This window comes from Rhipicephalus sanguineus, unplaced genomic scaffold, assembly GCF_013339695.2.
Source record: "Rhipicephalus sanguineus isolate Rsan-2018 unplaced genomic scaffold, BIME_Rsan_1.4 Seq582, whole genome shotgun sequence".
Classification (NCBI taxonomy): Eukaryota; Metazoa; Arthropoda; class Arachnida; order Ixodida; family Ixodidae; genus Rhipicephalus; species Rhipicephalus sanguineus.
Genome location: NW_023615556.1, coordinates 17,476 through 89,564, shown reverse-complemented (window position 1 = coordinate 89,564; position 72,089 = coordinate 17,476). Strand labels below are relative to the sequence as shown.

General features: G+C 44.9%; 1 protein-coding gene across 1 annotated transcript; it reads right to left on the bottom strand.

Moving 5' to 3' along the window:
- Positions 1-35,065: 35,065 nt before the first annotated feature.
- LOC119377845 (uncharacterized) lies at positions 35,066-45,897 on the bottom strand. Its single transcript, XM_049411655.1, has 15 exons — positions 45,859-45,897; positions 45,736-45,768; positions 45,606-45,656; positions 45,492-45,536; positions 45,340-45,372; positions 45,217-45,267; positions 45,104-45,148; positions 44,555-44,587; positions 44,432-44,482; positions 44,191-44,244; positions 44,043-44,101; positions 43,538-43,728; positions 43,056-43,215; positions 40,046-40,139; positions 35,066-36,135 (listed from the first exon to the last, which is right to left on the bottom strand). Coding segments are annotated over exons 2-15 (885 nt in total). The 5' UTR covers positions 45,738-45,768; positions 45,859-45,897; the 3' UTR covers positions 35,066-36,119.
- Between the last annotated feature and the right edge of the window lie 26,192 nt (positions 45,898-72,089).

Below are 72,089 nucleotides of genomic sequence, written 5' to 3'. Positions count from 1 at the left end.
ATGCGACTGTGTGACCAAGGCAAAGCTGTGAAATGGAGGTGTCGATGTCGACGGTGTTCCGGTTCCATCTTGAGTGCACGGCCTGCTAGAGAAAGGTCCTATGTTCTCCGTGGCCCCTAGCGTGTCTTCCTACCTGACTTTCGGCAAATGCTTGAGAGTCAGGCCCGTAACAAGGAATTCTTTTCGGAAGGGGAGGGGGGTGCACTCGCTGAAGGCCTTGAGTATTTGAGAAAAACAGCTATTTTCATTGTATCTTTTCGGTAAAACAACCCTCTTCATCGAAATTTCGGGAAGGGGGGCCTGTTGAGAGCTGTCATGAAAAGTGCCATTTGAGGAAAGGCACAGGTGCTTATTGGAAGGGATTGACCAACTTAGGAAGTCTGCATTGTCTCGTAATCCATCGGAAGAAGTTTTGCGGCCGTGTGGTAAGCCGCCTCTTTGTCGCCGTCTCTGCTTTTGTGCATATCCTTTTATTCTTTCCCTATTTTCACGTTCTGGTGGTTTTCAACTCATCCAAGAAGTAACCGTGATGAAGGCAATAAAAAAGTTATGTATTACTTTATGGTGCCCCAATACATATGTTATCGCTGGTCAAGAGTCTGACGGAATCCCGCTGGGTCGGGAACAAACATAGTGAAATTAAAAAAAAAACGCCGACCAAGACACATATTTAACGGGAGCAGAAACGTCATTTATTATGTCTCTTTTACCTGGGTCGGCGTTTTATTCTTTATCTCACTGTATGTTAGCGTTCTTTTCACAAAGCCTCTAGCTGGCAGTTGTTGTTTGCCCTGTGCGCAGATCAATAGATACGCGTGAACGAACATATTGACTTAACTATTCCTATTCGGCTTTAAAAAAAAACAGTGAGCTACGGTCAACTGCGGCTTATAAACACCAACGCCCCCGATATTTCGATGTATCTTTATTGGTAGAGCGGCCGAAAACTTCCGGTGCAATGTTACTGAATCTGCATTTCCTCTCTGATATGCCTTAGGACATCCGCCGGTGATCGCAATTCTATCGCCATTTCCTTCCGCCTTCGACACGTAATTGCGGATAGCGACGCCTCGGGAAAAAACAGAATTGCTCAACGCAGTTCGTTCGTAGTACTACCGGCGTTCACACTTAAAGCAAAGCGACATAAACATGACAAGGAAAAGAAAACAAAAATGCGCAAAAGAGAGAAAATGCATGGAAAACGAACTCATTGCTTCGTGTTTGGGTCACCCGGCCGTCGTCCACGCTCCGGACTGCCTAACCACGCCTTTAATTTTTCCAGCCGCGGGGTCTTATCCGAGAGGACTTGTGCGTGTCTCGCGGCTGGAAAGCGAGGCGACGCTTTGTGTCGCGCCGTCTTGACTTTCGGGTGCTCGGCGAAACGCTTCCGCGAGTATGGCGGGCACCCTCGGACGGCGATCGCGACGGGCGATACACCTGCTCGCTCCGCTCGTCGACTGCGATGCACGCCCCTCGAGTTGCGCAGTGCAGCCGCGTTCTTTCAGTCGGTGAGGCGACCCGGAAACGTGCTTACGTGACGAGATTCGGCTTTATCTTACAATGTGGGCACACGTCACCCACTGGTGTGTTGCAAAAGTCAATTAGACGTAACATTTCTTTTTTAAGTTTGATATTCACGCCCTTCCAGTGATACGACGTGAAGCTAGAGAGAGGGAATCAAAAGGTTTTCTGGATTTGCTTATACTGTTCTGAAGTTGTGTCACTGGACATACCACGGCAACATGAACCAATGTGATTGTTGTGATTTTACGTCTCAAAACCACGACATGATTATGATGGACGCCGCAGTGGGGCTCCGGGAATTCCGACCACCTGGGGTTCTTTAACGTGCACCTAAATATAAGTACATGGGCTTCGAGCGTTTCGCCTCCATCGGAATGCGGACGCCGCGGCAGGGATTCGATGCCTCGAACTTGGGGTCAGCAGTCGAGCGCCGTGACCACTACGCCAATTGGCGTATTTCTGAACATGAAATAATTTCGTAGTTATAGACGTGTGCGCTTCACGATCTTCGCACCATCAACGGCATGAGTAGAAGGAACAGGCGGAAACTCGCCTGTTCCGTTTTTTGAAAAACGGAAAGACAGAAAAAAAAAACCAACGGGTGGTATGCACACATATCTGTGTGCACGCCCCCCATAACTTTATCTTGATTCATGTTTATAACGTTTTACTCGTGGATACAAGGTAGTTCTACTCGTCATCACTCATGATGCCACGATGAGTATAACTATCTTGCATCCACAAAGTCTTCGACGTCCCCTGGTAAAACGGGTTACGTCGAACACTTGGCGTGACTGTGCCCGCAATCGACGTGGAACGTTCAGCGTCGCTTTATAGATTTTTTACCGCGACAGACCAGAAGAGCACGGAGTAATCGGGAAGGTAGTAGAGATGAAAATTGTTCAGGAGACACCTTACATTGCGGCATCTGGATTGCATCCGGTACGTATCACACCGTGCTTACAACAAATAGTTAGTTGAGCATTAGTTCGTGGGTCCGTGAATGCAAAACTGTGCAACACTTCAGTGCTTACCACTGCTGGTGTCTGCACTGTTGCTCCGCACGCAAGAGTGAACATATATGCAGACACACGTGCAGGCCACGAAAGCACTTAGAACCGGAAATAATTTACCCACTAGAAAGGTAATCCATTTAAATTAAATAAACGAAGCCTGATCTACCAGACTTGCTCATTGAAGAGCAAAGAGCAACGTTTAGCACACCAAGGTCATAAGATCGGCAATGAGCCGTACAGTTCGAATTTCTTTATAGACAACACTCTACGTTTGAAATAAAACACCTTTTTTTGTTGTTTTCTGGACCTTTCTATGTGACATGAATGATCGGCGCCTTCCGTAAGTGCAGCAATTAGTCTCACTAAGCAGAACGCCTGAGCATTGAAAGCGTCAGAACAAACGACGCCAAACGCACCATGAAATCTACCCTACCGAGTACTTAATCGAGCAAATCGAGCGCACGCAGTTTGCAGTAAAGTACGCGCGCATATTTCATATAAACAGGTGCACTCCATAAGAGTTGCGCAAAGAAAGCGTTGTATCCGGCGCTCCAACAAGCAGCATTCAGCGCCGGCGTTCCATATAACGCGCATTCATTTTCCGCTTTACGTGGCCGCCAGTAACTCGTGTTCTATTACGTATGCAACGTGCCTTCGCAATTTTGTCTCGAAGGGGTCCGCGCACAGAGCGGCTGCCAGAAAGTGGCCAAGAAAGTTCGCGCCCGGAGGGAGAAAGCGCAGGCTCCGAACAGCAGGAAGAGAGGGACCGCCGGTCGCTCGCAGTAAAGCGAAGCTCCGCGCACGCACGCACAAAGTCGCTCACGTGCACACTGCTGGGCTGTCTAGCGTGCCTGTGCGTGCGCGCGAGTAGCAAGCATTAACGCGCCGCGGCGCTTTCCGGTCAGCTGGCGCGCTCCACGCCATGACGCCCAAAGAGGGCGCGACGCCCAGAAGGCCCTGCCGCAGGCGTTCGCTCGGCGACGTGCATTGCGCCGACCGAGATTCACTGACGCCATCGGGCAGTATGCGAGCAGCAAACTGCATAGCGAAATCACAAAAGGGCCCCGGGCCCGACAAAGTTTCATGCAGAATCCACTTAAGACTTCTTTCATGAAGCACCTCTATAAGTTCGCTCAAACTCTTACGTTGGCCCCCACACTATCAAAAGATATTGTCACGTGGTCGTGATGCTGAAGAAGGTAGCAATCGGCATGTTCAAGATGAAACTCTTAATTCGGGCGAATTTGTGCCCAGGAAATGAAAAGTCAAAGTACAGCAGTGCACGCTACACACTGATGGCGGCAAGCACTGTCGTCAGCCGTCGAGTGATCTGCGGTAAGGCGCGCCATCAATTATACATGTGGCTTCAAAAATTCCAGCTTTATCGTTCGCAGCCGCGTTAGTTCCAGAACAAATTCTACTACTCTCGTTTAGTGCTCAAGCCTATCAGAATAATCTAAAATAATCTGGAAGGCTTCAAAGCGCGCTTTGTGCAAGGCAGTAGTTATACGTGTAGTGTACAGGTCACATAAAAATATAAAAAGAAACGCGCGTGGCAATAAGAAAGGATAGAGTGAACCTCATAATTATACTCTGTATTAAAATTTCTTGCGAGAGAAATGCTCCTGAGAACAGACACCAGGTAATCATGAAGTTTGACCGATGGGGACTGAATAATGATGATGATTTGTTATCAACGGATGGTTGGGTGAATTTGACTACGAAGTTGAAGCGTTGACAAGGGCCCAACAACAAGGGCCCAACGACAAGGGCCCAACACTTTTTAGCCACAGATTGCTGTGGACCAGCAGGAAAAACTCCCGATATTTGTCTCTTTCCACTATATCACTATTATAAACCACGATATTGTTTTTTTTTCTTCTTAATTCCCATGTGGCACGTATCTCTCCACAGAGGACTGTACTCAAGAAATATCACATTGCTACTCTCTCGCAGCATTGTACTTTGTCATCATTTCTCCCTCTGATGATATAATATATGTGGCTTTCTTCCATGGCACTTCAAATATGTCATCGGTGAGGTGTGTAAGCATCGGTCATATATTTTCCGCTTTTCCTCCTTTCCTTTCCTGTCCTCCTGCTCCTAAGGCCTTTCTATTCTCAGTCCCCTTCCCTATACATAGTAGCATGTAGGCGCATTTATATGCGCCGGAAGAATTACCTCTACATAAATGAAGAGCGTTCTTTCTCGCTATCTCTCTCAGTTACATTCATTGGTGGTGTAATTGGGCTGGGACTGCGAATCCAAAAGTCCTGAATGGTTGGTAAAGCTTTCATCCTACTTTACATGCAGTCAAGTGCCAGGAGTGTCACGCACACTACGAAAGGCATGAAAACACGCGTTGACACGTTAGGCAAATATTCGCTGCTCGCTCTCTCACCAGTGTATCATCTGTTATGCAATCCCTCAGATCCATGCACATGCACTCTCAACGGGCACTTCCTTACATACTCGCGTCCACAAGTGAAGTATACTGACCGACATTCACTCTTACCGGCACGCACTAAGTCTCGCGCTGGCGTTTCATTCAAGCCAGTTTATTCATATTCCCACTCACATCCATTCAAACTTACTGTCGCTGACTTTCATTGATAATTTTCCTTAATCAACTCTCACTCCTCTTTACAAGCCCACTCATACTTAACGGTACTCATACCGTTTACGTCCGCCTTCTACGACACATCCATTTCCTCTCCTCACACTCTGAAATCAGCGTAGAACAAATGTGAGTCACTCTGCTGACGAGTGAAGTGTGCCGACCTATATAGTCGAAAAAGTCCCAATGCTACAAGCCCGATTTTCCATTTTACCGGGTTTTTTTTTTTTTCAGTTTCTTGTGTGTGTCGCAAACACACACAAAAACACACACATTTGGAAGCACATAGGCGGCAAGCCTGGATGCTTCCAAATGCAACGAAAATTACCTCTTCTCCTGACACGGGATCACCTGGTCGCTTTACGCCTTCCTCCTTCACGCTACCCGTCTGTCTATGCGCGTAGGGTCCTCCATTTGGGGGATCCAAGTTTCGCCTCAGTCTCCCTGTTGATCGTGTCCGAAAGAAAACAAACTTTGTAATGCGTGCAAATATAGAAATGAAGCGATGCTTCTCACTAACAAGGTCGCCGTTGGTGGCTACTTTGCTCCAAATTGGCTACTTTACGACGCGTCTGGCTTCGAAAATTCCAGTTTGTCTCCATGGCTACTTCCTGGCTACTTTTGAACTTCTGTTATGGAGCATTGAATAGCCATTTTTCTATTAATTGCAGCTTTGCAGATAAAATACGCTGTTCCTATTCTTCACTCGTGTCAGGTGATGTGCTTGCGTCCTCCCTCCACCAGAAGGCTCGTGCGCATCGAGGCGCCCCACAGCAACTCGCGGCCCGCCTGCGAATACGGAACGGCGATGTTGCGCGCATGTTGGCAAACGCGTGGCTCGCACGCTGCTCACGCTGCCCGCCATGTATGCTGATGCTACGCGCTATTTTCCAGTTCTGATGCGCAGCGCGTGTTCTAGTGAGAACTTGACAAAACAGGGATTCGCAACAAAATGATGCCGGACTGTTCATCTTCAACCAGATTTCACTACTTGAAGATAGACTGGTGTTACGGTAATCTAATAATCAATCTCAATCTGCTGCTCCAGAGAAAAGCTGTTTCAACGTTTATTCTTCCTACTGACTTGTTGGCTGGAGTGTTCCAAAATCACTATGTATCAGGCATGAAGTCTATCCGATCTACATAAACTCTATTATGACGCACGGAATTTACTGTATTTAATATTACCTGTGGCTTTAATCCAAATCAGGAGGGAAAACGCTGTGCTCCTATTTAATTGGACTTGCTTAATCAAAACTGTATTATTTATTGTTCAATAATCAACAATGTAATCATAATACCGTTTTCGTTCTATTTGGCTACAAATTTGACCATAAAAGAAGAGACATGGCTACTCTGGCTACTTTTAGATTGAGTTCTGAATTTTTTTTTTTTTCAATTCCACCAAACGGCAACCCTGCTCACAGCGGCCTGCCTTTGATCACCGGTTTTCCGAGTGTACAGGTGGTGAATATTTATTGGAATAAAATATCGAAGGTCCATGGCCGCCATTATCGTTAAAAACCACTATGGTCATCACCCGGCATCTTAAACATAACGGGGCACGTCCGACTGAGTTAAAGTATGGAGCAGACTTGGTGCCCTCATTAGATAACTAATGAGGGCACCAAGTAACATGAACAACGTGAACATCCTGTCGCGTACATCGTGAAACCCTTTCCTCCAGACACGTGTGGCACATACCCGTTTACCGCGGGCCGCGGGGTACAGGGTATGCGCCACAGGTGATTGACAGTGTCTGTCTATACAGGAACGGTGAGAACAGACATTGGCAATTTAAATGCGAGAGTCGTAAAGAGAGGAGTGGGGTAATAATAATAATCACATTGTAATAATAATTATTATTTTTAGGGTTTTACGCACCAAATCCACGATATGACTAGGACTCACGCCGTAGTGGACGGCAACGGAAATTTTGACCATCTGGTTTTCTTTGACGTGCACTGACCTCGCACAGCCCAAGGGTCTATATAATTTTGCTTCCATCGAAATGCGACCGCCGCGGCCGGGATCGAACCCCCGACATTTCGGTCAGCAGCCGAGCACCATAGCTACTATACCACCGTGGCGGACGACACATCACACGCAAAGCAATGAATTTCTAACTGCGCCTTCAACCTGAACATGAGACATGATGCACCGAAATTCTAGTTCGACAATCTTGCTTTAGAAGCCTTTAAAATATGTCATAGGTTGCTAAACAAAATTCTAATGGGACAGGCCATGATGTCACGGGTTCGTAAAGGCGAAGACGGCAGTCGAGCTATTAAAGACGAAACTCTTTATTGGGCTAACCTGTGGCCAGGAAAAGAAAAGTCAAAGTGAGAGGGACACACGCTGTACACTGAGAGCGAAGATCACAATCGCCGGCCGTCGGTAACCTGATCATCAGTGAAACGTGTCGTATTCTATTCGCCGCGAGATCGTGCTACAGGTGGCAGCACCGTCGCCGCGCTAGTGTGGATAGGCGGTTGTCGGCGCGTATACAAACGCACACAACAGCGCTTCGTTGTGAGCGATTTGACCCGACTTCCGGCAAACAAAATGCGTTGACTGCAGCTTTCTGGTAATATGTGCGCTCTTCATTCCTGAATAATGCACGAAGCGTGCCGAACGTTACTATTACTTGTGAGAGAAGCACATCCTGCCAACGAACGGGTTGCTCGCCTTCGGCAACAGTCGGCGTTTTCGAAATGGAGGACGTTTTCTTGTTTCATTTTTACGTGTTTCGCTTGTGTTACACCTACTACGCACTGTTGTAGCGCGACTGAATTAAGGATTTACTTCTTGTTCATCTGGATACCCCACAACAAAAAGAAAGCCCGTATTCCTGCACGATGAGTTCAAATAGCACTTTGTGCCCTGCGTATTAAAATATTGCCTTACGGCTGCAAGAATATTCATTCACCGTTGTCTATAAGACGGGCCGCCAACATGAGGATGCAGATTGCTTGTCGCGTCATCCAGTAGACCCACCAGATCCTCCTGAGAGCGGCGAACCTACATTCGTGTCGGCACTTTCAGCGTTCGCCAACATCGGAGACGAGCAACGACGTGATCCTCACTTGAGAGACATCATTAACCGGCTGAGTGGCCCCACAACTCCTCCATCTCTCCGTATGTTTGTGCTCCAAGATGGCATCTTATATCGTCACAACGTGCATCCTGACGGACCTGACCTGCTGCTGGTTATACCCAGCACCTCCACCAAAATGTTACGGGGAGAAAAAGGCGTCGAAGGTTATATTTACGAGTTATATACAGAGGACAGAGCCAGGCATACAAGATGGAGCCAAGTCCGCGCGGAATCGGGAAACGTCGTCCTCTTTCATGTGGTCTCCCTCTTCATCTTCGGCAGCGCTTCGTAGCAATACTAATCCGCATTCCTTATTCAGTTCTCCATGAAATGTAGGACAGTTTGTAGGTTTACTGAGGAAAGCTACGTGGCTGACCGCGCTTTAGCGCTACGGAGATGTTTAACACGCACACGCTTGTTTTTATTCCAGTAACAATACACAAAGGTAACTGTACAGCACGGAACTTTCTTCGATTGATTATTTGTACTACGGTAATGGAACGAAGGCCCGGTTATTTCACGAGACCAAAGTACGTTTTTTCATGCGGATAATATCCGCTGCCTTCCGTCAATCTATAACAACAGAACACAAACGCTCAGAGATAATGTAAAGAAAAAATATATGGCTTCGCGTGAAATTACTACGACATAAATGTAAAGTACGCCCTTTGGATTAATTTTGACCATCGGGGCTCTTTAACGCTTACCTTAATCTAAGTACACGGGTGTTTTCGTAGAAATTTCGCCACAAGTTAAAATTGCAGAAGGCAACTCAGTTTTGCGATTTCCGTGTCATTCAATTTTCTGTTCTTTTTAGGCGACAATTTAAGTACCGAAGTGTCAGACGTGACTTGACAGAAATATTTCTTTGTAGTGGGACCAGGACCGTACACAACTAAAGCTCGTCGCGTAACCTATAAACGGCAGTCCCGAAGTTATATACGCCTAACCACAACTCGCAAGTGTATGAGAGCCTTTTTTCACCACCGAGCCTCTAAAAGGCTGTATTCACATGCGATTTAATACTTCTCATCTTTAGGACAACGCCAAGTGCCCTCTGCAATGCGCTTGAACCACAGAGCGGCACCTACACTGATATGACTCTCGTGAACGGAGGATACGACGACCACACACAGCAGTCTCGACAAGTGCACTCACTGATCTTATTACAGTGCATATACAACCGATCAAGGCCAAATGCTTCTTTACATCGTGTTAGGCATACGTACGAGCGATTACAGTTGCACTAACGCAACGGAACAAACCGCCTTTTGAGGACCTGCATGACGTACGCGCACATACAAACACAACGTGACTAGCAGACGACGCATGGCGCTATCCGCACTAGGCGCACTAGGTTCAGCCAGCGGCGACTCCGCTCGATCTCGCGGATAGACATGTGCGCCGGACCCAAAATCACCGGCGGCGGGGCGCCAGTGTTTCCACCTCCGGCAGCGGCGCGTGAACGGCGCGGGGTTCATCGGACCGGCGGCGGCGCGGCGCGGGGGGGGGGGGGGGGGGGGGGGGCGAAGCAGTGAATGCGATAAGTACACACCGTAATGTTACATGAACGAGGGCTAGCAGATCTTTTTGCTCCGATCTCACTTAACTCTATAAAACGCTGGTGTATGGCAATACGGCCGCTCCCGGGAGAGAAGCGGTTTTCGGTCAGTTTGTCGTATCAGTGGTCCGAGAGCGAAGCAGCGAGATCACAGCGCTCACAGCGCTTAGAAGGTATACGAGCCGTTCGCTGGGGGATGTCTGCCGAAATAGCGCGCGTGCCAGCGCTCTAGACCGCGCCCTTACACTCAAAGTTCACAGTTGCTGCTCGAGTTACGCAGTCCCTCTCCCCAGACATCCCTTCCTGCTCCTTCGCCCAGCAAATGACGGGGGGGCGTTTCCTTCTGCTTGAGAAGCAATCGACGGCAGGCCTCGCACGTGGGTTGATATTATTCCGTGCGACGGAGATATAGCCAGCTTGTTTCACCTATGCTTTAGCCATGTTCCTTGCCAACGCTCGCGAGCTTTTACTTGCGGATAGAACATACAATGCTCGGAGCGATGTTATCGATTTAGAGTTTATACGGAACATGACGGCGACGGTGAAAACCTGTCCTGAGTGTCCATACAATTGCTAACGCAATAAAAAGTGTAAAAACAACCGTCGAAGCGGGTTCGCCTTTTTCCTGGAAAGCTGCATCGTCTCCGCTGTAAAGAGTGCGTACGTTAGAAGAATAATATAATCCGGCGCCTTTTCTATTAGTTTCGTTCTCGCCTTCAATACCTCTCTTACAGGGGACATCTTCTCGCCACTTATTTCTTCATAAAGCACGCGTACAATGTCAGCACTAAGCGTTGAACCTATCATGATTTCGCGCTTGTCGGCTACGGTCTGTTATCTCAGCATGCGCCGTTGCAAAGGCACAAAATGGAGCGAAATCAGTTGATCGCGCACGATAGTCTTGCGACAAAACAAGAGCGGGTGGGCGGCTGCATAGCAAAGCGTATGGGAGACAATTCACAACTGTTATTTCTCGTATATGGACCAGTCGAGAGTATGTACCCTGATGATGTCACGTGGATCACTGTTCTGCCATCACGAAGTGCACCAAAAGACAAGAAACGGCAAGAGAGAACAACGCGCCCGTTGTCTTTGCTTTTTGTTATATTTGCAGAGGCTGTTAGGGGCTCTTTTTAAAAACAGGCCGTGCAAACATGGACACAGGACACGAGAAACGCCGCTAACAAGACACGACAAACGCCGCTAACAACTTAAAAATCGCAGAGCGGCGGAACCGAAGGTAGACACAAATATTTATCTGCGCATTCCCACGTAAGAGGCCACACCTGTCAATCAAGTGCGTGTAGCGGTCTACGTGAGAGATAGCTGTTCACTCGCTCGACTTTTCTCTTATGTCCGTGTTTCCACGTCATGTATTCTTAGATGAAAGCCATCAACTAGCTCAGCGTTATTCTAAGTTCGCCATTCGTTTTACTTCTGTATTTATTTATCGATTTACTCGAGCAAGAATAAAGGGAAAAAGTGTACTAACGCACCGAGATATATATTACTTATCTATTTTGTTTATTTATGCACAGTGTACTAGGTCCAAGACTCCAAGAATATGCTATCCAGCGAGTTGGGTCGTCGTGGAGGACGCGGCAGCGTTAAGATCATGCAATACTCCTGATATTTCTGTAGAAGAAAAAGATACTACAACTTCTGGGGAGCTATACTCGATACGTTCATCGAAAGGAGATGTCCACAGTCCATTTCGGCAGAGCGCATTCAGTGATTCGAAGAAGCGGTGAGCCGTGATGTCACCTCGCTCTTGACCAAGTCGCCGCACCGAACCCCCCAGCACATTCCTAGCGTAAGAAGAGAGTGCACGAAATGCACAGAAACAGGAACTTTTCAAGTATAAATTTGCATGTGAATGTGTCCCAGATTTTGAGAACGATGCAGAGAATGCGTACCGACTTAAAGCTGCGTTAGACGAGCGGCCACAATAAATCTAAATCGATGGCTAACACGATCAAAAGACATGTGCACTGAAAATTGGATCTCTGAGGGCTGCGTTGGTTGCATTGCAGCGCATTCCGTCCCTATCATTTGTGTCGAGAGTGAATGAAAGCTTCGTGATGTCATGATGGAGCTGCAGAACAAGAACTGGAAACCGAGGGCGCGCTTCTCACCGAGCTCCCGCTATTCAGCAGCCGCTGAAATGGACAGTTCATTACATGGACACATCGAGAACAGCTCCTCCGGCGAAGTGCTGTATTTTATTTCCAGATTCCCCACTCGAATTAAAAGAAAAGACTAACGGCGGCGCGCCGCAATTATTGCGCGGCGGCGGCGGCGGCGGCGTGATCTCTGGGACATCGGCGGCGGCGCGAGCGGCGTGACCAAAAACAGGCGGCGGCGGCGGCGCGGCGAGGCGGCGCACACCTCTACGGCCAATACACCAGTGATCGAATTTCATCTTCCAGCGTTGTTGCGGGCGCTCGCGGAAGCTCTCGAATAAACTTGACTAGTTGCGTTTTGCGCGTGATCTTAATGAAACAATCTGAAGCAGTCCCGAAGCATCCCAAATAATGCTGCGCGACCTGCGCCAAGGCCGAGCGGTGCAGTTGCACTTTTTGGTGAGAAAAGCCCGGTCACATCAAAATAAACAAATAAGGCCTCGTGGCAATGTAGACGTTGCAGCACCTACTCCCTGACTGTTGTAAATTAGGGAGTATATATAGCACGAAAACTTGTGCCAGAGAGCTGCGCTGTTTTCGCAACACGATGACATTAATAATTCAATTGCTGAGGTTTTACGTCCCAAAACCATGTTATGATTATGAAGGACACCGTAGTGCAGGGCTCCGTAAATTTCAATTATCTGGTCTTCTTTGACGTGCACCTAAATCTAAGTACACGGGCCTCTATAGCATTTCGCCTCCATTGAAATGCGGCCAGCCGCCGGGATTTGCTCCCACGACCTTCTGGTCAGCAGTAGAAGACCGTAGCCACTAGACCACCGTGGCGGGTCGCACGGTGACGGTTGCAGCACTTTCAAGATGAGTACGGAACTAAGAGATCCAGCTGATGAGACACTAGAGGTTTTTTAGCAAGCTACGGAAACACCTTACGGAAATACGGTAAGGCAGTACGGTAGCGTTCCTCCTTTCCCGCTGGTTGTGCTTTGGCCGCTCAACGACCGGGAAAGGAGGAGCGGTACCGTACTGTCTTACCGTATTTGCGTACCGCATTTCGGTAACTTGCTAAAGACTCTATTAACCCATCCTGTGAACACATGCAGAATGCTACTGCGCTGCTGGCCGCATCCACCCCCAAGCGTAGTCATCCGTGTACATCCGCAGGTGGGTCTGAAACGCTGCGTCAATGTACACTTTCATTTTGGCACTGGTACGAGTAGTCAGCTTAATTTAGCAATTTATCGAGAGAGGTCAGTAGGTAAATATATGGAAGGGTGACGCAGTAGTTTATATGGTTGTGCATAAATGTGTAATATAGGAAGCAAGGAAAGCAGATGATTTTTAAGGGCTCGTTTATCTTTGCTAGACACATATTAATGAGAACTAACAGACAATAACACCAAGGAAAATATAGGGGGTGTATCTGTAGTATTTAGAATACAAATGTGAATAAAGTAAAGTGCACGAAAAGATGACTTGCCGCCGGCAGGGACCGAACCTGCGACCTTCGAATAACGCGTCCGATGCTCTACCACTGAGCTACGGCGGCGGTCATCCTCCCGTCCACTTTCGGGTATATAGTTGATTAAACCAAGGAGTGTTAGTCAGTGCCAATCGCAGCCATGGCGGCGAGTGGTTGGTTTTAATCAACATATATACCCCTGAAAGTGGGCGGGAGTATGACCGCCGCCGTAGCTCAGTGGTAGAGCATCGGACACGTTATTCGAAGGTCGCAGGTTCGGTCCCTGCCGGCGGCAAGTCATCTTTTCGTCCACGAAAAGATAGCTTGCCGCGGGCAGGGACCGAACCTGCGACCTTCGGCAAGTTATCTTTTCGTCCACTTTTCTTTCTTCACAATTACCTTACATTTATTACTAAAAACCTCCCCTATACTTTCCTTGGCATTATTGTCTGTTAGTTCTCATTAATGTTGTGTATAACAAAGAAACGAGCCCTTGAAATTAACACTTCTTTCCTTCATTCATAGCGAGGGTCTCGTTCTGGCAGACTTCATGCTTTCAGGTAGTATGCGAGGAATTATTGGTCAGCTGCCAGCTCGTAATAAGTTCACGTGCTAGGTGACGCCAACAAGGCAGGAAAAGAGTGTTCCACACTCGCCGTCATGGCTACTGGCGGCGCTGACTGACGCTCCCACGTTTAAATGCACACATACCCTATAAAGTGGACGGGGGGATGGCCGCCGCGGTAGCTCAGTTGGTAGAGCATCGGACGCGTTATTCGAAGGTCGCAGGTTCGGTCCCTGCCCGCGGCAAGCTATCTTTTCGTCCACTTTTCTTTCTTCACAATTACCTTACATTTATTACTAAAAACATCCCCTATACTTTCCTTGGCATTATTGTCTGTTAGTTCTCATTAATGTTGTGTATAACAAAGAAAACGAGCCCTTGAAATTAACACTTCTTTCCTTTCATAGCGAGGGTCTCGTTCTGGCAGACTTGATGCTTTCAGGTAGTATGCGAGCGATTATTGGTCAGCTGCCAGCTCGTAATAAGTTCACGTGCTACGTGACGCCAACAAGGCAGAAAAAGAGTGTTCCACACTCGCCGTCATGGCTACTGGCGGCGCTGACTGACGCTCCCACGTTTAAATGCACACATATACCCTAAAGTGGACGGGGGGATGGCCGCCGCGGTAGCTCAGTTGAGAGCATCGGACGCGTTATTCGAAGGTCACAGGTTCGGTCCCTGCCCGCGGCAAGCTATCTTTTCGTCCACTTTGCTTTCTTCACAATTAGCTTACATTTATTACTAAAAACATCCCTATACTTTCCTTGGCATTATTGTCTGTTAGTTCTCATTAATGTTGTGTATTACAGGAAGCGTAATACGAATTCAATGAGGGTCCATGTGGCCGAAGATTTATAAGACCGGTTCTAATTCCGATCCCGATGACAGAAATGCACTTACGTAATCCTAAGATGTTTGTCCGGAAACAGACTTATGACTTGATAAAATAATAGTGCAATAAAAACCTATTCTTCAGACTACTCCAGTCAGCCGTCTCTTCTGTGTCCCTCCTAGACATCCTGTACATTATGCACAACTAAGTGCATTGGTAATAAAGTAAAAGCATATTTTCCGGTTTTAAAAGTGATTGATGTTGGGAATAAACGCTGAGTATGAGTTCATATAAAGAAATTTCCAGTTCAATAGGGCAAGGGACAACGAACTTTTTTTTAGCAACGGAACACTTCATTATTATAAAATTGCATGCTTTCTCGGCAAATGCTGGATACAGTTCCGCGCTATTTGCGTTCCACGTCTGTTCCTAAACATACCGCGCCCTTTCTCTTCAGTGATAGAAAACCTTCGTGCGTGGCGGGCAACCACCTGTATGCAGCAACGGAGCGTGACTAATGCGGTTGTTAACGGGTCAGCCTTCGACATTGCCTGCAATGGAAATGGAAAGCAGGAGCAGAGGCGCTGTGGGAATAAAGTTGCAGGAAGAGCGCTGTCTCGAAGCGTTCGCATTCCAGCGTGTGCATTGCACGGATGGATAAGGTTTTGTTACGCCCTGCGCATCATCACCTTCTGGTGTTCGTCGAAATCGACCAGGGAAGGCTGAGCCAGCCGCCACAGAAGCCAGTTCGATTCGCTCCGTGAACAATCGGCCGACCGAGGTCACGATCCAGCCAAGAAAGGAATTCTCATCCCGCTTGTAGCGCCAAGGAAAGCAACACACGCGATAGCACCACTTCGTACGCTGCCTGCACGCACGCCAAATATATGTGATAGGGTTGGCATCACGCGTATGCTCAACGATGCATTTCTAACAACAGCGCAAGAAATTCAGCGCCAGCTAACGCTATGATACCACAGTGTGTCGCCGGCAACATGTAGGAGGTACCTGCTACGGAGTGCTTACAGCCATTCTGTGAAGTTGGCACACTTAAGCAAGCTGTGCACTTTGTTACCTCATGGTCTTAATTACAATTGGTCCAATGAAAGAAAAGTTGGGTAGAATGACACTACTGTGTACAACGCTAATCTGATGGTGTTGAGGGAACAGTACAGTTTCTGTTAACGCTCCGTCACTTACTTGCTCAGTCACTTTTGCAAAGCATGCCTATGTAGTACGATACGTAATCGCGGCACTCTTTCACCGTCATGACTTGAATATGCAGCATCGTCTTTTATTGTGACAGTAAATATATGGACCCTCTCGACAGGTTCTTGCCGTCGGCGTCACCGTTGCCGTCGACGTCATTTTCCGTATACAGTCCTAATCGATAACATCGACTGCTGAACCGAAGGCCGCGGGTTTTATCCTGGCCGCGGCGGTCGCATTTCGATGGCGGCGAAATGCTAGAGGCCCGTGCACGGTGGTGTCAGTGCACATTAAAGAATACCACATGGTCGAAATTTTCGGAGCCCTCCACTACGGCATCACTCATAATCATATCGTGTTTTTGGGACGTTAAACCACAGATATTTTTCTTAGAGGCTGTTCTCCTCCAGAAAACACGATGATGTCAAGCCGCAGTATGGCCAAAAAAGATGAACAGAAACCACTGACGATCAATGTCGATGAACAGGGATAGCCGTACGCTTCAAGACAGCTATCCACCACCCTAAGTGAGTACTTCGCATCACCTCGTACATTTTTTGCAGTGAGGATACTTAACATGGTTGCGATTCTTGTTCCGTAACGTAATTTTCGCTCGTAAAGAGCCGCTAACCAGTCTGTGTAACGGTGTTACGCGCAGACAGCTTGTGCGCCTCGAGCACTTACGTCGCGAAAGCACCCCTTAAAAGGGGCCCTACAGCACTTTTCGTGCATGGTTCTAAAACGCTGCCGATCGGTAGCCGAGGCTTCTGAGAACACGCGAGCCAAATATTATAGCGCAGAACGCGACCTGGAATTTACAATGTATTCTTAAAATCAGCTACAAATCGCTCCCTCTTATCTCTACAAATTATGCCATATACCCAAATTACTGCGCCATATACCCAAAGTCCACGGCCGTTGGCTGATTTGAGTATCGTGCGCTGCATAGTTACCGTAGCCGCCGCAGGGTGCCGCCGCGTGCCCCTGCACGCGCTCGCGATCACACTAGAAGTAAGCCGCGCGCCCGAAGAAAAAAAAAAAGAAATGAAAGTGCTCAAGGTCATGACGCGCGCTAACAAAGCGACACATCTTCTTGCCCCCTGGTCATCCTCCTCCGTGCGTAGCTTTCAGCGCGCCGGCTAGACCGAAAGGAGAGAGAAAGCGCTTCAAGCACGCGACAAATCCATTTAACTCCGCTCGTACTGAGCGGATTCTAAAAATTTTGCCGGCAGTCAATTCGTGAGGCAGTAAACTCTTGTAATGAAGCCATTCGACGATTACTTTGAAAAATTGTAGAGCCGCATTACGACCCAATTTAGTCCGGCGGCTACGAACGCTGCAGGAGCTTCATTTTTTAAGGAGCAGCTTACCACGCCCCCGTAGTAGAATTCTTGCTTGACTAAATCGTTTTCTTTTTTTTTTTTTGTAATCACATACTTCTGTTTAGGCGGAGGTACATACCCACCGATACTAGAGTACTTAACACTTTAAACTGTTCCCATTTTATAAAGATGCACCACACAGCTTCTGCAACAACCGCAAAAGTATATATGCCGTACATGACTCCGGTACTGCTTAAAGGAGTGGTGACAGAAAATTTGTGAACCTCTGTTTTTTGCTCTTAATCAATGTCTACTGACTCGATAGTAGCGGCAACGAAACTCATTTGCCCCAGCGCGAGACGAATGTTTAATCATATGCTCGTATGTTACGACCGCAGGAAGTTTCGATTTCGAAGAGCACTCGGTGGCCCCGTGACGTTGTCGGCCTACTCAATCAGGTCACCCACCGCAAAAGCCAGTAACGTCACTGGCCAGCTTCTGCCGTGTTGTCAGCGCTGCTGTTTCGTCTGCTGTGTTGAGCAGGTGTTGAGCGTTGCGAGTGCTTGTTTCCTCGATCGTCAAACTACGTTGTTTATCTAGTGCGGCGATGGACGAAAGAGCTGGAAGGAGTGTAAAAATCAGTAAAAAAAGCTCGATTCCCTTTGCGAATCTCGCCGGTAGCTGCGATTTTGTTCTTGTCGTCGTCATCCAACTGAGGCGACGTTTTCCGCCAGGCTTGGAGTAGCCGCAGCATTAGACGTGCTGAAACATTTTCGCTCCGATCATTCGTAAAGTAGCAGGATGAGAAGTGACGAAGGAAGCAGTGAAATCCCTCAAGGACCAATCCCACGTACACACGTCGGAGGGCCGAAGCAGTTATCTGTCCACTACGCAATATGATCCCGGCAGCAGAGAGCTTTAGTTCGTCTCTAGACTTCCTAACCTTTGCGGGTACCTGGTTACCGGAGCTGTTGATGCCTGCAGCAGTAGCAGCAACTGCGGAGCCCGTAGCGACAACTTGTGTCGTTTTGTCCAACTACAATATCTTTTTTTTCTATTTTTCCCGTCGCCTTGCTGTTCTTGTCGGGAAAAAAGCAATGGGAATACTGTGACTTTCTAATTATCTCACTGCTAATGATTTACACAGAATCAGTGGCTGCGATGTTATATTGTAGGTCTCTGGTTAGGCCATGCATAATCAGGTGTCGCTACCAGCGTTGTCCGTCTCGTACACGCCTCCGGTAACCCGGCCAGAACTCGTGACGTACGTGGTATCCGCTCGATGACCTCATCATCTTTTGCTTCTATTTCCGATTCGGCACTTTCACGAACTTCAAAACACAATGAAAGTACTTTTTAGGCTGTATTTGTGTTTGATATTGTTCAGATGGCACCTATATGCACCCATTAGTGCGATTCAACAGTCAAATTGCGTCCGAAGTTTTGTGTCACCACTCCTTTATTGGGCTAAGCCATCGACTGTATAAGGCAGGAGCGTAGCCGGAAGCTTTTGTCGGTGGCTGGTGTTCTGACCATGCTTTATGTATGTCGGTGCGTGTATATATTGTCCCGTGGTGTGACGGTGACGAAGGCTGCAGAAATACACACGCAAAATTTTGAAATGTTTGAGGATGAAGGGCTAAAACCATGCCCCCCCGCCCCCTTCGCGCCCCCTTGCTACTCCAGTGGTATGATGTTCCGTGCACCGAAGATACTTGACCGATCATAGGGATAGCGAAAACAAGCATTTATGAGATCTGCCAAGCGGGTGTACCAAACGGAGAATATTGCGAAAAGGTGTCCTTTCATAGACGAGTTGTGTTCATGATGGCACACATGTCGTTGGGTAACGGGTGTCTCAGCTTGCGACTGCTTCTGCGCACAGCTGATAGACGAAGCGATCAAGGCGACGGTGAGTTAAGGCAAATTTATATGCATATAAACAGAGGCGTTACACATTCGGCACGGGGTACGAAAGCTATTGGGCTCGCACAGAGGTGCGACGACGACTCGGGATTTCTTCGTTCGCTGTCTCCCTCTCTCCGCGCAGCTTGGTTCTTTTATATCCCGGGGCGATCGCTTGCATCAGCCAGGAGTTCGAAGCCTCCAATCAGGAACCGCCGTTGGTCGCTGGCTCGAACCGGATCCGCGGGTGAGAGGGCTTGCCGCACGTTGCGGGAGAAATTCCCGTCGGTTGCGTCAGACGCATCGCCGGAGTTGCCGGGGATCGCGTAAGACTCCCGCCTCGTTGCATCAGCTGGTGTTGACGCTGGTTGCACCAGACAGTCTATCGATGTAGACGCTGGTTGCGTCAGACGTTCTACCACCTTGAATGTATTGTCGATTAAGCAATAAAGTTTGGGTGGGGAGCCCTGGCATAACAATGTTTCCTTCGAGGGGTTCGTTCAATACCATATCCTTTTATTCAGTAGATAAGGGGGGGGGGGTTAACGTGGGGAAGAAAGAAGACTTTCTGAAACCATTGAAGGAGGCACGGTTCGGCATCAAGTTTTGCAGAGAACGGAGTAAGCAACAAGCATATTCGGAGGGTAACTAAGGTTTAAAGGGATACTGACACAAAATTTCACGGCCGAGATAGCCTGCAGGATCGATTCCCGTGAACATGTGTATATCATACGCAAAATATGAACAGCGAATATAGCTTGGAAGGTATTTTAAATGAATTTTGAAGTTTCCGTGAGCTATCGACACCCTTGCGCTACTGACACCCTCAAAAAGGACCCTTGGAGACCCCCTACTTCCCTCACGTGGCCATGTTGCAGTTATGATGACGTCAGAGCCGCCATGTTTTCTTGCCGCGTTCGCTCTAGTAGCCTACTTCTCGGCGGCTGCTCGCGAACCGCGCGGAAGTGCGTCACAGTTCTGTGTGCTGACGTCATCGAGCGCTGCAACCGCTAGGTGGTGATAGTTGCAAACGGAGGCTTGTCGTTTTTTAAACCGAAACTGACACTGGTCGGTAATGAGGAGCCTTTAATATTTTTTGTGGCACGCTGCAGCAAACGATGTGCCGTGTTATGACTAACAACATATTGCAGGAAAAAAACGCGAGGCCAAAATTTTCGTGTCAGTACCCCTTTAAGTACATGTAAACCGCGGAGCCGTTCAGTGAACGTGACTCCAGCGTTTTAGCCATATCTAGAGCGGCGCACGCGCGGATACAACGCCATCTGACGTTGTGAAAACGAAGGAACAGAGCGATGAGTGAGAACACAGCAAGCATTCACCGTTCAATCGTGAACGACGAAAGCAGGCCCGCGCGTCCTATCCAAAGCAGCGAAGGCTGCCCGACAGTTGACGAGTTTACTACCCCCCTGTATTCCCAAACGAAGCTCGACTTGAAGTTTGTCCTTCACTTAACCAAGTTAATTACAGCGTCACCGCCCGACTAAAAATGACGCCGCGATTTTCAAGCCTTGCTGCTGATTATCGCTCATATGAGCGACCATTTCTACCTAGGAGCGCTGCTGCCATCGACATTTTTGAGTTCAAGGTGGAGAGTTGAGCGGAGGGACGTTCTAGAATGCGGTAGTACGTTACTACGCAAAGAATGCGGTTTGCATTAAAAGGGGTCACTTAAGTGTCCTCTTCATCGGTGCCTATACCCGGTTTTGACAGCTGAATCGCTACCGACCGCAAACGTCGTACGAGAGACCGTCAATATCATCATCATTTATTATTTCCTTACGGGCTACTGCTTGGAGTAATACACAAAAGGAGGGGGGGGGTACCTGTCCCGAGTTCACTGAAATTGGTCGACATGAGTGGAGATAAAAATCATATGAGCGACCTATCAATGAATAAAAACTGTTGTACAAAAAACAATTCAACAAACAACAGGATGCCCATGGTCAGTCATGTCCGAAGTAATTAATATCATCGTGGTCAACGACGTCGATCAACTGCAAAGTAAGGAACATTAAACTCTGTTAGATACAATTGCTCGCGCTGCTTCGTACAACGCGTGGCTTCCAGCAGCATTTCAACATCCGACTTTACCGCAGTACCATACTATACTACCAGGCATAGAAAAAAGAGGACTAATTAAAGGTGTCTATGTACTCTTACTGTAGGAGCAGCGTCAAGTTGTCTCCAACTACGGGCATATACTGTCGCAGTGTTAGAACAACAATGGACGACTTAAAGTACCAAACACGTTACTGTAGAAGGGCTGGCTGCAGCGTCCCATAAAGATTTCTGATCATCATTTGTAGCAGGGTGTCGGAAAGGAACGAAAACAGGAAAAAACGAAAAACGAAAAAAAAAACGATTTTTGACCGGAACAAAACGTAAACCGAAACTTTATCTATATTTCGTTCCGGAGTGAAAACCGAAATTTTTTCAATCGTTTTCGGTTCACAAGAAAACTTCGCAATCCGGAACAATGAGCTCAGCAACGTGAGCAGTTATGCATATCTCAGGGTACAGTCTTAAGCGCGTACCTCAGGCAAGACTTCCAAGCAAATATGTGAATTTGCGAAAAACGAAAAACAGTGGCAACCAGAGATGTTTATATTAACGCAAGTGGACTTAGAGGGAATGAGTGGCACACGCCATGTCGTGTAAGTCTCCCGGCCTCCCGGTGGTGGCCGGGCTTCCTGAAGTGAACCGAATTACTGGCTATGGCGCGTTTAGACAAGGCGCGAACGATTAGACGAGATGCGCAACAACCGAGGGTTTATCCCGATCCACCCACCATGACGAGACGCGAGGCAGCCCTGGTGAGGCGTGCCCAAACTCATCTTTGATAACACCCCACATTCAACACTACACAAGGCAAGGGCGGGTCACCTGCTCTGCGTGGCATGCGGTGGCTACCGGATAACGCCTCACGTTCTGTGGGATTGTCCGGGGGCGTGCAGCCATGGGCGAGAGCTTAAACATACCTACCAATCTAAGACCTGCGACCCTGGAGGAGTGGCTGGCGGACTCTTCCCAGACATCATGAAGGCACTACTCGGACATTTGAAACTTTAGGTTGTCTGATGGTGAAAGCCTTGCCTTTTATTAGTGGACCGGACGGGGTTGTTTATTTTTAATAAAGTGTTCTCGCTCTCTCTCGCGCGCGCGCTTCACGCAGGCCAAAGTGGAGAAGCATGTCGGCGTCAAGTTTGTTACAGCGAAAGCTGTTATGAGATCAGAGCAGCTGTCTTTGGCACCGTAGTTTGCCCGCCGTCGCCGGTGTCCGTGACCGCTATCGCGTGATATAAGAAAAAATAAATGAGAAACAAATTTCTAGGATCGGATGTGGTTTTAACTGCGCCTGTGTGGAAGTCGGGACTTACACCAGAGTGCCTCGCTGGTGCTTGTAACTCTTCGCAAAAATACTCTATACAGGCGTCAGTCGGGCAAGGAATCGCGTTAACATATGTAATATAGCGCGGCAGAAAAGGAAAATAACATCCAATCATCAGACAATGCTATAGCGCAAAGAGTATGTGCTTTAATGCTTCCCTCCAGTGTAGCGGAGTTGCCCCACCAGAATCGGAATGACTCCTTAATAACTCCACATTTTCGCGACCCCGGAATGGAACGGGGACAACGCTTGGAGGAATATAATGAGAATGGAATTAAGCACCTTTTGCACGGAATGGAATGAGAATAGAATTACGTCTTTTCCGAAAGAAGAGCACGTTTCGTCTACGTCCTGTTTTTCAAACTTCAAACATTACTAAGTCAGAGCCTCAAAATTAACAATAAAGCAGTATTTTGAAATGGCTGGCTAATTACAAGCACGGTACATTTATAAGCAAAGCGCCCACTACCAACGGAGGCATAAGTTAGTATACAAACAAATGTATTATCCCAGCGTATACAGAAGAGAGAAAAATTATTTCTGCGCGATGGTTCCCATTGATACACCCCCCTCCCCCCCAACGAAAATGGCGAATACTCTATGCACAGCCTGATCTTTACTCACGAGCAGTTTAGTACCTGACACACGTAAATAACTTTGCGACAAGGAAGACATTGCATACCTGCGCACAGGCGAACACAGAAAGTTCTCCTCACCCCATCCATGCTTGCGAGGCGCGCTAGACAAGCGTGAGTGCTGACGAGCAGTGCGACCCAGCGTTCCGCATTCGATGCAAAGGCACAAAGTGCCCGAGCGGTGCACTGTTCCAAATAGTACCAGCAGATCTAGATGGTTTTGTTGTTCCCCATTAACCAAATCTTAGTTTTCTCGATATTCACGACCGTTCCAGACCGTGGCAAAACTGCTTAGTTTTCTTGAATACTACTTTACAGCAAAAAAACACGCTATGTCGTCATTTTAGCATTAACACATTTAAGCTTAACAATATTAAAACATCACCATTCGTTCAAACACGCTGACCATGCAAATGCTATAAGTAGCAGGAGAGCTGGCCCTATGCGAATTGTATGTGGTTGTACTGCACGAGATACGTCACCAAGCTACTACCCTCGACCTTGGTAACGTGTTTTGCGTACTTTTGCAGTTCTTAATGCATTTGATGACATCAGCTTTATGGGGCGTTCATTCTTAACTCGATAAAACTGTGAAGATGGCTTTCCTACGTTGAAGAATTGCAGGAATGGAATTGAGCTGCCCGGCCATTCCCAGAGTCCGAATGGGCTATTTTTTTAAGGCGAAGCTCCTTATAGCATCACCTGGTCGGTCGTCGCTCCATGCGGCGTGTCTCCGGCGTCGCGTCTCCCGTATCATTCAACAGATGGCGCTGTCCCATAGAGAGCATGCAAACTGTAGTTGGTGACGGTACACTAGATGGCGCTGTCCCATAGAGATGTGTGCAATATGTGTGCAAAAAATAATAGAAAAAAGAAGCAGCGGCACCCTGCGCGCTAGATGGCGTGCAGTAATCAAAGCAGCGTATCGCTTTGATTACTGCTGGGCGAAACCACTGAACATTCACGGTGTAACCATGACTGCTTCAGGAGCTTCGCCCAAGCTCTTCATCATTCACCCGTGGATATGCTGTAATTTTCAGTCCAAGGAATTGAAAGGATGGAATTGCGGCAAGTTCTAATTCCCCGGAATGGAATGGAACGGAGGCGCCCATTCCGAAACACTGCTTCCCACCCACTGCAAAGTGCCCAGCCGTAACACTTCATCATCATCATCACAGCACAAAGTGCTCATAATGCCTTACAAATGTGTAGCGGGTACCACGATTCTCCGAAGAATGACGAAAAATGGCATAGTGCGAACTCCGCTACTTCAGAAAAATTGTGATGATTTATGGCGCAGTGGGTACTTGCATGTGTACTTGTTTAGTTGCCCGAAGAGACTCTACAATGGGCTCTACAAAGTCCGCTCTTCCAGCTTTCGCTGTGACTGTGCTGTGTGTTCCGCGCAGGCCTGGCTATCTATTTATCAGAACAGCGGTCTTGCACATCAGAGAGTACACTTAATGACTGCTGCTTCTGAGATCGTGCTCACTCCCTTGACACAAAGCAATGAGCCCACTAAAAAATTCGTATTTGTCTTTGGAGAAAATAAATACTATGGCTTTGAAATTAATGCTGGTTTGTGCTAGTTGGCAGGAATTGGTGGTACAGTTACTTCCACTCCTCTGAAGACGTGTTTTACATTTGTCCCACTTTCTTAAGAGGAGGGCAAGTAACTACATCGCAAATCCAATGTTTTTATGATTACCGTTACTTCAGATTTTTGTATACAAAACCAACCGTTACGACACCGTTACAGAACATATTTTTTTTTCGATCCGGAACAGAAACAGAACGGAACTTTTTTCGGTGGAACGAAACTAAACCGAAACGAAAAACATTTCGTTCCGACACCCTGTTTCAGCCGATTCTATATAGAACAAAATCTGAATGACTTATTTTACTAAGCATTCGACTATGGGAGAGCTCTATTCTCATCACATCCCAGCTGTCTACGCCCAACTGCAGGTCAAAGGCCTCTCCCATGTTCCGCCAATCAACCCGGTCCTGTGCTTTCTGCTGCCACGTTTATACCTGCAAACTTCTTAATCTCATCTACCACATTCAGGAAGCTCTATTCAGCTCTCCCTGATTCCTGTGTGCTTTACCGTGGATGGCAGAGCATAAGCCAACTATGAATGCGCGAGCCACGTAAGTGCCAAGCTTAAAGCCCCGTCACCACTAGTAACTCTACCCACCTATCTGCACTTCGAAAAATTATATTTTCAAGCTGCCGAGAATTCCTTAGATGTGTGATGCTTGATTGTAATATGCGTCAGAACGCGAACATTTTAGTCTAGCATTGCAATTTCGATCCAGGGGTCGAAATTTAATTGTAGTGCTGCCGTTGTGCACAGTCTACAATGAACACTTATCCGCGCGATTTTTCGAAATGTGTCGTAATGCGAGTTACCGCATGAGATATCAGCCGTGTTCATTTTCCTTCGCTGACCCTTCCCTTTTGGTAGGCCTTTGGTAGGGCCGTACAACCGGTAGCGCCTGAACGAAAGACTCCGAGATGGAGAGACGTTTCGCGCCTTTCTAGCGCCAGGGGAAGGGCTCACGCGCGCCGCGGTATCGTGAGAAAGGCGGAATGAAATGCGGTTCTCGCTCGTTTCGCTCTTTCCTTTGCCACGCTCCGTTCGTTGTCTCGTCTCTCCTAATTCACAGAAGCGCAGAACCATATGGATATGAAAGAGAGACCGAGTGTTCCTCCTCGCCTTGCAAGGGAAAAGCAGGGAGCGCGTGAACCTGCAGCCAGATAACATGTTCGTGCTGCTGCTGACATGTCCAGATTCTCCTGGTGACGTCACGATGAACGCTGTGGATACTGAAACCCGCACAACAGCACGAGCTTTCTTTTTTTCTTGTTCTTTTTTCTTTTTCTTTGATAATGCGACCGTCCTCGTGCATAGCGCTGCGCATTTGGCTCTGTTGATCGTGGACGATATACTGAACTCGATGCGCGTGTTTTGCAATATATATATATATATATATATATATATATATAGATATATTAATATATATATATATATTATATATTATATATATATATATTATATATATATATATAGTTCAAAAATCAAGCACGTAGGAAAAATTCTTCTGTACAGGATGACGTTTCGGCCGCGGGACCGGCCTCCGACGAAGGCCGTCCCGCGGCCGAAACGTCATCCTTTACAGAAGAATTTTTCCTACGTGCTTGATTTTTTGAACTTTTACTTCCGGGTCCTTTGTTAGCACTTCATTGTTTTTATATATATTATATATATATAATATATAATTATTATATATATATAATTATATTATATATATATATATATATATATAATATATATATAGATATTATATTATCGCGGAGCTGGTTTCGCGACCTTCTAAGGCTCGTAAGTCTCAGTTGCCATCTTGGGCATCACCAGTCGTTTGTCAGCAAGTGCTTCGACGCCGTGGGATAATTGGTGGCATGGCTGTCGGGCTTTAAAAATAGTAAACAGAACCAACTCATCTATTCGATGCAATACAACAATACTTAAGAGTGTAGATTCACACACATGTAATGCGTATAATCCGCCTAACACATTGTAGATATGCGGTGACGCATTTAGAGACTAACTAAGATAATCCAACTGAAAAACAAAAAAAAAACTTGCTCGGCAGCAACCAAGTGAGCATAAAATTTAGCAGAGGCTAGCTCGGCTAAGCCAGGATGATATATGTGATCTAAGGTTCTGCTGATTATTCTTACCTCCCTGGTTGTCTAGGATTAGCTCGATTATTATGCTTACTGCTGCTTCAATGAACAGACCAGAACGGTATACGCATTGTGTGACACATGCATATTTATTTTTGCTCAACGTCAGGTTGCTTCTCTATTGCCACAAAGACGACTCGGTGGTATCTGAACGAATGGATTCTGTGGCGAAAGTAAACGTTCGGCCACATTGTTCAGAACTGGTATACCTGGTGGCATGAGCGGGTAACGATACCCATTGATAACGCTAAAGAGTGGAATCTTCTCCTTAACGGAAAGTTCTTGCACGTTGAACAAACCAGCGCCACGGTTTCACCCCTCAGGCGGCGCCGCTAATCTCAGCGTTTCACGCATGGCATTCTCATCGGCGTGAAGTCTTTCACGTGCCACATCTATCCCACACTTCGCACACGTATCCAAACGGATTGTTTACGAAGTCCGTCTCGAAGGTCCGAGCCGCACTGGCGCTTTCGCTAAGTTTCACCTAGTCAGTCAATCGGCGAGCCTTGACGTCATCGACGGCGTCTTGTGCTGCTGCTGAGATGGTCGGGCACGTCGCTCAGCCTCGAGGCGAGGCAGCACGTTTAGCCTTCTTCTGTTCGTTCTTCCTATGCTCAACCGCTAATTGCCAGGCAACTACTCTGGGATCCCATGAATTGGCCTCTCCGCTCTTCTACGCCGTTGAGCAGCAATTTCGCTCTTCTTCTCTATGGCGATACCACTGGCAAACGCCTCGCTATATGTATACCCCCTGATACCTCTGCGGATCCCAAAAATGAGAGCGCTATCAAGCGGCTCCAGCGCAGCGTCAGACTTGGCTGCTGCGCAACGGAGGCGCACACAGCGGGCACGCGCCGCCGCGAAGTGCGTCAGCCGCGAACATATGACGTCACTCCTCTGGAATGCGCAGACCGGCAGGCTCGCCAGCTGTTCGCCGTGTGACATCACTGCTCCTCGCGCATACGCACACGGCTCTCCAGGAGCCACACGAAACCTTCTCACCTCGGCCAGAGCACTCACGCTACAAAAATCAGCTAGTCCCATTACAACCAACAGTTTTCCTCGGAATATAAAAAAAAACATGGCTGATCCCTCTGTCATAGGATTCGGTATAACACGAAAGTGAAACGTGTCTTCACAAGTAGTTGATGGTTTTTGTGTATTGATCTGTGACTTGTATTATGTGACGATTGATGTTTGGCAGCTATAGCACTGTTTGACGTGATGGCCCACGTTTACGCCATGGACTCTGCATCGCGACTACCACCGGCCATGATCATGATTGGTAGCTGTGGAGCTGAAGTTGTTAACGTATACCTGGACACAGCATATCGTGAATCCCGCGCATAGATGGCATCACAAGCAAGTAACAAACAATCGATATGCACTTCTTCAAAGCGTCGTGAATTGAGGAGAGTCACGGCATGATGTGCGCTCCCGAGTAATAGTGTAAGCTACGCCTGTGCTCATGCATGCACTGCAAGACTGCGCTTCAGCAACACGGAGGCAGATATTCGTAGCTTGAGCCGCGAACACCTTAAGGCGTTCCACGTCCGCTGGCTTTTGTCTCGCCCGTCGACATCGCTGCCTTTTGGAGGCGCTTATTGCAGCAGTTGTGCATAGGCAAAAATCAGATGTATGCATTAAGGGACAAGGATGGCAAGGTCGCAACCAATATGGATAGATAGTTGAGGTAGCGGAAGAGTTCTACAGAGATCTGTACAGCAGCCGAGACAGTCAGGATGATAATGTAGAAGCATAATATCCCAGAGGAATCTGACATCCCACCAGTATTAACCGGAGAAGTAAAGAAAGCCCTAAAGGGAATGCAAAGGCAAAGCCGCTGGTGAGGATCAGGTAACATCAGACCTGTGAAAGACGGTGAGAGATTTGTTAGAGAAACTGGCCACCCTGTATACGAAGTGTCTCTCGACAGGGAGGATACCAGAATCTTGGAAGAATGCCAACATCATCTTGATCCATAAGAAAGGGGACGTCAAGGACCTGAAAAATTACAGGCCCATCAGCTTACTGTCCGTTGTCTACAGCTATTCACAAAAGTAATTGCTAACAGAATTAATACGACATTAGAGTTTAATCAACCAAGGGACCAGGCAGGATTTCGTACAGGCTTCTCAACAATAACCATATTCATACTCAATCAGGTGATAGAGAAATGCGCGGAATACAACCAACCCCTATACATAGCCTTCATAGATTACGAGAAGGCATTTGATTCGGTGGAGACATCAGCAGTCATGCAAGCACTGCGGAATCAGGGCATCGACGAAGCCTATATAAACATAATGGAAACATCTACAGCGCATCACAGCCTATAGTCCTTCATAAGAAAGCGACAGAATCCCAATAAAGAAGGGCGTACGACAGGGACACGATCTCTCCAATGCTATTCACCGCGTGTTTACAGGAGGTTTTCAGGGCCCTAGATTGGGAAGAATTAGGGATAAGAGTTTAATGGAGAGTATCTCAGTAACCTGCGATTCGCTGATGACATTGCATTGATGAGTAACGCGGGAGACGAATTACTCTCATGATTACTGAACTGGATACGGAAAGTAGAAGTAGGTCTGAAAATTAATATGCATAAACTAAAGTAATGTGGAACAATCTTGGCAGAGAACAGCGCTTTGCGATAGGTGGCGAGACGCTGGAAGTTGTAAAGGAGTAGGTCTACTTAGGACAGGTAGTAACCGCGGAGCCGAACATGAGAGTGAAATAACTAGAAGAATATAGGATGGGATGGGCTCATTCGGCAAGCACTATCAAATCATTAATGGTAGTCTACCACTATCTCTCAAGAGGAAGGTATATAACAGCTGCATTTACCGTACTTACCTACGGAGCAGAAACCTGGAGACTTACAAGAGGTTCAACTTAAATTGAGGACGACGCAGCGAGCGATGGAAAGGAAAATGATAGGTGTAACCTTAAGAGACAGAAGAAAGCAGAGTGGGTCAGGGAACAAGCGGGGGTTAGGATATCATAGTTGAAATTAAGAAGAAGAAATGGATATGGGCCGGCCACGTAGCACGTCGGCAGATAACCGGTGGTCATTAAGGGTAAATGACTGGATTCCAAGAGATGGCAAACGCGTGAGGGGGAGACAAAAAATTAGGTGGGTAGATGAGATTAAAGTTTGCAGATATAACGTGGCAGCAGAAGCACAGGACCGGGTTGATTGGCGGAACATGGGAGAGGCCTTTGCCCTGCAGTGGGCGTAGACAGGCTGATGATGATGATGATTGCAGCAGTTCTCTATTGTCGGTGCTATCATACTGGAAACAGTAGGCTATGGAGAACACCGTTGGTGCATGTGGAAGCTGCACTACCCCGACAACGAGCCGTCGCACGCTAACACGAAGTGAAAGGCAAAGAACATTACTTCGTCTAAGTCGACTCCACGATGCTAGCACGGCCAGCTCTCCTCGCTGGCATCGACCGATAGAAAGCGATTTCGCGACGACTGCGTCGTCGCGAAATCGCTCTCTATCGGCGCTCGCCAGTGTGATGACGCAGTACTTCACATCACTGCTCACAGGTGGCGGCACCGCCCGCCCCGATTAGCCCCCAACAGAACTCAGCGTGAGAGAGATAGTACGGGAGAGATGTAAGGGCGCGTTTGTGAAACCGTGCTCATGCGCGTCGGTGGAATAGTCGGTAGAGCGCCGGGCTCCTATCGTCGGGGACCAAGAGGGCGTCGGTTCGATTCCGGGCGGCGGAACTTTCTTCTTCTAGTTTCTTTCTTCTCATCTGTTAGCGTGCATTTTACCATTGTCATATCTCTGATGGAAATACGTCAATGAGTGTTGGTGGTCCCCAGCATGAAACATTTCATGCTACAAAATTCCAGTAGTTCATATAAAGCATTTCTGGCGCACAGCAGTTTTTAAACGCTTCATCATCATTTCATTCTCGTTGTTTATACAGCAAGGGAATCATCAAGCTCGTTAAATAGGTTTACGTAGAAGCTGCGCGTGTATTCACCTTAATGCGTGAAAACGTGCGGTTTTAAACAGCGCTCTTTTCCGCAAAGTCACATCCTTCTTTAGCCGGAACTTGCAAGTACTTCCTTTCCATGAATTGCAAGCGCTCATGAACAGGGAGCACTCCAAGCACGCTGGACGCCTGTGGTGGCTGATTGCGGGAAGAACTTGAACATATTGCCTTGTATTTCTAGGAAAAACAGTAACGTAAATTTACATGTAGAAGCGTAAGAGATTGTAAATTAAACATTTGACATAAGGAAGAGCTTTCCCTCTGGAGTGTTATATCATGCCTGCCATGGCACGCCGGTCATGGTGACTCCATGTAAATTTAGAACAAAGAAAACAACACCAAGTTATCTATAGTGTTTCACCTGGCATACACAATAATTTGCAAGGGTTACAAATCAACGAGTGTAGTAAGTAACAATGATTTGCAGAGCGAAATCACTTGATGAAGATCTTTAATAGAATGCTTGTTTTCTTTGCAGAAAATTTATAGATATTGATTTTTCTAAAAGATTTCGAGGGGTGCTTATCACTTCCAAATAAAAATCCGTAGGCGTAAGCGTTTTTTTCTCCTCTACTGTTGGCACTTTCTGGAGATGCATTACTTAACTTGAGGAGTTTGTCCTGAGAGCTAACGCGAGCGCAACGATAACGTTGGAAGGCTTTATCAGCATGTATAAAAGCCGACGCGTTTCACGGACGACACAGATTACTGACGATGGTGCCCGACGCTATCGTCGCACTGAGTGTGTCGCTTCCTGTCATGGGCACAAGTCTTATATTTACCTGCTTCAGCTCTGTTCTTCACCGTCACGACCACGTGACAGTGAGTGAGTGAGTGAGTGATGTGAGTGACGTGAGTGAGTGAGTGAGTGAGTGAGTGAGTGAGTGAGTGAAAGTGAATAAACGTTTACTTGTCCAGCAAAACGCGATAATCGCGCACCCGGATAACTCCCACGACTGGGAACCGACAGGTCTAGCCTGCCGGCCCGATCACTTGCGCACTGGACGGCCAGGATGTTGTCCTCATAGACCGGACTTCGCAGGAGCGCGGTCCCACCTCTCTTTTGGTGAACTTCGGGCCCAACGACTGCACTCCCAGAGCATGTGAGATAAAGTAGCAGCCTCGCCACAGGCTGCGCAAGAGCTATTCGTGGTAAATTTCCGGTATATATGCTATTAAGGGACGCCGGATTTAGGTAGGAGTTGTTTGCAGGAGTCTGAGTGTCGCGGGATGCACTATCGTGAGTTGAATGACTGGTTGATTTATTACCGACGATGTAACTGAGCTGTTGCATATTGTTTCTATATATGTACTTGCCCGCGCATTAACCAGAAAACACGGGTGATACACTCAGCAGAATACCACCATATTACACTTTATCCTAACCCTTTTTTACTAGCAGGATAATGTCATGCCCCGTGGTTAACAAGGTCTAAGCCAACTGCATGCTCGTATGTGTTTAAGACTGCTGGCATTTATGCCTTCGTACTCTCTCGCTCCCTCTTTCTCTCTCTCTCTCTCTCTATATATATATATATATATATATATATATATATATATATATATATATATATATATATAAGGAAATGAAGATAACTTTTAAGGGCTCATTTTTCTTTGTTAGACACAATATCAATGAGAATAGACAATAATGCCAAGGAAGGTATAGGGGATTTTATTTGCGATAATTAGGATATAAATGTGAAGAAAGTAATGTGGACGAAAAGATAACTTCAGTTATAATGTGTGTGTGTGTGTGTGTGTGTGTGTGTGTGTGTGTGTGTGTGTGTGTGTGTGTGTGTGTGTGTGTGTGTGTGTGTGTGTGTGTGTGTGTGTGTGTGTGTGTGTGTGTGTGTGTGTGTGTGTGTGTGTGTGTGTGTGTGTGTGTGTGTGTGTGTGTGTGTGTGTGTGTGTGTGTGCCCAGCTAGCACAAAAGCGATATATAGCTGCTACGAATCGGATTTGCCAATCCCAAATGAACGTCTTCTAACGTGCGCTTAAAATCCGTTCATCCGACTGGAGCGGTCGTATATCTTTGCTAATGTCCGGCCTGGAGAATATAAGAGGAAGTTCTATAATCAGTATCTTATAAGATGACAAAAATCCGTTCTTCTAAGGAGATACTTGATGACCCTAGCAGGCCTTGAAAAGTAGAGACAGAAACCTTCTACAATCTGTATTGTAATCCCCACTTTTCTTTCTTTTTTTGCCCTTTCTCACTGACCTTCGTTCCCTTTCCCAATGTGTTTTCTTTTTATTTTTATACCCTCCTCCCTCACCTTGTTTCCCTTTCCCATTTTGCCAGCTTTCTCGTCCCGCTTCCCCGAATATGCTCTCTTTCTCTGGTACGTATTCGGGAGAGGAGGACGAGCGGCCGCCGGCTCGTTATTCGCACATGAATGATGCAGGAGGCGGAAGTTCAGCCAAAATGTTTTTATTACATCACGAGTGAAATTAAAAGAACAGCCATGAAAAACACGCAGGTCTCGTGGGGCCACTGTTCACAGAAGGAAAATGATTTGTGGAGAGCACAGCTGCCTATGCTTATACATATTGTAATAATCTGGTATGCCGACTATCATAAAAAGTGATAAGACTTAAGCAGCCAGTTAGCAAAAACATATTTATGTTTACTGGCTACAAAGCTGTATCTCAAATGTTCATGGTTCACACACGATAGATGCTCAAAACTGGCAATCAGAAGAAATCAAGGCACAAATGGTGTTCCTATAATAAATTCCGAACTGACAACAGTATCACAGAAATTAATAATGAACAAGACACAGAGCGAAGGCAGAAATTGTGGAACAGGTATCAGTTTCCTCAGAACAAACTTTGTAAATAGTAGCAGTGAAAACCTATGCTAAAACATTGCACAAATGAATAATGACACAGTTTAAATTATGAGCTTGCTTGCTTATTCAAGTGAGAAATGCTTATATAAAGCCTGGGCTACACAAATATTGGCAGTAAGGTCAGTGCATGTTCAATAATCTTTAACAGAAGATGCACAGTTTAAAATCAGGTACATAAATACAGATAACAGCCTCAACAGAGGCAAGAACAATACAAATGGTGGCTGCAGAAACATATGTTCAAACATTGCACAAAAGAACAATCGCACAGGTTAAAATCAAATGCTTATCTAAGTGACAAATGTTTATATTAGGCAAAAAGTTGCTACACTCGAAGCAGCTTGATGGGCAAAAAGGGCAGTCACAAGTAAGCTATCCAAGACATCTTAGGCACATTATTCAAAGAATGCCGTAAGATGCTTTCTCTTTGGCCGGCAAGCAAGCAACAGTTTATATATATGGCTTCTGTTTGGCTTTAGGAGCAGATCACAAATAAAAATGAATGTTATGTGCTAGAGCTCATCTTCAATTGCAAACTGCACTCTTAGTAACATGAAATGCTAAACATGACAAAAAAAAAATTAAATGATCACAGTTTCAAAATGACTAGGTCTGATAAAAGTCTACATGACAAAAATATGAAATGATCACTGTTTGAAAATGACTAGGTCTGACAAAAGTATTTTTTCTGACTCTCAGTCATGCAAAGCAGAAAAAAATATTCTGACACACACACTGCTCTGCAAAGATGCTTTGTGAGCACTTTATCTAAGCACTACAACACTGAGAGGGTTATTGCCACGGTTGCTACTTTCCACGCGCATGCACACTTTAAAAAAAGTGACACAGACAGGCTCCTCCCAACCAATTGATATGTAAAGAGCCAAGGTTCTTTGCACAATAAGTTCCTTCCAAAGCTGTTCAGTAGAACAGAAGCCTCTCTTTAAAGAATGCGGATCCCAACTCACACAAATATACCCACCCGCAGATCCCGTAAGCGTTTCCATGACGTCAAATGACACTACAATTTAAGGCCGTGCATAGTCCCGCTTGCTTTTCGGCACCCTGAAGGCAAATGATGAGTTTTATTTATACCAGTATTAAACTTGTGACTAGGAATACACTCAGGACATCAGGAGGGGCTAGTTGGTTCATTCTTTACAGGAAAAAATTGCGTTAATTAAGAAAAGACACCACAAAGAAGGAACACCTAAACAGGTCGAGCACAAACTACCAACTGTTTTATTAACTGTAGATCATCGGTTAAATAGGGAAACCGAACAAAGCTGCACAGATGCACCAAGGAACATCACGCACCTTATTCATAAAAAAAGAACACTTCTGCACCGTAGAGCGATATCGAGGCCTCACTTACACAGCTGTCACTCTTCATGTTAATGAAGAATGCTTCCTAAACCTCACGAGCACACGTGTTTCTGCTAAGATACTGGGTCATAGCAGAAACACGTGTGCTCGTGAGGTTTTGGAAGCGTTCTTCATTAACATGAAAAGTGATAGCTGTGTAAATGAGGCCTCGATATTGCTCTATGGTGCAAAAGTGTCCTTTAAGATGAATAAGGTGCGCTAGCATGTGAGGTTCCTTGGCGCGTCAGCGCAGCTATGTTCGGTTTCCCTATTTAACCGACGATCTACAGTCAATAGAACAGTTGGTAGTTTGCAAGTGTTCCTTCTTTGTGGTGTCCTTTCTTTATTAGCGCAACTTTTTCCTGTAAAGGAATACACTAGACACAATAAAACACATATAATGTTAAAATTACAAAGAATTTAACAAGAACACTGCTATTTCAATGTACTAATAAGTATAAAAGTAACAGTAAATTTGTGAAAGCACGAGAATATCAATAGCTTTTTTTATGCACGGGGGTGTGGCAAGCCAAGTGAAAAACTGCCAATTTTGTGTATGGTGCTAGTCTCATCAAAAAGTCAGCATTGCAGCCAATGGATCTTGACCTTTGTTTATCAGCATTCTGTAGTACAGCAGTAGGCAGCACACCAACATCCATGTAGAAGAAGCAATATTATTTTTAAAAAATGTCTGATGAGTTACTTAGATTTAAGGGACATTCCCACCAAGTGTCGACCATGACTCCTTGAGCTCTGGTGGCTGTTAAAAAAAAAAAATGTCGCTGGATAGCAAACTGGAAGACACTTTCTGGTTCTTGGGTGGGCCACACAGCTTAGCCAGCCCTCTTACTGGAAAGACAGCCAACACATTTAAAACAATTCATTAACAGAGGCACACCTCTTAGAAAACTTAGTTTCAGCAATATATGTAGACAATGAACACCGTGATACTTTGCGCAAGCACAAAATTTGAGGCATAGAGAAATCAGCCTGAAACATTGCATTTTTTCTATATAGTCAGTCTTATGAAGCCAGAAATGAATTTTTTCCAGAGTTGAAGCTACCTTTTAAAGGGACACTAAAAGGAATAAGTAAATCACTCTTTCACAACAACAAAATCACCTCACTTGCCACGTGAAGACACTTGGTTAGTCGGAATACACATTAAATAAAATGTGTGAGGCGATGCCGCACAGAGGTTTCCACACCGATCCCCATGACGTCATAAATTTTGGCTGCGCCCACTAGTGCCAATGTTGTTACATATCAGTAAAGTGCATTGTCCACTGGGCATGCCAGAGACTCGGCATACTAAGGTTCAGAAATTTCATCAAGCCAATGTCACTAATACACAAAGAAAGGCTTTTAAATCCACCTTCTGATGAATTTCAGATTTTTGTAGGAAATTTAAAAATGAACCACCGACCTTCATTGTTTCTTTAATTTAATAAACCCATGAAAGTGAAATTAGCAACAATAACATTCTCAGAGTATAATTCATCAATCTAAACTTATTTGTTGTTTCACTTCGGTGTCCCTTCAATCACGTAAAAAAATTTTGCAAAGTACAGTGGAACCCCGATTATACGACTTTCAGGGGACTACGTAAAACCATCGTATAATACGGGTGTCTAATAAAAAAACTAAGAATATAGGCAGTGACACTCAGCCTTGCCCAAAAAACGGGTAAGGACACCTGAATAGGCCCACGGCACGACCTTGTACCTCTGCTAGGAAGGTAGATTAAATAATTCTTGCCAGCGGCAGCTAATAGCAGTGTTACTTAGTTGAAGGAGGTGCGAGTGAATCTTGATTATTAACTTAAAAAAAAAAATAACTGAATCCAATGCGCATCTTTCTACCGATGAATATAGTTCGAAAACTGCCTGGACATGAAAACGAAACTGCGTTGCCGATGGCCTCCCGTAACAAGAGTCAGACACAGTGTCATTGCTATCACATAATGGCGACCACCGTGATGGCGACGGATCACGAGTATGCGGAGAATGTCTTCATGCGCGACTGAGCTGTGCACGTTGTAATTTGTTGCCTACTGAAGCGTAACTAGTGATGTCCCGCTGTTATTAAGAATATTGAAGCCAAGTGAAAGTAATTCTGCACGGTGAAAACAGCTGCACAAGCCTGGGACCACGAGCGCGACAAGGCAGGAGATCAGCTGTATGTCCACCAGGAAAAGTTTCCACAGACGGAAAACGTGAAAATATCAGCTTTTTGGCCGGCTGAAGCTACTCTGTGTGGAATGAGGTGGACGAGGTAACGACCTCAGATACGTATGCATGCGGCCGAGGCGTATATAGAAGTGCATGAACTTCCAGTAAAATGAACTTTCCATTCCAAGAAGACTTTCTACTTTTCTAATCGTCAACCTAGGGGAACGCAAGTTCATATCTTGCACCCGTGCATATTTGGTCGACATTTGTTTTAAGTAAAGGTTTTTTTTTTCATTTTTCGAATGGAATCTGAATGTCGTCGTAAGATGCGGGGTCTACGTACAACTGCATCGTATAAGCAAGGTATTTTAATACATTATTTCTATGGGGATTTTGCTGGACCCAAACCGATTAGCCATAAAATGTGGGTCGTCGTGAAACTGCGGGACGTATAATCAAAGTTCCACTGTATACCGTATTTACTTGCGTAATGAACCCCCTCCCCCAACCTTGGTTCCTGAAAAAAACAGAAAGTTTTTAAATTCACCCGTTTATTTTATTTCGATGTGATAGCCAGTGCCATTAACGATCGAAACGATGTTAAATCAAGCCATTATATCACAAAATAACGATGCAATAAAAGTCAAATTATAGTTTAACAACCATGCTGACCAGTTATGAGCAGCGCAAGCTCCGACGATGTCAATTAAAATTTAAAAGTCGCGCCTTTTGCGGCAGAGCGCCATCTGTCAAATGCAGAAGGAACCTCTTTGCTTATAGCGTAAAAACACGCCACGCGCCCTCTATCTCAGAGGCCATGCAATGTCGCCCACTGCACTACGGCGCGTTGTGCACTGCCAACGTTTGTGCACCGCCATCCGATGCTGCGATTTTGTTGTCGGGCTTGTCATAGTGAACTTAGTTGGACACCTGTTGCGCAGGCCACATTTGGCTGGTACGCTAGCTGCACGGCTGGTTTTAAACATTAAATTGGTCGAGCATGCGCTGGAGTGAACTGACCGGCTGGACGACACTTCGGCGTCGCTCCGTGCGCGTTCATAACGGGAGAAACAAGAGCTTCGGGTTAAAAAAACGATTCGTCGTGCATTTCGCGGGCCAAAACAAGCAAAACCGCCGTGCGAATTTTTCGCTGTTATAACTACCATGACTTTTTTCTCCCGCGTAATGAACCCTCCCCCAAAATCGGTGTCAACTTTTCTAAAATACAGGTGGGTTCATTTCGCAAGTAGATACGGTACTTATCTATCAGTACATGACCACGTTCACTACATTTGACCTTAGTGGCTTTCATAATCGCACCAAGGCAGTGTGCTTTGCCTTAGGCACATTATATGTACAGCAAAGCCCGTTAATTTGAATTGCATGACCCCAGAAAAAATGTCAGAATTGACCATATTATCCTAAGAATCAAGAAATCGAAAAACAATGGCCGATTATATCAGTATGCTTCCATTTTCTTGATGAATATTGTTATGGTGAGAGATGTCGGCAATGGGGAACTTCAAGGGGGAGGCTGTCGTATGACCAAATGGGAAGATAGCTGCTAATGGGAAACTTCAAAAATTATTTTCTTCCTTAAAACAAAAATTGTATTGGTAAAACTTGCCATATGGAAAGAATTGTTTATTTGCTTTAGATTGAGGTATGAAGGTGATTTTTAGTTGGACCACCACATGGTGGAAATAGCGTCTCAATATGGACAAAAATTATGATTTTGTGAAACTTGTGTTGTGCCTCGTAAAGTTTAACTTGAGAGGTCTAAAATTTTTTTTTCGCAACATATACCTTCTTTGGAGTAACTATTCACTGCTCGGATATTCAAAGTACAGTACTGCAATAAAAAAAATGGAAACATAACACATTTTGGCTAAATTCTTGGAGGCGTATGTGGCAGAAAAATTGCCCTAATATTACTTAGTTTCAAACACCTTACACAAGCACCTTTACTTAACATGTAGACCAAATTTGGTACAGAAAGAAGGAGCGGTACTTACAAAATAAATTTTTTTGACGAACAACACCCAGACAAAATGCTGGGAAGGCAGCCACATGACCAAAAAATTTTTTCTCTTTAAGAAATATTCTACCAGTTTTCAATGCAGTAAATCGGCAGGATTTTATTCGAATAGATTTGAAATGGTCGCCAAATGGCTGGGACGTTTGGCGTGGAATGACCCATTACCGAGTTAAAAAGAGCTTGATGCCACTGAACAATACATATGCTTGTTGGGACCCCCAGAACACGTCCAAAATTTCCGATATTGCAAATCAATGGGAGTCAAACTAACAAGCTTTTATTGTACTTCCAACCTTTGAGTATATACCAGCTGAATAGCCTTTGTCGTCTGTAAATAAAAACTTTAGGTTCCCTTAGTCTTTGCAAGGCATATAAAGAAACATGCCATGGATAGTACATGCCTCCAGAAAGTTAAAATTGTTCGCCAATCAATGTTCACTTATTATTACTCATAATTATGCATGCATCAGAGTATTTGCCATTGCGCTGCAATTATGCCTATCATTTTTCAGCATTTCCAGAATAATTCTTCACTGCTTGCCTCACTCACCCCTGCCGTATCTTCGCGTTCTTGAGCCAGATCGTTATGAAGCCCTTTATTTCATCGTCAGAAGCACGAGTGCGGTGGTTCAGCTTTACCGCTTCTGTAACAAAGAATTATAAAAACAGGGTGAAGAGCAAAAATATTACATGCTTTGCAATTCATTAGGAAGGGCTCATTCACATTATCATCATCATCAGCCAGACTACATTTACTGCAGGACAAAGGCCCCATATTCCGCCTGTCAACTCGGTCCTGTGCTTGCGGCTGCCACTTTATACCCGCAAACTTCCTAATCTCATCTGCCCACCCAACTTTCTCTCTCGCCCTAACCCGCTTGCCTTCTCTGGGAATCCATTCACATATAGGCTCGCTCAAATGCATCCGGCACTGCAGCATCTTGTAGTAAACAAACCTCTTAGCTAGAAAATGAACTGCCTCGGGGTTGAGAGCAAGCACGCTGCACTGAAGACTGCAGGGGCGAGTGACGTGATGTTTACTACGTCACAGCGACAGCAGCGCTGGCCTCTCCAGTGGTCGCCCTTGAGGCCAATAGTTAACTCCTTTCACAAGCTACCATGTTTAATAAAATATTGGAATATTGGTCTATGTTTTTTTTTTCAAAATATCGCTCGTAATCAGCTATTAGAGTATCCTTCAAATAGCTAATCCTACACTCGTTCACAGGCCACATTTGCTCAGGCGTCAAGGACGCCCTACAGAAGGCCGACATGAACTGGTTGTTATACCTGGCAGTATGATGACCCAGCTGCTGCCACTAGATGTAGTTGTTGCAAATCTTTAAGGACAGTGTCACAAAGTTCTAGAAAGAGTGGTTGGTGAAGGATTATGCCACCATGACACTGAAGAGACGCTGTATGACAGCTGATGAGGGTCAAGAATGCGTGGGAGGACTTGCCAGCAGAAATAATTGTAACAAGCTGTAAAAAGTATTGCATTTTGAATGTGCTCAATGGCAGTGAGGACAAGGTGATTTGGGATGCCGAGGATCTCGCAAAGCGTACAAGGACAGCTTTGCCAACACTTGTGATGAAGATGATGCTCCCATGGCAGTGACAAGTTATCGTAAATAAAGGTGCACTAAGTTGCAATTTGTCAGCTTCAAAAAGAAAATATCAGTCAACCAGTATTCAAATCTTTTTTTTTCACATGGAGTACTACAATTAGGGGTCAACCTATATCTCTGCTTTTCACATAAGAACTGTATGTGCTAGGTGTGCATGGTATGTTGTGTATAACCATGACTAATACCCCTGTCACACTGGACGTTTTAATGTCATTCGAATGGAATGACATTCGCATCTAATGACATTATGCGGCTGCTACACAGCGATATTTAATGTCATTAGGATCGAGTGACTTAAAAAATCGAATGAGTTCGAGAAACACATTTGCCGTCGCACTCGGACCGAATGTGTACTCTCCACCCCAGAGACTACTTAGAATGTGTCAATCCGCAGTCTCAAGTTCGGAAGCATTCATTCTAACACGCTATTAATTTTGCGTTTTGTAAGGCATATATTATTTTAAAGAGTACATGTGTACGGAACGCTTTTGCGAAATGTTTTTACTCTCCACCTCAGTGGCGTCTGGCTCGCGTCCCGGCGCTGTCGGCCATGCTGCCATGTAAACAAACAGACGCCTGTGCGCACGTGTGCATGCAGCAATGGAATCATCAGCTCCACGAGCGCACTGGACACAGTCAGCTTTGGGAAGACAATTTAAGTGACTTGCGCAAAGCCAAGAGGAATAGTAAAGTGTATGCCCGGATCGTGGAAGAGCTGCGTAAGCTCGGCGGATGCAGTGGCGACCACTGCCGCGATCGAGAACGCATTCGCTTGAATGCGTCGGAGAATGTCATCGCTGCGTTTGCACTCTTCATCTATTTCTCGCCCCACTCTTTTCTTTTGGCTCACACGCTTTTCGCGCAACGCCAAATACAGAGCAACTAAACGCTTTACATGCTGCAGCTTGGCGTCGTCGTGCAGCGGCACTGCCATGTCGGCCATGTTTGTTGTGTTCTCTTGGCTGTGGCTACTGGCTAAGCGTCGTCCTGGCTTGTTTTGGCCGGATATTATACAAAATACCATTTCTCTCTGTGTTTATTTAGTGACGCGACTCCCGACATACATTCTAAAATAAATAACTTCTCTCTTCCACCACACTGCATTTACCTTCCTCAACTTTTCCGGCCTTCTTTTTTTCGATTATCGACATTGATATCATGAACGAATGACATTAGTTTTTCCAGTGTAGCACCACCACAGATCGAATGACATTCGGTGCACCGAATGATTGATCTTCGAACCTAATGACATTTGCACCTCCAGTGTGACAGGGGTACTTAACCTTGAATTCTACCTCAGCATATTTTGTATGCTGGCTACCATTGTGCTATAGAAGCTTCTTAAAATTTTCATGCACTCACACCAAGTATGCCACTAATGCAGATATGCACATCAAGTTTTGCCAGTTTTCCAGGCCCACTAAGCTAATTGGGCCTGCGCAACATACCATTGCACCATCAATTGCAAGCTAAACTGAATATACTTATCAGACTTGTATTTTACATATTACAAATGAAAATTAGTAATAAAATAGTTTTTGAATGATAGGATGGTGTTTCTCTTTGACCGATGATAAAATAAAAAAAACAGACATGAGACAACAATTTAGCATTTATATAAGCATTACCTTGACATTCTCACATTGAATAGCTCAAAGTGTAAAAGTGCATTTTGCACTTCTCACTGGTCATTTCCCATTTCACCTTGCTACAAAATGCAATAGGTTTGAAAACTAAACAAATTTTCAATTTATAATATCTTTGTTTTGAATGATGATGCATTTAATTTGCCCACAGCAATCACGGCCACTGAGGAATTCGTAAGCGAGAAATGATATGAACTCACAGGTATTAAAAAAAAATACACTTAGACACATTCGAAGCTTTTCTAAAATGTGGAGCCTGAACAAAAATTTTCACCAAATTGCTCACCTTTAATAATATCGCAGAGATGTAGGTGGGAGAAATTCTCTTTTGCTTTCCATCCAGTGTAACTATACAGAGAGGCCAGGGAGTCTTCAAAAATGAATCTCAGTTGAGCTCGCACCGCCTGACCAGTCGTTCCACCACCAATGGCTGCCAAACGCTTAACCTAAAGAGAGTAAAAAAGTGACAATTTCGGTGCTATATTAAGTAAGGGTGTGTGAATATTGAAACTTCCTAACATTTGCACTAGAATTATATCATTACAAGCATTCATATTACCAGAATACAAATATACCATTTACGATTAAAAACAAATATAAACATAAATTGGTACGCAGTGTGCTTGGTCTTGTGTTTTAGGACGCCGACATTCAAAACTGCTCAATTCGAAGAATTATTCGATTCACACTGAAACATTATTGTTTGCATTCACTGTGTACTGAAAATTTTCCTATTCACACAGCTATAGTACTAAGTAATATGCTCACCAGTTCTCGTCTGAGCTCCATGCTACTTGCAAGTTGATCTTCAAGAGATGAAACATCTTCCCGACTACTTAACGGGAATGTAAAGTTGCCCAGTTGGTCTGTGTGCCTTGGAACTATAGCAGTCAACATTTGAATGATGGTTTCATTTTGCAGTCGAATTCGTTCCAACTCTTTCAGAATTTTTTCTTGACCTAAGACAGAGGAGTGTCAAACTAGAACACTTGCCAAAAATCCATTCAGAACATAATTAAAACACTTGATTCATCTACAGTATGCATTCAATAAATACATGCTAGGAGGCCAAAAACTTGGGATTAATGTTTGACCTAAGATTTATAGCTGCACTTGTTGAAAATGATAAATTTTAAATTAAAGCTGCTGTAATCTCAGTATGCATTATTGAAAGCCCTAATAACTTTAAGAGGATAAATAACTAGATTGGATTCATTTAAAACAGATCCTGCAAAGTGGTTTGTGCCTGTGCATCTCTTGAATTGAAACTTACTTTGCGGAGCACGCAAGGCAGGAGGCCTCTCTTGCAGTGGTGGGAACGTCGTGCTTTGGCTACAAGCGAAGAGATATTGAATATGGAGCTATATGAGTGTCTTATCATTAAAACGAACATGACAGACAAACATCCAGAAAAGTCTTACTTTGAAGGAGTCAAGGTGCAGTACGTTCTGTCACGATTCTGGACATCTGGGAACCTACAAACAATTCATGAGAACTATAAGTGGCAGAATTGGTTGATCCCTTTGAAACATTTTCTGATGAACCTAGTGCGAGGCCTTGCTCATAATTACGCCATTCTGTTCTATAAAGCTGCAGGCACAATAATTTTATTGCAGTTATAACAAAAATCAGCAAACTACAAAAAGAAAAACCGTAACTCACATTACTGGTGCGTCAATTTGCAGACTCGATCCACGACGTGCGTGTGGTTCCCTGTTGAAATGTGCTTAATTAGAACAATAATGGCATACTAGACGATGCAAAAAAATGGTAACTAGCACTTACACGAATGCCGGCTGGCAGTTTCCGTGCTCATATCTGAAAAAGGATTTTAGACCTTCTAAATCTTGCAAGCAGGTCTGTGATCAATACACAGTGCAGGCACAATGATATTACTTAAATTGGTTTTGAGGAATTGAACAACTTAGAACACCTACCTAGCTTCAACAAGAGGTGTTCGCATGCTTTCTTGGCTCTGATGCCTGCAAATTATCACTGTGTTATAAACCTGCTCCTAGGGGGTAGAAAAGAAAAAAAAAAGAAAGAAAACCGTAACTCACATTACTGGTGTGTCAATTTGCAGACTTGATCCACGGCGTGCATGTTGCGCCCTGCTGAAATGGATTAATTAGAACAATAATGGCATACTAGACGATGCAAAAAAATGGTAACTAGCACTTACACGAATGCCGGCTGGCAGTTTCCGTGCTCATATCTGAAAAAGGATTTTAGACCTTCTAAATCTTGCAAGCAGGTCTGTGATCAATACACAGTGCAGGCACAATGATATTACTTAAATTGGTTTTGAGGAATTGAACAACTTAGAACACCTACCTAGCTTCAACAAGAGGTACTCGCATGCTTTCTTGGCTCTGTTGCCTGCAAAGTATCACTGTGTTAGAAACCTGCTCTTAGGTTTGAAAAAGAAAAAAAAAAACATAACTCACATTTGTGGCGCGTCAATTTGCAGACTCGATCCATGACGTGCATGTGGTTCCCTGTTGAAATGTGCTTAATTAGAACAATAATGGTATGCTAGACGATGCAAAAAAACGGCAACTAGCACTTACATGAATGCCGGCTGGCGATCTCCGTGCTCATATCTGAAAAAAGGTTTTAGAACTTCTAAGTCTTGCAAGCAGGTCTGCGATCAATACACAGTGCAGGCACAATGATATCACTTAAATTGGTTTTGAGGAATTGAACAACTTAGAACACCTACCTAGCTTGAACAAGAGGTACTCGCATGCTTTCTTGGCTCTGATGCCTGCAAAGTATCACTGTGTTAGAAACCTGCTCTTAGGTTTCGAAAAAGAAAAAAAAAAACATAACTCACATTTGTGGCGCGTCAATTTGCAGACTCGATCCATGACGTGCATGTGGTTCCCTGTTGAAATGTGCTTAATTAGAACAATAATGGTATACTAGACGATGCAAAAAAAAAAAAAACTGCAACTAGCACTTACATGAATGCCGGCTGGCGATCTCCGTGCTCATATCTGAAAAAAGGTTTTAGAACTTCTAAGTCTTGCAAGCAGGTCTGCGATCAATACACAGTGCATGCACAATAAGCAACTTAATACACTTACTCTGCTTGAACAGGAGGTACAGGTGAGCTCTGTTGGCTCTGGTGCCTGCAAAGTGTCTGTTTTAGAAGCCTTGTCTTTGGTAAAAAAAAAGAGAAACACTTATATTAATGGTGGACCAATTTGTGCATTCGCTTCCCAGGATTGCAAGTGCCTGTTGAAGTATGCTTAATTAGAACAAAAATGAAACACCAGACACTGCTAAGAAAATGGTGATGAGCACATACATTAATACAGACTGGCAGCCTCCCTGTTCACATCCGAAAAGTTTTTAGAGCTTCTAGATTTCGCAAACATGTCATCAATCAGTAACAATGCAGGCACAATGACTACTTTAGATATGAAGAACTCAGCAACTAAAAACACTTACTCTGCTTCAAGAAGAGGTACAGGTGTGATCTGTGGGCTCTGGGGGCTGAAAAGATTACTATTTTAGAAGCCTTGTTCATGGTGAAAAAAAAACATAACACACATCCGTGGATCAATTAACCGCATTTGATCTCCAGCATAGTGGCTGCCTATTGAATGTGCTCAACTAGAATAAAAATGACATACCAGACACTGCCAAGAAAATGGTAATGCGCACATATGTGAATGCAGGCTGGCGGCCACCATGATCATATCTGAATAAAGGTTTCAGAGCTTCTAAATCTTGCAAATGTATTTGGGATAAATATACAGTCAATCACCATTACAACAAACTCGGGATTTGTCCAATTATTGACTACTGTGATGCAGTGAGAAATGTCTTTGAGGAAGCATTATGCCAAAAACAGTGTGAAAAGTTGTACTATTCCTAGTTATGGAAAACAGTGCATGAGCTACAATGCTCAGCTTCCAAGAATGAATTTCCAACCGCAACGGTGTGTTCAGAATTCCCTAGAGAAACATGCATAAGCCTCAATTATATATCCACACGGCATGCAGGAAGTACTTACAGCTTGTAAAAAGTGAAAAATTATCAGTACAGCGTTTAAGGATTTGTTTAAGGGCTAGATATAGTCCAGCGTAGCGCGTACATGCGACATGGTTAAGCTACGCGGGCGAAAAGTAAAGAATATATAGTGTGGCGTCACAGTGTAGCCGCTCCCGGCAGAGTTTGGCGTGCTTGTCGCTGCCGCCGCAGAGATAAAGCGTGTTCCTATTTCACGCGCTGACATTAGACCACAATGCACCGAGTGCGGCAGTGGCAAAATGGCAGTGCATGGGGCGCGTTTGAAAAGTGCGGCTGTGGTTTACTCAACACTGATTAACGACCACAATTATTGTGTCAACTCGAAGGAATTACAGATGACATGTGCGTGTAGACCAGCAACAGTGCGAACTGCTGCGACTAGGAGAGAAAAAGAAACGCCTGGGAAGCCTTCGGAATGCACTCTCGTATGTACATAGATGTTTCGCTTTTGTTTCCAATGCAATCTCTGTTGCTATTTTCTGGGTCCTAGAGCATTTAAAGCAATGCTTGTAAGGAAAGATGCTTCCGATGTTAAGCCAAACAGTGCACAGAGCGAGAAAATGCACGCTTATCAACCAAGGCATTGGTTGAGCAGCAAAGAAAGAGGAAATGGTGTATGTTTCAACCGAAAAACGCGGAGCCGCAGACATGTTAAATGAAGACAGTGCGCATGCGCCACTCCGAAGCTGCTCGCTGCGGCATGGTGAGCGCGCTGGTCTCTAAAGTGAGGAATTGGCCGCCGTCCGCTGGCTACATATACCAAGCGTATCCAACCTCTGCTCACACGACCTGATGCGTTGAACATGTCCAACTATAATTAGGCCTTTAATGGGCATTAGGCTGCAAATATAGAACTCATTAGGCCAGAATGGGGTATTCATGCGCCTTTAAATTACCACAATTAACGATTTCTAAAACAACTACCCTACCTATCATCGCTGACAAAACGTGGTGGTGTCCCAAGTGCACTTGCATGAAGGCCTGGTTCCAACTCCGTGCTGCTGGATGGAGATAGGGAGCTCCTATATGGCAAATGCAGCACATACACATGGGACTTTTACGAGGCTGCTTTTGTGTAATAATAGGTTTTTATTACCCCATTTATAAAATCTAATTTAATGAGGACTAACACTAGTTTCCCACGTAATCTCTCCAAAAAAGTGGCAAGTTATTCCCAAAAGTACAAGCTAGGTAACCTAATTCTCCTTGATCAAGCACATATATCCGACCTAATTATTTTGTATGTTACGTTACATGTGTTTCCCAAACAGGTCTGCACAAACCTAAACATCATACACCTTGCAAGAGACATGAATTCGGTTTCCACAGTGAAAGTCTTATTTCAATGAAGGTGAAATGCAAGAGGTTCATTAGCTAGAAACCGCAGCACCATTAACATGTAACTGCACACAACTAAATTTTTATATATTGGACAAGCAGATTTATTTCATGCCTGCTAGCCACAAAAACTCAACGATAGCTGGACAAAATCTTCCTGTTAAGGAAAATTGAACTTAACATGGACAAAATTATGAACAAATCACCAGCTTGAGAAACTTGTCGAATTGGAAAGACAAGCTCACTCATACACTGTCTTTCACAGCGTAGGGAATACTTATAACAAAATGCAACACCTAGGAGAGAGTTTGCCATAGAGATTTGCTACATTTTAACATGTCCCTACCTTTAAGAGCCCTCTCGCAACTAGCATAGTTTTTTACATATCTAGGATATTCCCTGTAAATCTTTATGCAAAGAGGCTTTGATTTCGCATCTTGCAATTCATTATATTTAATACCTGCATACTCATATGCACATCACTGAAATGATAGCAACCTTAGATCTGGTTCGTCTGGCATTTCATGGCCATTTCGGCGGCGACGTTTGCCTCTGCCCATTTCAGTATCTGTAGCAGGCACGTTGTCCGTATCTTCTGCCTCCCGTGCCTTTGCTCTTGCATGCAGGTATGTACCTGCACATGAAGTTGCAAGGCATGTTTTGCTGCGACACTGTTGAGCTAGTCCGACATGCACACCTACTGTTGTATACACTAAAGTAGCATAAAATAGTGTCAATTTAAGCACAGAGTATAGTAGTTAATGACTTCTTGTGACAGATTTCCATAAAACTGATGTGAGCAGCAGCCGCTCATCTTATGCCTCACTTGCTTATGCTGGTCTTTACATGTTGCATAAAAGTTTAGTGCATGCTGAAGATGCAATGTTTCCCAATGCCACAAATGGGCTTGCCAAAACTGTTCAAGACTGTTGCTGGGTAGTGAGTGAACATGCTTCTGTAAACTTGCTGCCCTTGTAAACAAAGATACAGCACAGAAGCCACAGCTTTAGTCGCACAATGTAATGTTCAAAAACATGCAGATGGGTCAACAATTGATAGGCAATATACTGAGTGCATGGCTGCTGGCGTTCTACGTGCGACTGCAAAGCGCTGCATGATGCGTGGATGTGACATGCTGAACTATGTACTGCAATGATGACTGATGCCCATATCACTCACGAGTGCCACAAAAAGACAGTGGACACCATGGAGGTTGAGTACGACCATCATTAAATGAGCACTCAGCAGTACTCACGGACTGCAACGCAATGATACCATACCAGTGCATGGCCACTAGTACAAGCCATGCCTCCCTTGGGCTCCTATAGAAGCATGCCATTGCATTGTGCAAAGTTTGCAGATCTTATCAAACCTGTTTCAGTTGGGATACAAAAGTGCTGGAAAGCTTCGCCTGCTGGCACCACATTTATTCAAGCCCTGAAAATGCTCTTTCTTGCTACGTACCACAATGCAATCATTTGCGTGTCAACATGCACCCACCAGTGGCATGACATGTACTAGTGGCCAGACATTTGGAAAGTCTTATTTGTGAGCGCTGCACATTAATGATTTACAGAAGTGCTGATGACCTCAGAAAAAAGCTTACTTGCTGTAGCTATGACGACCACCCGGTGCTTCGAAAATGAGGCACTAGGGAGTTCACAATGCGATATAGCCTTTGTGAGGCGGGCAGGGGTGTAGGCCACTGGCCACAAGCACGTATGGCCGCACACCCATGACGAAGGGACTGCTTCCACATCATTAGTTTCGGCGAAGCGGACTATTGTGAAACCTAAAAACAAAATAAGAAGGCAGTCACCACCATAGATGCCTAAATGATAACTAATTCAATTACCATGCTGACTGGGCGAGCTGTGCATTTACAACTGCTTTTTAAATTCTAGTAGTTCATCTTGACTAAACAGATTAACAAGCTTCGTCTACATTTCATTTCATAGATAGCGCGCAATAATGCCAGAACTTGGGAGCATAATACGGTGCTATACATGCGACAAATGCGCACAATGCTGCTCAAATGCAATAGAATATACTGTGAACACCAATAGATAGGTATTTCGTTACTTTTTTTAACAGGCAAGACTTAAGCATGCTTAAAACTTCAGCATCACAAGCACCATAGTATTTCCAAGATTCCTCTTTGTTTACAGCAGATTTTGCATGATCCGAACATCCAACTAAAAGAAGATAGTGTCTCCCACTTCAGCTGGAACTTGCATCACCTCGTCGCATGTATTTGACGATACAGTAAAAGCTCGTTAATTCGGATTTCTAGGGACCGGAAAAAATGTCCGAATTAACCGAATGTCCGAATTATCGAATGGTCGAAATAAACACAATAAATGCAAAAGTTTTTTCAACATACCTTTACTTTACAGGTAATCGCGGATGCGCCTCTGTTTTCGAGCAGAAATTCGCGCGGACACAATTTTTCTGAGCCCTTCAAGGTGCTCAGCAGCTAGCATGCTGTCTGCAGTGCCAAAACAAAATTCTTTAAGGACGACGAGGGCCTCCGTGGCTTCCTTCACAGTACGAGGGGGCCTGTGTGGCTCATAGTGTGGCTGCTCCTCTTCAGGCTCTTCGTTCTCGAATTCGTCGCCATGCATCACTTCCTTGACGATTTGCTCATCAGTCAGAGAGCCGGCAGTGGCAACGCCATCAATGCCGATATAATCGTCGAGTGTCACTGCATCAGGCATAACACTTCCGAAATCCTGCCAGTCATCGGCACCGTCGTTCGGCGACACTTCGGCCACTGCGGCATCGCTGGAGTCGGATACAACAAAGCCACTGTTCCTGAAACAGTTGGCAATGGCGTGCGCAGGCGTGCTCTGCCACACATACGCAAAGAATGCTAACTGCGCTCAGGAGACTCACGTCGTATTGTTTGCCGACGTCATGGCACAGGAGCTTCTTCTTGCCGGGAGAGCCCATTTTTTAGGGCACGCAAAATTTCTACTTTGGTGGTGAAGTCCTTGGCCTCGTACTTGGGCCGCTTCGCCGGCGTTGCCATCGGCGGAGAGTGTGTTCACACGAGAAGTCGGCACAAAAGCACCAGCAACGATCAAGCTAAAGGAGCCGTACTGAATTGTTCCTCGATAAAACGGCGTTCAACGATGCAGCACACCAACGGGAGCAAAGCCGGCAAAGCAACAAAAATGACACCGCGCCAAACCCACACGCTATCACGCGCGAAGAAAAGGCGTTCAATCAGTCTCAAGTCAAGCCAAGCCGATAATTGATGTCCATGGCGATGCTGCGTTTGAGCTTCACTTTTGTTCCGAATAGTTCTTTTTTCGTTTTCGAGCCTCGCCAGCGGCCCGAAAGTCGCCGAATTATCCGATTTGCGGTCAAATCTGTCCGAAATAACGAGCGCCCAGTCTCATAGAGTGATGCATATATTTACAGGGACCAGATGACGTGTCCGAATTAACCGATTTTCCGAATTAACGAGAGTCGAATTAACGAGCTTTTACTGTATCTACTGTAAAGTTTGTAAAGTTTTTCAAGGCAGTGCAAGCCACTCATTGTTGACATCTACGAGGCAAACTGGGGCACGCTCCCTGAAGATGACAGTCCACATAGTTCTCGATATTGTGGCTGCTGAACTGGAGTGTCTATTCGCACTGCCACAAAGTACAAGTAACGAAGTGTGAAAATACCTCACAAAATGACTCTAGCAATCTTGCATTTTGTAAAGCACGATAGCTTCACACTACATGATGTTCATCTTAAGATACACCACATATATGCTGAAAAAAAATTCTGACTCTTCAGAGTGCTAACAAATTTTTTCCTAACGTACTAATTCATCATTTACATTTAGAGTGATATTGGTAAGCTGACTGTAATGCAAGCAACCACAAGAAAATAGCACTCATTAATTTTTATGAACACTAAGAGAGAGTCTGCCATTCAAACCAGGGCCCATGTAGTTGGCAAGTTGGGCTTGTTGGTACATAATCCTGACACACTACACAGTGCACAAATATATAACTGACGGAAGGAAAGTGTAAATTTAAGGGTTCGCTTTCTTTGTTCGGCATAATAATAATGAGAGCTAACAAACGACAACAGACAACTAACGGAAGGAACACAAACGACGATGACGAGTGCTGAACTTTCAACAACCTATACTGGAAAATTGCTGGTATATTTATACTGTCTGACACAGACGACATCCACTGCACATGCATAGATATGCCATCTCATTATCAGTAAGTCAAAGGAAATCCACGCTTACACAACCCTCCCCCATATAGGTAGTGCATTCTGCTTCAATAATTTCACGGCTGATCCATGTTTTGCTTTACTTAAACATTATGTCGGGATTGCAATCTTGGCAAGTTATACAATGACTAGTTAAGAAACGTTCGAAATCCTTTCCATTACGCACATTAGTTTAATTGTTTGAATGTTCCCTTAGCTCACCCTTAATGCACCTCCCAGTACTCCCAGTATGGCCAACATACACTTTCTCGCACTTTATAGGAACTTCCTAAATCATCCCTTCTGTGCTGTCAGCAAAGGAATGCCTGTGCTTTGTGCTAACCGACCTGCAGCATCTTTGCCTCCGGGTCAGTCATTTTGCAGAACTTAAACAGCCTGTTTGGCACTGAGAATACAACTTTTTCAAATTGTGCGAAAGCTTGTGCACATAAGGTTTCTCAGCTACCTTCTGCCTGGGTGGTGCACTGGCTTCACAACACTGCAAACAATGGCTCATGCTTTTGAGCAGGCTCTGTGCGACAGAAATGAGGGGCTGGGGATCCCCAGCACTGGTCAGCTTTTAAGCTTCACGCTTTGGCAAGATTCAGAGCGATCTTGAGGCATGACATAGCTGTCATGGCCCGCATTCCCTGAATGCATGCCTTGTACCGCTCAGCGATGACATGTGTGGACTATCTTACTTGTTTGTTTTTTCCCGCACACTACTTAATTTCATAGGTCCTAGCCTGTAACACCATGCTATATCAAATGGGGTATAGCTTAATATTACAAGCGCGACTTTTATGCATTTTACCTTTAATGCAGTTTACCAGCCATTGCAGAGATTGCACCCTATGACTGAGCTGTGCACTACAACACAAGGTGAACATCAGCCCAATGTCCAACAATTTAGTAATCATTATAGCAATTTTTCTGCAGTACATTATTACTTGCCATGTTTAGCAGAGGTGTTTCTTGCTGCTGCTTTAGAAGTGGTGGCTCTCAACGCAAATTCACTCATACTGGTTGAGCAAGAGATGCAGTTATATCACTGCAATAACAAAAAACAAAAAACAAGCTTTCAGCATGGCAAAGGCATGTGAGACTGCTTATTTATTTTGAAAAGCCACTACAAGCATAGGTGGGTGCACAGGGGGAGGGGCAGGCAGGGGGGAGAGGGGGCCAGCCCCATACATTGACACATACGGAAGGAGGAGGGGGCGACAGGGTGATGCAAAGTCAGCCCTATACATTGACGTGATTGGGAGGGGGGCACTGCAACAAACCCCCCCAAAGAGGGAACCCTGCGCACGCTTATAACTACAGGGGATGCCTGAACCCGTACCAATCGGCATTCTAATTCAACCATTGCAACGCAACACATTCACCATACAAAATGTGCTAAGAAGGTTGGCATGCCTACTAGGCTGTACATGCTCATGGGCACACCATGTCAGAGCCTGCAACTGCTGCAGATGTCGCCCCACAGAGCAAGGCCGGCTGCTCAGGCATTCACCACAGACGTTGATGCAGCTGAACAATGAAACGCAAATAGTGGAAGTGCCTAGATGCCAGTACACGCTGTGACATCCATGTCTGTTCATTGAAGGTGTTGCATTGTGGTATAGCAAGAAGGTCTTAGCACATTTGGTAAAGAATTAGTCCTGTCCAACGTGGAAAACAGTTCTACAGAGCACTTAAATATGTTTAAAGCAATGTGTGGTGAGGAAATATAATAGGTTGTGCTGCTAACATCATGAATATGACAGGTACTGGCTCATTGATGATGGCAATTAAATAGTAATTCTACCACAAAAATACTCGTACCTTTACTGTACAGCACAAAACTGCACCTTTCTTCCACCAGCATCAATGCATCATGTTTACACCACTCAAGCTATCGCATTTCAATCTGTGAATACTCTGCAACCTGTTGTTTCATGACGGTTGATAATGTGGTTCCTATAAAATTTTTATGATGCATGCAAACATACTACTATTCAAAAATGCCAACAAATGTCAAACCTTCGTTGACTAGAAGAGTAGACGTAGCACAGATATTTTTCAAGTTACGCTGAGTACAGATTGTTCATGATGTATACTACGGGTTCTCTCAAGCACGTTGGTCTCAGGGAGCCCTGCCAAGCACCAAGGAACTCCCCCTTCCCCCATTCACATTTCATGCAATCATTTTCTGTCTGTTCATGCCACATTCACGTGCAAGAAATTCAAAAACAGATATATATAAACTTGTTCTTTGAAATGAGGCTGAACTCGTTTTTCTTGTGCCAACAAAGCTATGAGAGGCTCAGTCACACTCATGGTAAGCCGCATGTCAGCTGCAGTGATTCAGTCGATTCCTCCACGTACTTCTCAGATTGGCTAAAGTTGAGAATGCCTTCTTACAAGAATATGTTGTTGCTAACGGCAGCAGCATGTCCACGGCCTATTTTTTATTTATTATTATTCTCAATACTCAGAAATCTTATATGAAATGAGATGTGACCACAAAATGGCAGCAGCATGTTCACAGCCTATTTTTTTATTTATCATTATTCTAAATACTCGAAAATCTTATATGATATGAGATGCGACCACGATTTTGTGTGAACCCAGAAAATGTATTTTAGATGTATGGAAGGCTTGATCGCAAAAACACGTAAACACACAAGCACAAATACAAAACTTGTTGTAATAGACACAAGCATACTTTACGAGGTTACTGCCACTGGTAGAGGTGTGCTCCTTTCAAAAGATTGGCAATTCTCAGCTTTGAAAATGCCATTTCGAAAATAGGAGTTTATTGAATAAATCTGAATAGGCCAAAACTTTACCGGCGGGGGTTTGACGGCGGATTTTTTTTATTATTATTAAGAAAACGCGGAGCTCTATTCATAAGCGTGCGCAGGGTTCCCCTTCAGAGGGGGGGGGGGGGGGCAAAGGTTCGGCACGGCGCCCCCTCACTATTCGCAACTTTCACGGCCTATAGGTGGCGCGACTGTACATCCAACATGGCAGTCGTTGAGATTATCGGCCCGCTGCGGACGATTTAGGAACGTACATGTTTGGCGAAGAGTTCAGTTCGTTGCGCTTCGGCTGCACTCCGATTTATGTTTTAGTGAAAGCATGGTTGCGGTGACATATTATAATAAGTAAACAAATGTCTGGTACGTGATTGGAACCTCATTAGGAAGATAAATATGCACATAATTGTAAATAAAGCAAACACACTAGTCGCGTTGCTTGCGGCGCTTAATCCCGCGTTGCAACCCCCGCTGTGTTGTTAGCACGATATGGTAGTAGGAGACTCAGTAAAGATGCCTCAGTAATATCAGAGACATTCTCGGAGACATGCTTTATCTCATTTTTGCTTGCATTGCATTCTGCCGTGTAGCTAGCTCAGCTCCCTTCAAAGCACAAAGTAATGTAAGTAAACGAAAAAAAAAAATGTGTTGCCCTTCGAGACCGAAGCACAAGAACCACTTGAGGCATGTGCGATTATCGGAAATACGATTTTATTGCGCTTTCTTGGTAAAAAAGAGAAAAAAAAACCAGCGGAATGCCACAATGGGTCGACAAGCAGCGAATGAAACCAGCGCGAGACGCAATTTTCACGTTTAAGAAGGGACGTTTCTGTTATCATCCTACGCTTTCGGTGTTTATGAGAAGTGCAATAAGTAACATCGTACGGGACAGGGACGAAAACAGCGCCATCAGCAAGTAATACAGAACAAAAAGAGCTGGAGATGTGAAGGTCACGGAGGCACTTCACAGCCACTTCAGACGTGGAATGGTGCAATGGACGCTTTGAAAGCGGACTTTTCATTATATTCTAGAGGCGGAACGCATTCCTTATCAGTTCTGGTACTGTCTGCACAGCGACTGTGTCGAGCGGAGGAACGAAGCGCGAGAAAGTTGATATGAGGTAGTAGTAGTAGATATATACTCGGACACAAAATGGGATTCTGCGTACATTCATGGGCCTTAGTTATTTGCTTGCGAAGCTTCACCCGCTTAACCACTCACGGCTTTTCGAGGTGCTAATCTGAAGGGGAAGATTTTGCTTTGCCTCCCGCTGTACGCTGTGAGCACCGAGGCCCGCAGTAAAATCAGTTGCCTTTTTCTTTTATTTTCCGTTCACAGTGAGGAACCGAAAGTGTCACGTATCGAGACCGTGCACACCGTCGCAAAACGACCCCAAACGAGACAAAACAAGTGGCAACATTCGCCGACTCAAGCGGGTCCAACATTTCAATAATCTCAACAGAGCTTCCGGCGGCCACCGCTCGGCGGCGCCACGGTACCTGGAAGTTGCGAATCATGTCAATGTACGGGGCTAGTTTTGCGCCCCCTCCCCCCCCCCCCCCCCCCCCCCCCCCCCCCCCACCGTGCTCACGCCTATGGCTATATTACAATCGCCGCTGACACGGCTCAAGGCACCAACAAGCTCAGCATGTTAGCTAGCGCTAGCACTTACTCAATTAGTCTACACAAGCAAATCACTCGTCTCAGCAAGTTGACATGTCAAATAACGCCCACACCAACAAGCTGCTGCAACTTCAGCACAATGTACTAGAATAACAGTAAAAGCTGCCGCGTGGTGAGAGAAACACGGAGCTGCGACAGGAACATTTCCAGAAAATGTATACTCTATTCGAAGGAACGTTACAACATGGCAATTTCAGTACAAGTGATAGTTGGGCAAGTTGGTGTGGGTTCATGGTTAAAAACGGCGCAAGAACACGAGACACAAACTAACAATGCGGGCGTTTTTAGCCGTGGCAATTTCAAGAGATCTTTACATAAAAACATTAAAAGTTACAGTGAGAAAAAGCAAACACGCAAATAAAACGAAATCCCGGTGCATCGCTTCAAAATCGCGGAGTATCCCGCCAAAAACTAAGCGGCGTGACGAGGACGCAGGAAAGTTTAGCGGCGACTACCCACGCGAGTGAGAAGACGAAGAAAGCCTGCCGATTCACGGAAACATCCTCCACAAATACAACAGCCGACTTGGACAAGTGAACATTGCAGCGGAGAAATACAATTTCAAATACTCACCGCGATGCAACTACGCCGTCATCGACACAAAAAAACAACAAAGAGTTCTCAATACAAGCGGCAGCGCCGCAGCGGTGACAGCAGCAAGACTGAGCAAGACAATAGTCAGCTCGCGCATGCGCGCGCTGCACTCCGGAGTTTTGTCAGCCGACCGCTGCAGAAATTACAGCGCTGCAAGCTACTCAAGCACGGCCGCTGGATCCAGCAACCGTGGCTCTCGTATGTCACCTTTGTTGGTGGTAAACGTTTCATACTGAAGTGCACTAGAGAGTTCCTGTGTGCCTGAGTGGTGGTACGGAGACTCGTACGTTTAGGCATCATGTGGTCGCATTTTCCCAGTGACCCAAGACTGGTGATCGAATATGACTCCGCATGGTGAACGGGCTTTAGGCCGTGCTAGCCATCGTTGGGATAAAAGAGAATTGAAATGTTTTTTTTTATTTAACATAGCGGTTTTATCTCAGAAGAAACGCTGCTGCACCTTTTTTTTTTTCTTTTTCTCCCGTGTACGCAAAAGCTTCCGTCTGAGTAAGTTGGTTCATAATGAAATAAATGGCACAGACTTGCACGCACCACGCGGAAAGAGATGCACAGTTTTGTTTCACACACTTTCACTATTTATATATGAGGAGGCTTTTTTTTTTAAGTGTGCCAGATCTAAAACTGAAACTAGCTCAAGGCTCTATTGACCCATACATACTTTAAACTTTCCTTTAAAAGCATTCCTAATAAATTAATAATAATAAGTAGTAATTTGTTATAACTGTTTTAGAGCAAAGTTGAAAGTATCTATGTGCCAACACAGCCTCATTTAGCTAGTTTCGGTTTGCATTTGGCCCATTTTGGAAAAAAAGCTCCTCACACACACACACACACATTATATATATATATATATATATATATATATATATATATATATATATTATATATATATATATATATATATATATATATATCTGGCCCCGTGTACTGAAGAAAAAATTTTGCTTACCTTGGGCACGCTGGCGCAACCATGATCCTTTGCAAACAAATAAACATCGAGCATGAGAAGATCTTGAAGACGTACGTAGAAAACAAAAATGATGATTGCCACAGGTCGATCGCTGCTGATTCACCACAAACAGTAACTGTTGACACAACCTTATTGTTGTTTGTCCCACAAAGTTCGACTAAATGAAAGTGTGCATAAACGTGATTAGACAAGTCACGGGAATTCAAAAATCTTGAAGTGACCTAAAACCTTTGTAAACGCATAACTTTTGTCTTGCATTTCACATCGATCATCATCGCAGATTGCTAGGCAACTTGTTCACTTTAGTTACTTAATTGCGGACTGATTGTTGTCGAGGTGTGCCCCATCGTTATTGTTAGCACTGCCGCATTACATCACTGCGGCATGAATAAGGGGAAAGACCGCAAATTCATCATGACCAGTAGGGACTCGAAAACATTTCGTTTTTATGTCGTCCAACTTCCATGAGCGAAGGTTCTGCGACAGCACTGAAACTTTCTGAACATCTAGAAATAATGAGCAGATTGGATAGTTATATAGTGGTTTTCTTCGTGCATAGCTGCGGCCGACCACTACTGGCATGTTCTCACTGTCAAATGCAAAGCTTTCTGCTACGATGACATTGCCATCTTTGAGCAGACAGCAACTGTTGGCAATATCTGCTTTCAGAAACGTACCATTCACACGTGCCACGCAGTACTGCGGTCCACAACAGTTTTCGGGCAGGCAAACTCCCCTATGCTCTGAGCGCAAGCGCTGATTTTCCTGTGGGGTGTCAGGACACGAGGCATTGTCGTCTGCAGCTTGTCTTGCTTCGTACAGGCGCCTGTGCAGCTGCTGCAACTGCAGCCTACCCGGGCGAACAAGAGCCTTCAACTTTCCCATAAAGCTCTCTGCTGCAAATGCACTGAAAGCGTCTAGAGGGCCAAACAAACGGACGTCATCAGCCAGGTGCACAAGGCCGTGTACGTTGTACGTGACATTCTCAATGCCGTAGATGTCGATGGAAGTATGAACAAAAAATGTCAGCAGCCTTCGTGCATAGTCATTTAGTTCGGAGCACAGCTGTGGATGCGCGAGAATGGTGATGGCAACATGAAGCACCAAAAAGTGTTCGTACCCTTTTCTGTCTAGGTAGCCTTGCAGAAGTGCCGGACCACTATAGAGAAGAAACTGGCGGTACTCGGTCGCCTTCCAAGCGCCAAGATCTTGGAGTGACTGTGGTCTGCGTGCGAACTCGCGGCACACGTACGAGCCAACTGATGTTAGCTTTGTTGAAAGTTCCGATATTTGGTCATGGCGAAGCCTGAAGGTCGACCGCCTTTCGCCTTTCCATAGCTGAATTAGTTTCTTTTGTACTCCTAAGCAGACCAAGTGCATGTATTCGTACGGAAATCCTGATACGAGGCCAAAAGGCAGGGCTGATAATGGCGTGTTGCTGACGTGGTGCTCTGGACATGACTTCTCAGCGAAGTCCAAGTCCGAACGGAGGGGAGCATTTGTTTCTGGAAACACTACTTTGCCTCTGCAATAATGGCCTTTCTGTTTGCATTTGGTGCAGCCGTAGTAACCGCCATGATACTTTGTACCCAAGAGAAATGCCCTCGCAGGAGCATCACAAATGAAAGCTTTGCAGGAGACATCATAATGGCTACCTTGCACAGTGATGCCCCTTTGTAAAAGCAAGCTGAGCTCCTCTACGAACTCGGATAAGAAATCGTCCACCGAATGCGGCTTTCCTTTGCCTTGATAACAACCAATTACGAACATTAATTGAGGACTGAGCTCCTCACATCTTCCAATAATCGGCCAAAATTGGTCAACGGTGCTGTTTCCCAATCTTACACCGTCTATGTAGAAAAATAAATGCAGTGTTGTCGACTGAACTGCTTCATTTGAGTTTAGGATCACACGCTCCAAATGTTTCTCCAAAGAAAAATGCGCATATTCCCCAGGAGGAACGGATCGCGTCGAAGTGAATCTGGGAGTGCCCAACAACGTCCTGGCATCGATTGGCAGATCCGTGTCGAATGTGCTGTTAAGTTTTCGTAGAAGCTGAGAAACTGCGACGTGAGGAATGCGGTGAGTTGTGACCCATGCTTCAAGCCATGCTTGAAACTCCACGCAGTTACGCCCAATATGAGCTCCTGCTTGGCTTTCTGCGTAGGACGTGTCATCGGACAAAGAACTGGAATTTTCTATCTCAGCTCTCAGCGGAGAGTTGTTTCGGTCCGTATTTTCTCTTGAGCAAATATTGCTTATCCTATGCGCGTTTGTATGTTCACTGGTCAAGACAAACAAGTTTACATTATCCAGTTGATTATGCTCATTTGGTAATTCGGCGATAGCAGTACGTCTTCCACTTTCGTCATCAGTGCAGGCGAAGTCACTTTCGCAGCAACTGTCCTCCGACTGCTCATATGTGCACAATCTCTTAACTTCAACATACCTTGAGACATCCTGGGTGGTATCGTCGGCATCGATACCTGCAGAAGTTGACAACATTTCATTGACTCTCCGGCGCTTCTGGCGGTCTGAAAGGTCAGCATAACACTTTTTCTTTCTAGCTGTCTTCATGATACATCAACGCAAGAGCGTCACTGACAGAAGTGCTCTTCTGTGCGCGCCAACTACTGGGGGCTGCCTTTTCGCGCGCTTTTTTCGCCAGAAGTAAAAAAAAAAAGGAGGTATCTCCCGCCAAAATTTCCCGCCACAATTTGACAACGATCGCGCAAGAACAACGGTCTTACAAAATCCAACTTCAAGCGGGATTTTAGATTCACCTTATGTTCTTACTTAAGGTGGCTTCTTCTATCCGTATTGCAGACGGCTAAGGAAATACATTTGTGAACAACACAAATGATAAAGAAGAAGACGCTTGTAAAGGTTTTCAAAAGTCTGTCTTACAGCAGGATATTCCGTCTGGATAGAATTCGTCCTCAAGTTGACTTCTTCTATTTAGCCTGGAGTCAGTTTAGACGATATATCCCCTAATAAGACGGATTTTATCTCTTTTGTGCTACCTGGGATCCCTCTGTCAAGCGGCAGTAGTTATATCGGTCAGACTGGTAGGTGCACAAATGTTAGATTACGGGAGCACCAGAGGAAATGCGAAAAGAATGACCGATTATCAAACTTGGTAGCTCATTGCACACAGCATCAATGCAAGCCACTGTTGAACCGGACGGAAGTGATAGATAGGCACAGTAACATTAACAAAAGACTTATCCTAGAGACGTACCACATTAACAAATATAGGGAGCAGTGTATCATCCAGCCTTCTATCACCTTAAAGGGACACTAAAGGCAAATATTAAGTCGACGTTGATTGTTGAAATAGCGGTCCAGAATCCTCGCAGTGCTACTTTTATGCCAAGGAAGTGCTTATTTTGAAATAAAATCACGTTTTAGTGGTCTGCATCGCGTTAGCGCACTTCAAACCACTCGCCTGAAATCAGTCTTTCACACGTCACTGCTGCCGTGGCCAACGCTGCCCACCTTTACTGCGCGGTGGCGTGCACTGGCGGTGCGCACCATTCGGGCATCCGGCAACATCACATGCATGCGGCATTTTGTCGAATTTTCTGTCAGAGCGACTTTCACGAGCTCGCAAAACACACGCGGCAGTATGCGATACCGAAACTACCACTGAGACGTGACCGCGTGAGCGAAGCAGGGCACTAGGCGAAGCGCAGTTCGGCGAAAACGGAACCTTTGAACCACGCGCGCCGTTCCCCATGGCAACGCCAAAGAGGTTCTTTTTTCCATGGATCAAACAGAAAGGAACACAGCATTTTAATATGTTTCTTGATGCACGGAAGGTTCTTTTTTTATTGCTGCTAGTTTTATTACTAGTGATTAATTGTAGGCAGGCTCTCATACGTCATTGGGATCATTCTGAAAATGTGCCACTCGTGGCACTCATCGTGTGATACATTTAGCTTAATTTCTCGGTAAGTAGGGCACTGCTGTTGATAATACTGCCGTTTTAGACGTTGTCATACATTGAGCTTTCACGCTCACATAAATTGTTATTTGCCTTTAGTGTCCCTTTAAGTGATAATGAAGTTCAATTCCTGAAAGCCACGCACAGACGGTAAACAGATTGAGGTTCTTCTTGTTTTTCCTTTCTTTTGCTCATCAGCAATTTTTCTTGCGCATGTGTCGTGTGCAATAACCCTCGGATGAGAGTCAGCGCTGTCCGCGTGTGCTTCTTCAAGTGTTTCGTCCCGTATTCCACGCTGTGCAATTCCATACATTATGCATGCTTTACAACACATTTTTCTTTTTCTTGCCTATTTATCTTTGTTCTTGTCTGCACAATCCTTTCAACTCTCAAGGACTTAAAAAAACCACTTTTGCTCCACGCCTTTCATTAATCATTTTGAGGTCATGAGATTTTATGCACATAACGTATCGCAGTTACCTTCGTTTTATGTTCACCATCCTCTGTACTGCTTTTTTTTACGTTACCTAAACTTGAAACTTTTTCAGCCACGAGCATTACAAGTGACAGTGTTCCCACTGCCCTTAAGCTTCGTGACTTGCCACTACAGTCTACATTAGATCCTAAAGCGACTAGACTTTCTGAGGGCTTGGTTGTTATTGAGCGGAAATTGTTCTTTTTAATGCTTTTAAATGCACTGAATCGCATGGGAGAAAACTTGTTTTCCTCCTCTTTTTACGCTCCCAACTGTTAGCTGCTCTGCGCATAAACTCGATGTCTGAAAATTGGAGGCTATCTTCATCTGGCATTTCAACCGTAAACTCCAGCCCTTGGTGTGTACGTGTGAACATTTAGACATTTTCTGTTTTAGTCTTTTCTACAAAACAGTGATAAAAAAAATAAAAATTAACATAGGGAAACATTTAACTTCTCCAAGCTATGTAGCTCATGCAGCTGCAGAAAAGAAAATGATGAAGAAAAACCTGTCAGAAAGCAAGCAGTCAGCGTGTAGCTGCCTAGGCCACATTTTTGGTTTGAGCTAAATTTTAAGAGGTGGATCGGCTTTTTGTAAAGAGAGTTTGGGCATATCGTGGTTTTACGAGGCACATCGACCAAACAGCACCTAAACAGTAGCTTATGCTTCAAAGTGAGCACAGACATCGGTTTCATCAAAACGAAGTGCACGCTACGGTGTGCTGATGTGCATATCACAAAGAGCATTCATTGACTCATTCTTGCTGGGACGAGGAACACTTGACTATAGCTTGCCAAGTCATAGGAGTACATATGTAAAGTTTATTACACTGCTATACTCGCGGACAACTTTTCTTGGCACTGAAGGGAAAGCTACGGGGGCGGAGCTTCTGCACATGTACTCCTACGCGAGGTAGTCCGGTTTGGCGCGCGTCTCATACCGCTGTGGAAAGCGATGGCTGCGCGCAATCAGCGTTGCATACCGACGGAGACGCCGTATAGCGTTGTAGGTACACGTAAAAGGCGGGAATTCCTCACGAGTACAAAAACGCAAAGTGACAACGTATAAAGTGAAATAAATACAAATACATCGCTAGTGTGTACTGCTTCCTGTCTCAAGGAGCTACATGTAGAAAATTAAGGAGTAGTTTTTATATCTCACGTAGAAAATACGGACGCAATAGTGGAACTACATTCATTGGCGGTAGGATACACGCGATTTGGTGCTGTAGCCTTCGCTCCAATGCCAAGAAAAGTTGTCGCCGAATATATAAAAAAGCCTACAATGCAACCCCGAGTAACAAGACAAACACCACCACCACAGCTGCTCATGTAATACATTTACGTACAAGCTGTACCGTGTGGCTGCTCACTAAGAGTAACTGGAGAACATTTGTCAGTGCTTGTCTGGTACATTAAAATCGCCAACTATCATAAATCGTGCATCTTTCTGTTCTCTAACCCAAGCAAAGTGTCTTGAAAATTACCCGCTGAGGTAGCCTGGCACATGAGGCATCGCGCAGCTAAGCTCGAGGGTGCGGGTTCAATTCCCGGCCACAGTGGTCGCATGTCGATAGGGTGCATGTTACAGGTTAAGTGCACTTAAAGAATCCCAGATGGTCAAAATGAATCGTGAGTGTCCCCTGTGATATGACTCATATCGTATCGTGGTTTTGGCAAGTCACACTTCAGTGACCATTACTGTGCTATAAAATTTTCAATATCTATTATCACCGTTCTTGGGTTTCACCTGTGGCACATGCCCGCACACGAAAGGTGTCGGTGGCTACGTGCCACACGCGATGGGGGAAAGGGTTTCATAACGTATGTGACAGGCATGTCATGTTATTCATGTCGTGATCTATCACATTCATCAGGCACTTATGTCCTTCTATGCCAATTTTCGTATCTACTTTAGGCACATGACCACAACAGGAAGTAGGCTGCTAGATATACGGACACATGGAAATGGCTAAAAGTAAGTGCCTTTGGTTCGCGAAGAAATGCTTCACATTTAATAAAGAACACAAACGAGTATTTGAAATGTGTCAACAATGTTATCTACAAGATCCCTTTCACGTGCAGAAAATCGTACATAGGGTAAACAGGCCGATGTATTAATATTAGGCGAAGAGCTTGTGTTGGGGCTAGTTTGAATACCTTACTTATACTTAAAAAGCAGCGCTGCAAAGAAACAGACACAGGACAAAACTACACAGACTAAGCATTGAATCTGTGTGATTTCGCCCGTGTCCATTTCTACTTTGCCAGCACTGCTTTTGACATACAAGTAGGTGAAGAGGGCGTAAATATGCGACAGAGATGCTTCAGTCACCGGGACACTTGGCATTGGACCGCACACAGTGCAGCTGCAAGCCTATCTTCAACAAAACAAAGGCTTTGAATCAATGCAAGTCTTTTTGAGAATGCCCTCTGCAAATGAAATGAGGAGATGCTGGAAATACCGAGCACTGAGCAGCCTTTCAGTTTGAAGGTTGAGCGCTACTAAGATACAGTGCGGGCAACACTTGCCAAGAGTGTTCTTTAGGCACAACGGGGCAACAGCTCCTTTAAAGCATGGAGTGGGCGGGCTTGAAAAGCGAAAGTGGTTTGCTAGCGTGCGTCTCAAAGCACCAGCAGGCACCAACACCTTTGAAATGAAGCCACATATCTAAAAATCTGATCCGGCCATTGACTAGGACTTCGTGCACAAGGTCAAGTAAGCCCATTAACCTTTGAGCATAACCAACACCTTTTTGCTTTCACGTTTAAAACCTGCGGATCACAAATGAAAACATCGGTATGATGTGAAAGTCAATACACACTACAGGCTATTTTATCTCAGCAGAATGATTGACCCAGCAGCAAGCTAGCAAGCAAGCAATGTGTCTGCGGCATAAAGCCCAGGCACTACCCCTCTTGCACAGTGTGCAAGAGGGGTAGTGTACCAGACTTCTCTAAGATGTAGAAAAGTGTACACTGGCCAAACTGGGACATGCATCAATGATAGGTTCAAGGACCATGCAAACATAAAAAATGTGCGTGAAGGTTTCGTTTTCTGGCTCACCACTGTGTAACTTGTAAGGACTGCTCACCAACTTTGAAAACACTTGTCATTGAAAGAGTAGTCACACGAATTTTAGAAATTTTTCATTGGTGCTCTAAACACAAAAACACTGGTGTCGAGAACCCTAGAGTATATATAGTGGTGCCTCGAAATGCATTGAGTATAGTTTTAATAGCGCTGCCTTAAAAAATCACTCTGTTTCGATATCGAGGGGGCGGTTTCACAGTGACATGTTAACACAGTCTGGCGTAGGTCTAGGTCATGTGGGGACAGCAACTCGCGATGTACAATACTCGAAGACAGCTTATCTTGGCAGTCAAGCAAAGGCTACCGAGGCGAGGCTACCGCATATTCATGGTACTCCGCTAGTATTACGCAGCTTGCAGTCGATTTCAATCTGCTTTTTTTTTTCATTATGTCACAATGCAAGCACCCTCATCCTAGCGGAAAACTTGCAAAATGCGTCTTGATCTCTGAGGCTTTCATTCTGGCGATAGTGGCCGTTCCAGCCCCTACCAAAAAACAGAGGGCAGCACAGGAAAATGAAGGCAAATTCCAGTTTATGTTTTGCTTGCTCACAGCGTTAGTGCCTTTACAAAAACATATACATGAAAAATGTGAATCGAAGAGACATTTCAATTGCTCAGTGTATATTTCAGTGTAATGTTTTGGGTATATTTTTTTCTGAGAAATAGTTTGCGATGCACAAGGGTGTGCAGAATAAGTAGTGCTTCCAAGAAATCAAAAAAAGAAGGAATTTTTGTAAAGTGAGCAATAATATTACCTATGACTCTTTTAGTCTCATAATAAATAAAACAGCATTCTAATAAAATGCTCTGTTGGGCGTGTTGGTTCATTCTGTAATAGATTGAGTGCAAATGGACGGGACACAAGAAGACAAGACGACTACACGAGCGCTCGTGTAGTCGTCTTGTCTTCTTGTCTCCCGTCCATTTGCGCTCATCTATTACAAAACAGTATTCGTTGGCGCAAGGCTAATGGGAGAATTATCAATAAAGTTATGTACTATTTCCTGGCGTGCTAGCAGTCATGCGTTTAGATTCGGTAGCATACACAGCACTGCCAAGAAAAGTTGTCCCCGAGTATAGCAGCAGCTACAGTCTATCGTCTGCCATCAGTCTCACGTAAGCAATGATGAGTGAATTTGTTTATCAACTCTGAGAGCGATTTTGGCCACATGCAGGATGCAGAGTTCGCAAACACAGCAAACTGAGTTGACTTGTCATCCTAACGCCTATCGTGGTGACATTAAAGGGCCCTAAACAGCCTCTGAAAACACAAAAAAAACAAGTGCATTATTCTCTCTTGGCGTTTCTCATCTTTTTGGCACACTTCGTGACGCCAGAATGGCGATTCACGTGACATCATTAGGGTACATACTCTCAACTGGTCTATATACGAGAAATATCAGTTGTGAATTGTCTCCTACCCTGCTTTGCCATGCAGTAGCCCACACATGCTTCCTTTGTCTTGCATGATTATCGTGTGTGATCAACTGACTTCACTTACTTTTCTACATTTCTGCCTGCACAAGTGAACATAACAGAGTGTAGCCGACAAGCGTGAGATCCTTATAAGCTCAACGCCTAGTGCTGACGTTGTACGCATGCTTTATGAAGAAATATGTGGCGAGGAGATTGCGCCAGTAGGAAGGGCGAGATAGTGAAGGCAAGAAAGAAACCACTCCCTTTTCTCTGAACTCAGAGTGGTTTAGGAGCTCTTTAAATAAACTAAAATATTATAAAATACGTGTTTCCGGCCTCCAATGTTTAGTTTGGAGGGCCTTAATATTACATGCCAAGGGAATGAAAAATATCCCTTTTATGATGCCTGAAAATCATGTCAATACTCCTATAAGAAGAGAAAAACTTGTACCACATGAGAAATCATAGAATCTGAAGCATTCCTAATCATGGTCTCTGTCACATACACAAAAAGCTTGTTTATTTACACATGGGCAGGTGATGGCACCTCAATTAGACGGCGTATGAACAATAATACCGTATAAAATTCAGAAGTTCAGCACTCGTGCTTGTCCTCTTGTCTTTTATTTATTTTTTTTTTTGCTGCAGTATTTTTCCATTATGTACCAACACAGCGCCACTCTATGTCGTTTGTGTGTCTTCTCTTGTCTTCGTTTCATTGTGCTGCACATGCTCAGTATGTACCAACATGCCCAACTGAATCTAGAGGTGTTTCTTCATTGCGGATTTTGTTTGCCATATCACTTTTAAGCAGCTTTTTAAATGTGAGGCATTTCTTCGCGAACCTATGGCACTTTGAGCATTTTTATGTACATGTCTATCTGTCCGTCTGTCTGTCTAGCTAGCTAGCTAGCTGTCTAGCTAGCCACCTACGTCTGGGTGCTCTCATGATTGCCTCCTTAACTTGGTGTAGACCATAATTGGCATGGGAGGGTAAGAAGATTTGACAAATATGACTGTCGGGTCACAATAATGTGAAAATCCTGTCGTGTACGTCGTCAAACCCTTTCCTCCAGACACGTGTGGCACATACCCGTTTACCACGGGCAGCGGTGTACGGGTATGCGCCACAGGTGATTGACAGTTTATATATACCCAGGAACCGCGAGAACAGACATTAGTAATTTAAATGCGAGAACGTTAAGAAAAACTGACATCGGCAGTGTTGACCTGACGAATAGAAGCAATAAAATTAGGATCCCAGCAGGAATCGAACCTAAGCATTCTGTGTGGCAATCAGGTATTCTACCACAGAGCCACACCCCATGTTTATAAACTGGTTAAAAAAACAGCCTATGCAGGCGTAATGTCGGTGCAACGTCAATTGTGGTTGTGGTGCTGGATGTATAATTTTACAAGAAAGCAATAAACACTACATATGTACTCCTACGATAGAGGTGTCACATCAGAAAGCGGCTTCTAATGTTGGCTCCGCTTTTATAGCAGTCTAATAAACATTACATTTGTATTCCTATGATTCAGCAAGCTATATTGAAGCATTGCTCGACCCCGGAGAAATACATTACCAAAGTTGCGTATGATATTCGCATGACTGCACCATAAACTGCACTTACTTTCGATAATACTGATGTATGTACTCTAACGCAAGGGCTACTTCGCACCATAAGTTACCCTTTAAATGCCAGTGTTGTCGACGTGCCTGGTAAGCCCACAATGTGCACACAGCTACTACACTTACAAAAACACGTCGATCCACCTCGTAACGCTTGGCTCAAAGCCATAAAGTTCAGCATAGAAGTACTCACTGACTGCTTCGCATGAAACCGATTCCCACAACGCGTGGGATCTGCCGAATTTTGTTGCTTACTGTCTGTGAAACAGATCATGTTGCCTACACCATGTGCTACTTCTCAGATTTCACTCAGACTTCTTGCAAACCATAGTGAAAGGGCAGTGGCTCATGCCAACTAACTTCACACCAGCTGGTTGCCACAAACGCAGCATTTTGATACCATAGTCAAGAGTCCGACGGAATCCCGTCTGGTCGGGGACAAACATGGTGCGATATAACAAAAAACGCCAACCAAGGTAAAATACACAAAAATTAAAAAGACTACGTTTCGGTTCCCCACACTGGAGCCTTGTTCACAATGACAGAAAACGGCGTAGTGCGCTCTTCTTATGCACGTGTCATCATGTGTTGCAGACATCGCACATACACGGGGGGGAATGTCCCGATATTCCTGTTGAGTGTATGCGCAGTAGTCTGAATGGCCAAAGATTCCATGTGCAATCGCGGAAACAACTTTCTTTCCGTGGCAATGATGCAAGCGTTATCCCAGTTGATATCGTGTCCAGTAGACGCAACATGCTCGGCGAGGGCATTAGAAGCCGCTTTCTTGTTCTTTACGTCAATAAAACGTTCCCGCAGCCTTCTTTTGTAGTTATCTGTTTCGCCAATATATACATATTCACAGTCTTCGCAAAGAATTTTATACACTACACCGGGAAAGTCATCGCCGAGCATGTTGCGTCTACTGGACACGATATCAACTGGGATAACGCTTGCATCATTACCACGGAAAGAAAGTTGTTTCCGCGATTGCACATAGAATCTTTGGCCATTCAGACTACTGCGCATACACTCAACAGAAATATCGGGACATTCCCCCCCCCCGTGTATGCATGGTGTCTGCAACACGTGATGACACGAGCATAAGAAGAGCGCACTACGCCGTTTTCTGTCATTGTGAACAAGGCTCCCGTGTGGGGAGCCGAAACGTTGTCTTTTTAATATTTGTGTACTTTACCTTGGTCGGCGTTTTTTGTTATATTGCACAGTTTTGATACCATGGTTACACAGGCACGATAACCTCAGTTACGACAAACCTCAGTTCCCTTAAACCGTAGTTACATCCAGTTAGACGGAAAGCCTAATCGCAGTTATCCCACTAAATGTGGCCACTAAGAAACAAGATCGAACAATTCACTTAAGGAAACTGACTAACAAAACAGTGGCACCCATGTCAGCAGTCGAAGGCAGCGTGGCTGCAACGGAGGCTGAAAAGACTTCCTGAAAGTGATTCAACTGGCCTTTCTCAACAACAGAAATGCTTACATGTGAAACAGTCCGTCAAACCAAACCTAACATGATACCAAACGTATCAAGCAGCGGATTGTCTTGGCTTTCGCATCGACCTCAAGGTGTCTTCGCCTGTGGTCAGAGACCAACCTTTTCTCTTTCATGAACAGTCTGCTTTGGTCAATACATGTTCTCTTCAGAGGTTGCACGTTTCTCTGCTATTTCAACTTGCTTTACGCCCACCACTGCACACGCTTTTCTCCTTCCTGCACAGTATGAATGGTATTTTAATTCCACTTACATGCAAGAAAACATATGTGGGGCAAACAGGCAGCAACTTAAGTGAACAGCTATGTGAGCACCACAATAATGCGCACAATGCCGTGCAGGGCCATCGTGGCATCTGCTGTTGCGATTGTGGGTCTTTCCTCTTCCGTGATCAGTGTTGCACTTTGGCCCAGCCATAGGTACTAATTGCAATATAACCGAGGCTGAAACATTCTGTAATCACACTTCCATAGTGCGAGCGTGATTAGCTGGGTGGAATTTAGGGCACTAGTAGGCACATGCTTGTTTCTATATGATTGTGGTGCCTCACGAATGTGGTGCTGCATGATAAAAATTGTAAATACAGGATAAGCTCTCATTACAACAAACAGGCATACAACAGACTTTCAGATATGACTGACTGTATACTACAACCTCAGTTTGGTCAGCCTACTTCATGCAAATTAATTCGCTCTTAAAAAACCACGTTAGGATGAACTATCAACTACAGCGAACAAAATTAGATATTTTTTTTTTGCCTTTAGGTTGTAAAACATACTTTTGCTGCAGCGACAGGGGCTGTCGATAAACTTGACCGTGCCAATATCTGCTCGCTTTGTCCTTTGACGGTCATTTTTTTGCCAAATGTGAAACCACAGTCACATTTTCTTTTATTGCAGATTTACAATCTTCACAGTCCGACTTCTTTTGAAATAAACTAGCCTTAGTTTTGAAAATGACCACAAAGTGAGAAAAAATATTTTTCATTGGTACAGATGCAATGTTTATTCACAAACATGTTCCACGGGCTTCGAAAAATGTGTGCACCAGATTACTGTCACCCATGGCCTAGTCAGAATCGTCATGCCCTGCACAGTTCTGAGAAGATGCTCCTCGGTCAGATTTCAATTTTGAACTGGTTAGCCAATTCTGGTCTCTACGGCTAACATCTAATGAAAATTATTGCAATTTGGCTGTAGCCTGAATCAAACAAATTAGTGCTTGACTTGTTTGCAGACGAGGAACCATTGTGCACATCCACACTGTAATCGCAGGGTATGTGAGCGTAAACAAGAAAGCGCTATGGTCATGCGCCTGTCAGAAAAACCAAAAGAGTCAGGAAATTCTGGTAACTATTCACCTTGTTGCTACAGGGAGGCAATCAATTTTGATGAATCTTAAAGAAAATGCACAAGCATGGCAGCACCGTCTGTATGCATACGAGCGTTTGGCTGTGAGCTGCTGAAATGACAACCCGATGAACCAGAATTCCGACAGATCCCTCACGCTCTGGAAGTTGACGTCATGCGAAGCAGTAGGCGAGTTGCAGCCTATGCCA

Coding starts and splice junctions, on each gene's coding strand:
- LOC119377845 (XM_049411655.1), bottom strand. Junction 45,268..45,339: donor GATCGCCAGCCGGCATTCAT/GTAAGTGCTAGT, acceptor ACATTTCAACAG/GGAACCACATGCACGTCATG. Junction 44,102..44,190: donor TGCACCTTGACTCCTTCAAA/GTAAGACTTTTC, acceptor CTTCGCTTGTAG/CCAAAGCACGACGTTCCCAC.